Genomic DNA, 69,495 nt, shown 5'->3' on the forward strand with positions numbered 1-69,495 from the left:
GCCGGACGAGAATGCAGCGAAGGCGCCGGCCTTTGCTGATTGGCTGGTGGCATGTATGGAGAGAGCCGAAGTAGGAGGAGCCTGGGCCGGCGGGGTTACTGCCGGTCGTCGGACCAAATTTGCTGTTTAGCGTTCCGTCGCGCGCATGCTCCCCGGGGATTGGTTGTTGGGGCGTTGTAAAGCGTTGGTCGTTGAGCCTCGCGCGCTCTTCCCGCCCTTTTTTGGCTGCAGGCAGCTATAAGAAGCGCGCGCGGATACTTGTGGCGAACGCGCACTAATGTGCCGCTCCTAACGTGCAGTGCAGGGGGCTCTCCGGCAGATAATAATAATAATAATATTATTATTTATAGGCTTTTCTTGACATTGGCAATGTGTTCTTGTGTGGAAAAAAAGTTTCTGTCCCACTTAGGACAGTGCGACTAAGCTACTAAAGGAACGCTGACATTAAAGCCCTGTACAGTCCCTAAGAGGACAATTCACAAATCCCGACACCATATTTACAGTATAACGCGCTTACCACAGGCAGTGCCACGGTTTCTTGGAAGAAAAAGGCCTTGGCTTTTTCCTAAAGATCTTAATATTGGAACATGTTCCTGCCACAGAAAACGTTGCCCTCCTAACTTCTTTTCTGGACGGGACCTCGATTCTGGGAAGGGAACAGGCTCTCCCCAAAGCTTGGAGAAATAACATTTTCCATAAATATGAAAATCAGAAGGAGAAAGAGAAGTGGCCTGGGTGAGACCTGGGCCCTCGTACCGCAGTTTGCAAGGCCAATGCACGCCACAAAAGTCTCAAAAACACAGCCCCTGCGGCGTAAAGCGAGAAATTCACAAAGTCCAGTTTTCAAAGTTGTAAAAAAGTGAAATGAGGATCAAACAAAATTCCTATATGTCTCGCCGCTGCCCTGACCCCAATGGCGTAGTTTTAACCCGTACCGGACAGTCGGTGAGAAAGCCCCAAGATACGTTTGGGTTGTGCAGGCGGCGGCACGGCCTGCCCCCCTCTCACCCCACAAACGGTGATACTTGGGGTCCTCCCTGGTGCCCGCGCTGCTGCCATCACCTCCTGCAAGACCAGGGGCACCGTACCTGACAGCTAAGTGGGCAAAGGTAAAGAGAGAATTTGGAAAGAAACTTGCTGTGCAAGCAAAAACTTATAATAAAACTATTCAGGGAGGTTGCAAGCAGAAAGCTTGTGAGCGACTCGGACCATTGCATGATCGAGAGACTAAATTAATTCTTTGCTCTTTACTGAGGAAGATGTGAGGGATGCATCCATACTAGAAGTGATATTTAAAGGTGATGATTCAGAAAGAACTGAAACATGAAATTTCAGACCTACTATTAGTAATCTGTAAAGTTATCATTAAAAAAAAAAGCCGTGGTACCTGAAGATTGTAGGGTGGCCAATGTACTGCCGATTTTTAAAAAGGGCTCCAGGGGTGACCCAAAAAACCACAGACTGCTGATCATGACGTAGTGCTGCGCAAAATGCTTGAAACTATTACAGAAAACAACATTTTTGAACACGTAGATAGTCACAGTTTAATGGAGTAAAGACAACATGGATTTGGCCAAGGGAAATCTTGCCCCACAGATCTGCTACATTATTTTGAAGGGGTTAATAAACCTGTGGATAAAGGTCAGCCCGTTGATATAGTGATCTGGACTTCCAGAAAGCATTTAACATGAGAGACGTCTTAGGAAATTAAGAAGTCAGGGGATAGGAGGCAGTGTCCTATTGTGGATTGCCAATTGCTTAAAAGAAAACAGAGTAGTGCTAAATGATCAATTTTTCTCAATGGAGAAATGTGAATAGTGGAGAGCCCAGGGATCTATACCAGAACCACAGCTTTTTAACATATTTATAAATGACTTAGAAATAAAAACGAGTGGGGTGATCAAATTTGCTGATAATTCAAAGCTATTCAAAATTGCTAAATCACAAGAGGATTGTGAGAAATTGCAAGAAGACCCTGGGAGACTGGCCATCCAAACGGCAGATGATGTTTAATGTGGACAGGTGCAAAGTGTTGCATTTAGGGTAGAGCAACCCAAACTATAGCTACACAATGCAAGATTTGAAAACATGGTTATTTCCTAAGTTTTATCAAGAAACAGGAAAATATCTTATAGGCAATGGAGGAAGTATGATTATATGAGTTATGACTTCAAGCAATTTGAATAGCCTCAAGGCATATTATGATACAGGAAAACAATATTTTTTAGGTAGTGAAGGATCATATTTCTATTTATATTCATTCATTTTATTTAATTTTTTAATTTTAATGATATTGTATTATAACAATGGTTTTATTGTTTTGAATCAGTTTTATTTTTTAAATTGTAGTTAATTTATGTATCTTATAGTTTTTCAATGTAATTAGGTTTTTGTTTTTCTCTGATACTATGTTCTATTTATGTAAACTGTTGTGATGGATTATTGAATGATGGTATATAAAACCTGTAAATAAATAAATAAATAGAAGTCACCACCCAAGAAAAGGATCCAGGTGTTATCATGGATAATTTGTTGAAATTCTCTACTCAGTGTGTAGCAGTGGCTAAGAAAGCAAATAGAATGCTTACCAGGAAAAGAATGGAGAAATCTAATGCCTCTGAATTGCTCCATGGTGCAACCTCAACTTCAGGATGATTCTGTAACAATCGCGGGAGAACGGAACGTGTGTCCTGAGTAGAATCTCAGTGTAGTGTTGTGGGTTCTCTGTGAGGCCCCCTTTTAACCTTTAGGTCAGGCCTCGCTGACTTTGAAGAAGTTTTTCTAGTGGCGATTTGCTTGGCCAGGCGGATATTGGAGCTTCAAACTCTTTCCTGTAGGGACTCCTTTCTGTGGATTTCTAACAACAAAGTTTCAATTCGTACAGTGCCTTCTTTCTTGCTGAAAATGGTTTCTGCCTTTCACATCAATTAGACGGTGGAATTGTTAGGATTCCTGGAGTGGTCTCGGGATTCCACGATGGGTAGAGATCTCCATCTCCTTCATGTTCAACGCGCTCTGTTTCATTATTTGAAGGTCACCAACTCTTTCAGATGATTGGATCATCTTTTTGTATTGTTTGGTGGGGCAAAGAAATGGGAGAAAGCGTCAAAACCTACTTTAGCCCGCTGGTTAAAGGAAGCTATTTGTACTGCCTATATTTGCAAGGGTCGCGCAATTCCGGTTGGCTTTAAAGTGCATTCCTCTCGCACTCAAGCAGCCTCTTGGGTGGAGTGTCAGTTGGTCTCTCCCAAGGAGATATGTAGGGCTGCAGTGTGGTCCTAACTTCATACTTTTACCAAGCATTACTGATTGAATGTTCAAGCGCCGGGTTGCGCAAACAAATCGCCCTCGCGTAAGTTTAAAGATTTGCCCCAATATGCACAATCAAATCTTTATGGGTAGAAATTTCTTGTGTGTTGGGGAAGAGTATAATGGTAGGAGTATACTATAGTCTACCTGGCCAAGATGGTGAGACGGACAGTGAAATGCTAAGAGAAATTAGTGAAGCTAACCAAATTGGTAGTGCAGTATTAATGGGAGATTTCAATTACCGCTTAATCAAGGAGAGTCAGTGGTTAACCACACAATATAATCACCAAAAAAGAAGTGGAAAGCAAAAATTACATATAATATAGCCTAGAAGGTGTCAGCAAGCCTGACGTTGTGAAACTTATAAAGCAACCAATCGGTCTTCTAATCATCCACCTTCAAAAACCTTTAATGCAAAAAAATATTTTAACTTCCAGCCGCGGGCGGCCGCGGCTGGCCCCTCCTACCTTCCCTCGCGGCATCGGGGCCTCCACTGACGCCTTGCCAGCGGCGTGGAAACATCCCTGTGCCAGGCTCCCGCTCTCCTCCATCGGCCCAGCTCCCCGGGCCAAGCCCCTGCGATGCCTTCCGGCGGAGGGGGCACCCCCAGCCTTTCCTTTGCGGCGTCGGGCAGCACTTCCGGGAACGTCCTCAGGCTGCCCTTCTCCTAGGCGTGAGGCCGCGCCTCCTGAAGCCATTTAAAGGGGCCTCGTCCTCTAAATTGGATTCACCTGCTCCAGATGGGCCAAGCTCAGGGAAGTACTTAAGGAAACTTCCTCTTCCCACTCATTGACTTGGCAACGAGTCTGCTCACTCCGGTGAGTCTTCTGGTGCCTCAGGTATCCTGGTTCCTATCTCCGTTCCTGGACGAGCCTCTGGTGTTTAACTTCGGACTGGCAAGCGGCGATTCTCTGGTGTTTGACTTCGGACTGAACGCCGACGGATCTTCCATCTTCAAGGGTCCACCTAAGTCCCAGCAGTCCGGGTCCCTACGGGCTCCTCCCGGGGGGGCTGCGGGCTTCCAGTGGCGAAGATCCAACTGGTTCCTGCTTCTATTCAGCCTCGCCACCCGATGGGGGAACCCGAGGAGTCGTCTCCTCAGGTAGCGCCAACTCCTCCTCGGTCTAAGGGTCCACATCTTCTCAACTTCTATAACAAAATCTTAAATACCAGTACTTCATCTAAGAGCTCTCTGAGAAGTGTGTGATAGGGACGTATTATGACGCAGCTGATATTTTTAAGAAGTTAAAGGGATGCCTTATTGCCCTATTGTGATGGTGTTTTCTTGTCCTCTTTTTCAGGAATTTCTCTGTGCAAGGTGCCCCATTGCATGCCCTGGTGGGTAGATAGGGCATCTTTTCACATGGCTCCTGTATTTTTTATGTCACTTTTCTTTGAAAAACGTGGTGTGGTGCTTTCTCAGAATAATAGAAAGGTGTGTTTAGTCATTGGAGCTCGGCATGTTACCTCTTTATGAGCAGCGCAATCTTCATCTATCACAGTGTTGATAGAGATGGGGTTTACAGTCATTATTTGCTTGTAAAGACTGCAGTCTTTGATGCTCAGCACTTTCACAAACCATTGATGGCAATGTTTGCCTTATAACAAGCATTTTTTATTCATACGCTGGGGCTTTCCCCATTGAATCCTCTGGATCTGGGGTGATGAAGTGTTTCATTGAGCAGGCAGACGAGGCAACGTGGGAATGGGAATGTGGGCTTCTTGCCTTTAGCTGTGCTGACATCACGACCTGTACATGCTCAGTGTCCTTTCCCTTCTTCTTTCTATAGGGGACTGATGTCACCTGAGCAGTTTTGTATAATGACAGAGAGAATGCTTTCTGCATCCAGAGAGCTGCTATTCACCCTGCTCTGCCACCTCCATCCAACTTTGAATTGCCTTCTTGAGTAGTGCCAGTCTCAAATTGGGTGACTTGAGCCCATAATGTGTAAATTGCAGGACCCCGGTCTATACCAGCAAAACAGAATCATGATATTCATTCGTATAACTTGGTAACCGATTAAGTATTTGCAGATGAGCTCAGAGGTTTCCATGGGGATGATCTCCAGCTGAGTCTTGGCATGGTCTCCAAGCTGAAAAAGTCACTTGATTTCCCGAAAGTGCAGGCTGTGGTTTGGACTTTAATTTGGATGGTGATTGAGTAACTCTGGAAAATCCCCCCATCCCCCAGGGTTCTGGGGCTGTCTCCTGCCTGTGTGGTCAGGGAGTAGCATCCTGCAAGATCACAGCCAGAGGGAGCGCAAGGATCGCAGATCAAGAACGCCTCTTCTGGTTGCAGAAGCCAGGTTGGGCTTTAAGTCTTTAGCACAGAAATCCCATCTCTCTGAATGTTCACGGCTGCCCAAGTTTCAGGCAGCTCCTAAACTCCCAAAAAGAAAAGGAAGAGAACGGGTTGGAAATGTAGAGGATCTTTGCATCTTGGAGAGGTGAGAAAGGGACTACGCTGGACTCCTGATTCCCCACTAAGCTTATCAGCATCTGATTTCCTTTTTTTTTGCTAACTGAATGTTTACATTCTTTGTTTGCATTGTTAACATAAAGATGTAGTCGCAGCCACACATTAGACCGCTGCTGTTTATTCTCCATTTTTATGTCCCAGTGAAAGTGTGGAAAGCAGAGGCGCTACGACCGGGTGAGCAGCCAGCATGAGGTGAGTTTTCATACTGTGAAAGATTCTAGCTCAGTGCATCCTCTCCACTTTGCTGTGTAGAGGTTTTCTGACTTTACAGCAGACAGGAAGGAAGGGGAGCGGGTTTGTTCTATGTTGGCTGCTTGAGACCCCTTTCTGTATCTCATATTCTTAGAGGCTGGAGCCCCTGACTGGGTCTCTTACATCTGTCCTTCTCTTCCCTGCACCAGGTGGCCCATATTGCTTGTTTTTCTGGTGTCCAGCAGTACTGCAGTGCCTGCCATGTACGGGGAGATACTCTCGCCCAACTATCCGCAGGGCTATCCTGATAACACGCGGGAGAGCTGGAACATCACCGTGCCACTGGGGTTTGGGATACGTATCTATTTCACACATCTGAACATCGAGCCTTCGGAGAACTGCGAGTATGACTCTGTGAAGGTGATGCCACAGGAGATGATGGGGGATCGGGGGGGGAGAAGCAGGGTAGAGGGTGTACTCGTGTCTCAGCACTGGATGCTGCCGGGATCGACTTGAACAGTGCCTGCTTTACTGCTGCCCATAATCAGCTTTCTGCCTCTCCCTCCTAGGTGGTGATAGGGGACATCACCGAAATGGTCCTCTGTGGGAGAGGAACAAGTAAGGCAGCTGGCTCCCCGATTCTAGAGGAACGCTACTTTCACGCCAGCATGTTAACCGTCACATTCCAGTCCGATTTCTCCAACCAGGAACGCTATACAGGCTTTGCTGCATACTACATGGCTGTCGGTATGTGTCTTCTCCAAGCATAGATCAAGGAATTTGAGATGAAGGCCAGCCAGGACTCCAGCAGTGTAGTGTCAATGCCAGGTGGGACTGCCAGCCAGCTTTCACACTCCAGTGCCATTTCAATGGGACTCCAGTGGTGTCAGCTCCTTTGTAGCCCTATCAGCCATGGCCCAGCAGTGTGAGGACCCTCAGGACACCAGCAGTGTGAGCTTCCTTGTAGCACTACCAGCTAGGACCCAGCAGTGTCGGCTCCCTCATAGGACACAAGCAGAGTGAGATCCCTTGTAGTACTGCCAGCCAAGACTCCAGCTGTGCCAGCTACTTCACAGGACATCAGCAGTGTCAGCCCTCTTGTAGTACTGCCAGCCAGGACCTAGCAGTGTCAGCTTCCTCACAGAATACCAGCAGTGTGAACTCCCTCGTAGGTCACCAGTAGTGTCAGCTCCCATGTAGCACTGCCAACTGGGACCCAGCAATGTCGGCTCCCTCATAGGACACCAGCAGTGTGAGATCCTTTGTAGCATTGGCAGCCAGGACCCAGCAGTGTCAGCTCTCGTGTAACATTGCCAGCCAGGACCTAGCAGTGTCAGCTCTCGTGTAACATTGCCAGCCAGGTCCCAGCAGTGTCAGCTCTCGTGTAACATTGCCAGCCAGGTCCCAGCAGTGTCAGCTCTCGTGTAACATTGCCAGCCAGGTCCCAGCAGTGTCAGCTCTCGTGTAACATTGCCAGCCAGGTCCCAGCAGTGTCAGCTCTCGTGTAACATTGCCAGCCAGGTCCCAGCAGTGTCAGCTCTCGTGTAACATTGCCAGCCAGGTCCCAGCAGTATCAGCTCTTGTGTAACATTGCCAGCCAGGTCCCAGCAGTGTCAGCTTCCTCACAGGATACCAGCAGTGTCAGCTCTCGTGTAACATTGCCAGCCAGGACCCAGCAGTGTCAGCTCTCGTGTAGCATTGCCAGCCAGGTCCCAGCAGTGTCAGCTTCCTCACAGGATACCAGCGGTGTCAGCTCTCGTGTAGCATTGCCAGCCAGGACCCAGCAGTGTCAGCTCTCGTGTAACATTGCCAGCCAGGTCCCAGCAGTATCAGCTCTTGTGTAACATTGCCAGCCAGGTCCCAGCAGTGTCAGCTTCCTCACAGGATACCAGCAGTGTCAGCTCTCGTGTAACATTGCCAGCCAGGACCCAGCAGTGTCAGCTCTCGTGTAGCATTGCCAGCCAGGACCCAGCAGTGTCAGCTCTCGTGTAACATTGCCAGCCAGGTCCCAGCAGTGTCAGCTTCCTCACAGGATACCAGCAGTGTGAGCGCCCTCATAGCATGTAGTAGTGCATGTCTTATTTCCATCAGGTAATACAAAGCAACATCCACACCACATAGCACTGCCAACTAGACCACTAGAAAGATCTTCTATCATGTTTACTTGTTGTAAATATTGGAAAAATTAATAAAAAAGAAAAAAAAGAAAGAAAGATCTTCTGATTGTCTTAATGTCCTTCCTTGCCATCTTACTGTGGCCCCTTCTTTTTCCTCCCTGACCCAGATGTGAATGAATGTGAAGAGCTGGAGGAGGAAGCTTGCAGCCACTTCTGCAATAATTACATTGGGGGTTACTTCTGTTCCTGCCGGCCAGAGTACTTTCTGGATGAGGACAACAGAACCTGTGCAGGTGACATTACTCCATGCACCGAAAATAACCCAGCACTGCTTACTGCAAAGTTAGCTGTGACCAGACCAATTCTCTGTGCTCCTGGTGCAAAGGCTTATTTATCAAATTATTCATGGTGGCTAGGGAAGTTAGTGGACGTTATTGTCCATCTGAAGGAGTGAAGGACCCAAGATGAAGCTGAGAGAAAGAGGATCTAGTAAAGGAAAATTGTTTCTTACCTGCTAATTTTCGTTCCTGTACCACCACAGATCAGTCCAGACTCCTGGGTTTTGCCTCCCTTCCAGCAGATGGAGACAGAAGAAGTTTTACTGACCCTGCTACTTAATCACATGTGCTGCCTGCAGTTCCTCAGTATTAATCTATACCCAAGCCAATCACAAAAAATTTCAAAAACGTCTAAACTTTCAAAACTTACAAAATATTCTCTGCTAAAAAAACCAGAATGAGCGGAGAACTCTCCCCCTCAATAGAACAGGTGGGTTCTGGACTGAGCTGTGGTACTACAGGAACAAAAATTAGCAGGTAAGAACCAATTTTCCTTTCCCTGTACGTACCCGGATCAGTCCAGACTCCTGGGATGTACCAGAGCTCTCTACTCAGGGTGGGACCTGGAGAGTCCCGCACGCAGAACACTTTCGCCAATAGATGGGGAATCTATACCTCCCACATCCAGATGATAGTGTCTCGCAAAAGTATGTAGCAACTTCCAAGTCGCTGCTCTGCAAATCTCCTGTGGAGAAACAAGCTGAGCCCACGAGGCTGCCTGAGAATGCGTAGAATGAGCAATCTCTGCAGAACCGTGCAACCACGAATAATGTAAGTGCAACCAATGGCCTCCTTAAGCCAATGAGCAATAGTAGCCTTAGAAGCCTGAAATCCCCTCTTTGGGCCGCTCAACAGAACAAAAATGTGATCTGACCTCCAAAAGTTATTTGTTACCTTGAGATACCTCAACAGTGCTCTTCTTACATCTAACAACTTGAGCTCCCATACATGAGGAGTGGACACATCCTCCGTAGGAAAGGCTGGAAGATCCACTGTCTGATTCACATGAAACGCCGATACCACTTTTGGCAAAAATGAAGAAAGGAGACCCCCGAATTCAAAATTTGAAGGAATGAGTCATGACAAGACAGAACTTGCAACTCAGAAATCCTCTTAGCCAAACATATGGCTACCTGAAAAACAACTTTTAAGAGTCAAGTCCTTCAGCGTTGCTCTACGGAGTGGTTCAAAAGGAGCCTCACACAAACCTCTGAGGACAAGATTAAGATTACAGGATTGACAAACTCACCAAAGCTGAGGACGCAAATTCTTTCTCCCCACTAAAGAACCCAATAATGTCTGGATGCGCAGAAATAGAGGACCCATCTATTTTGCCATGAAGACAAACCAGAGTTGCCTCTTGAACTTTAAGGGAGCTGAGAGACGAGCCTTTGGCGAAATCTTCTTGTAGGAAGAACAAAATGTAAAGAGACCGAAGACCTGAGAGGGCAAATGCATTTAAGCACCAGGACTCAAAAAACTTCCAAACCTGTATGTAGGAAAGACTAGTAGACTTTCTCCTGGCCTGCAACAATGTGGTAATGACCAACCTCTCACTAATGGTAGAAATTCCTGCTAGGCTAAGTGGACTGTTCTGGTCTCTAGCTGGTTGATAGACCATGCAGATTCTTTCACGGACCAGCCACTCTGAGCATACTGGTGCTGACCCAGTGCTCCCCAACCAGAGAGACTGGCATTGGTAGTAACTACCACCCAATCCGGGGCTTCAAGGTCCACACTCCGAATGAGATTGGAAGTTAGAAGCCACCAGGAAAGGCTCTCCCAAGCGATGTCCTTGAGTGGTAACAGAGGTTGAAACTCCTCGGAGACCGGGTTCCACCGAGCGAAAAGCACTCTCTGCAATGGTTTCATGTGAGCAAAAGCCCACGGCACCAAATCCAGGAGACAGAGAAATGCTGAGGAACTGCAGACAGCACATGTGGTTAAGTAGCAGTGTCAGTGAAACTTCCTCTGTCTCCATCTGCTGGAAGGGAGGCAAAACCCAGGAGTCTGGTCTGATCAGGGAACAGGGTATCCATTTCCAGTAGCTTCTTTGGCCTGAAGGATTATACACTGCAGGTTAGCTAGTGTATTGCTTTTTCATCATATTTTACAAATAGTAACAGAAACGTGGACTATGTTGAAAGGCTTGTGACACAGGGTGGTACTCTGGGCATCAGGGAGACCTTCAGGGAGAAAGGTGCTGGGTGTGACGTCTCCTTCTGCCCTGGTGTTGCTTCTTTCTATCAGTGAACTGCAGCGGTGCTGTGTACACGGACCTGAAAGGGGAAATCACGAGCCCTAACTACCCCAGCCCCTATCCTGAGAATTCCCGCTGCGAGTACCACATTCAGCTGGAGGCTGGGTACCAGGTGGTGGTGACCTTCCTGCCGCAGGACTTTGACATCGAGCAGCACGAGGACGGCAGCTGCGCATACGACAGCCTGGCGGTGCGTACGGCGTTTCAGGGAAAGCAGGAGGCATCGGGGACGTTCCTAGCTCTCCGCCTTTCTCTAACTCTGCCTCTTTCTCCTCTCCTTATGTGTCCTCAGGTGATGGCAGATGGGCGCATGTTTGGACCTTTCTGTGGCAAACAAGTTCCCAGTCCCCAGAGAATGGAAACAAAGAGTAATAAGGCTACTCTCGTTTTCCAGACAGACAGTGGGGGACAGAACAAGGGCTGGAAAATCCAGTACTCTGAGGATGGTGAGCAACTCCTGCCTGGGCTCCTTATTCGCCTCCTTAGCATCTTGGCCTGACTTCTCTTTTCCTGCTCACTCCTGCTGTCACCTGCTGTCACTCCTGCTGTCACCTGCTGTCACTCCTGCTGTCACCTGGTGAAGTTCTCTCCTGCAGAATGATGAAGGATGAATTAATTAATTTAAATGTAGCCCTTTGCTAGTAGTGGGTTCCAGTCCCATCCCTGGTTACTGGACTTCTTTAAAGTGTGATTCAGCAGATAGTGCCGTGGACCGAGCCCCGGCCAATTATCTTTACTGGGCAGGGAGACCGTCCCTCTGTAGCTGAGCAGACTTTCACCTCCTAAGCGAAGAGCTGGCATCTTCCACGAAATGCAAACCTCGAAAAATGAGGTTCAGACCCAACAAAAAATACAGGTATGGTGATTCCAATAATGATGATTGTATTCAACACAAACTTCATGCGTCTTCAGAAATCTCAACTTCCACAGGCTTCCCAGTACGAGTTGGGACAGTAGCAGAGTATTTCACCAGCATAGATATTCCTCCACCTAGGGAATCCAGTGCCACTTCACTGCGCATTCAGTTCAGAAGCTGAAATAAAGGATGGACCCTGCAATAGATCTGATCTTCCTTTCTTGAATCACAGTGATCCTCCCTGGGGCTCTTTCAGAGAGAAGGCCTCGGTTCTAGGAGCAGAGGGTCTGGTTTACTCTCTCCACTGGCTTCTGCACCAGTGAGCATAGCAATAGCAAAGAGCAAAGCAAAAACGGCCAGCACTCGCTGCTGGTCCCATCCCTATACGCACTGTGTGTCACTGAGGGTACTTCTCAAACAGCCCGTGGAGTACAAGGTAATCCAAGAGGACTCAAGCACCTACATCTGCTTTGAAAATCCATGGGTGGTCCTGCAAGACGAGTACTCGTGCGCGCAGGAACAGGCATTTGCGTGCACACTTTAAAAAAATGGAAGGCATGGGCGTAAATGCTTTTTCCATCCCCTTCCCCCTCTCCAGAATTCGTCTTCCTAGTGTGCACTTTTATAGTGCCACTTACACAGATAACACAGGGGTTTGGGCATGTTAGTCACGATGAATCAAGCCCTCAGTCTAACTCTGCTGCTGAATGAATAGCAGTGATTGCTCAGCACATGGCTCAGGGTCGCTGACACATATGAACCTAAGGGTCACACTTTTGGGACCAGGGTCTACCTTTCCTGATTTCACATTACATGCAGGATTAATAAAAGCGTAAACTCTTCATTCATTATATACAAACCAGCTCAATGCAAATTACACACACAATAATAAAGGCGTAAAGGAATACATTTATGGATGACTGATTCAGTGCTGTTTTGTGTTAAGCTTATGCTTATATAATGCTATGAATTTGTTGCTACGAGATCCGCATTGGACAGCCTTGCTGAGAGATTGCGGAATACACATTCTGTAAATAATGAAATAGTTCTTTATGAATGGGTGGGTGAGTGGGTTGTTTGGTGTCATGGGTTATCGTATTAGAAAGCTGATGAATTGATTGATTGATTGCTTGAATAATGAGTCGACTGATGCACTGCATGAAGAATTAATCCAAAAGGTGAAACTCCCTAAAATGATTTCTTCTTTTCTCCAATGCATCTGCACTAGAGTACCTTAAATCTAGCAATCCCTTATCGCTTTCTTATTTCTTAAATGACCAATACAGTATTCCCCCCAACTCTACTGCCCTCCTTGTGCTGCCCTATGATCGCTGTCACTGTGACAATATGGAGTATAAATTTCATTGTAATCCACCTTCAGACCGGCTTGATAAATAAATAATAGTGTGATGGAGCAGGGGCACAATTTTTCTTTCTGATTTTCCTCCTAAGCCATTCCATGTCCCAAGGAAGTGACAGCAAATGCCATGCAGAGTCCCCAGCAGGAGAAATATGTCTTTAAAGATGTGGTGAGGGTAACATGTCTGAAAGGCTACGAGATTGTGATGGTAAGCACATAGGAAACATGCCCATTTTCTGTTTTGTTTTTTTTTGTGGCGTTGGCTATACCTGTGTTGTCCATAGGTGGAGAAATCTAGATTCACTGAGAAAGGAGCAGCCTCCGGGAGAGAAGGAGAGGTGCTGGCCACTGCAGATTGCTGTGCTACTCTGGGACTCTTCCACCCAGTGTCTCAGCTCACAGGGTGGGGGCAGGTGGAATAGGGAATAAATGCCCCTCTGATGGAAGTTCTGTTTACTTTCAGGTGGGAAGCAGTCAGTATTCCTTCATATCTGATTGCCAAGGCAATGGCCAGTGGAGAAACTCACATCTCAAATGCCAACGTGAGATTTCACTTCCTTTTGTAGGTTGCATGGTTCTCGCAGACTAGTCGCTATCTGGGTTATTTGCATTCAGCTCTCCTCTGATGCACAAAACCTCGAGACAGAGTTGTGAAAAGCTGGGTTCTTCACCTTATTGATTTATAATGGATATAGATGCAAAAAAATGAGAAGTTCCTTATTTACCATGGTAACAACTATCCTCCACAGTAATATAGCAACATAGCAAATATTGGCAGACAAAGGCCAAAATACAGTCTGTCCAGCAAGATGGGTAAGCGGGGTGTACTGGGGAGCGTGAGCATCAGGCAGTAAGAGAGGCCGTTCAGCAGTTTTAGTTCATGGTGTTTACACTCTTTTATAACAATTTCTTTCGTTGGTCTTGCAGCTTTGAACTGTGGTCATCCTGAGGACATTGAAAATGGTAATATAGCTTATATATCAGGCTCTGAGAGCTACAGTTATGGAACTGAAATACAGTACAGCTGCACAGAAAGATTTTACAAGATGAAATCCAGGGGAGATGGTAAGTACGAGCTACTTGGAGCGCACCATTTTTGTCCTGAAGGCTCAGACCCAAGCAGAATGGGGGTGTATGTGCGGGGATGCAGAAGGGCCTGAGCTCGAATTGTCTGTGATGAGATTCAGCTGCCAGAGGACCTTTGCATGTTTGCCTTGCTGTCTCCTCTCAGGGTGGACAGGCCAAGTATTGCATCTCTTCTGTCATCACCTGAATATTTGCCTCCTTCTTTCTGCTCTTTAAAGGGAGATACCGCTGTTCGGAGGATGGAACCTGGAAGAACAGAATTGTTGGAGAAGAAGTTCCCACTTGTAAGCCAGGTAAGGCCCAACAAGTGCCAAATGTGAGAGAAGAACGAGCACAGGAAATGCGAGAAGGCTGAGCTTTAGCACCTTTCTCATGACCCGTAGTTTAAATGTAAATCATGGCTCTCTGAAGCAGGAGGCTCTCATGCAAGCAGAGGATGCTGGGAGCTTCTGGTCTGCTACTGCAGCATTTCTGGGCCTGACCTTTATTTATTTATTTAAAACCTTTTCCATACCATCGCAACGGTTTACAGAAAGGCACGTAAATCAATGCTGGTAGATGTATAGGGTAATACGTTAAGTGCCGTTAAGCTCCGCTTACGTAATTTCATAATATATACTATTTGATGAATGTGATAAATCTTGTCCTTTTATACTTGTATCATTCTTATTTGCAAGTATAATTCTTATGAACTGTACATTTTCTCTTATGTTAGCAGTGAGATAAATAATAAAATCCGCACATATTGAGATAAGTGCTGTGTGCTGATGTTCTGCTCCCTGCTTCATTTTACTTTCTATTCTCCGTTCTCTTTGTAAAATGCTTGTTTAAAAAGCCAGGGAACCAGGTTTTTAAACTTTTTTTTAAAAGGTTTGAGGTCTCTTTGTAGTCTGATCTCTAGGGGCATGGTGTTCCATAGTATTGGTCCTGCTAATGATAAAGCCCGTTCTCTAACGTGGGATAGTCTTGCTGTTCTGATAGAAGGGACGGTTAGGAGGGCTTTGTTAGATGATCTCTAGGGGCATGGTGTTCCATAGTATTGGTCCGGCTAATGATAAAGCCCGTTCTCTAACGTGGGATAGTCTTGCTGTTCTGATAGAAGGAACGGTTAGGAGGGCTTTGTTAGATGATCTCTAGGGGCATGGTGTTCCATAGTATTGGTCCGGCTAATGATAAAGCCCGTTCTCTAACATGGGATAGTCTTGCTGTTCTGATAGAAGGAACGGTTAGGAGGGCTTTGTTAGATGATCTCTAGGGGCATGGTGTTCCATAGTATTGGTCCTGCTAATGATAAAGCCCGTTCTCTAACGTGATAGTCTTGCTGTTCTGATAGAAGGAACGGTTAGGAGGGCTTTGTTAGATGATCTCTAGGGGCATGGTGTTCCATAGTATTGGTCCTGCTAATGATAAAGCCCGTTCTCTAACGTGATAGTCTTGCTGTTCTGATAGAAGGGACGGTTAGGAGGGCTTTGTTAGATGATCTCTAGGGGCATGGTGTTCCATAGTATTGGTCTGGCTAATGATAAAGCCCGTTCTCTAACGTGGGATAGTCTTGCTGTTCTGATAGAAGGGGCGGTTAGGAGGGCTTTGTTAGATGATCTCTAGGGGCATGGTGTTCCATAGTATTGGTCCTGCTAATGATAAAGCCCGTTCTCTAACGTGGGATAGTCTTGCTGTTCTGATAGAAGGGACGGTTAGGAGGGCTTTGTTAGATGATCTCTAGGGGCATGGTGTTCCATAGTATTGGTCCGGCTAATGATAAAGCCCGTTCTCTAACGTGGGATAGTCTTGCTGTTCTGATAGAAGGAATGGTTAGGAGGGCTTTGTTAGATGATCTCTAGGTGCATGGTGTTCCATAGTATTGGTCTGGCTAATGATAAAGCCCATTCTCTAACGTGGGTTAGTCTTGCTGTTCTGATAGAAGGGACGGTTAGGAGGGCTTTGTTAGATGATCTCTAGGGACATGGTGTTCCATAGTATTGGTCTGGCTAATGATAAAGCCCGTTCTCTAACGTGGGATAGTCTTGCTGTTCTGATAGAAGGGGCGGTTAGGAGGGCTTTGTTAGATGATCTCTAGGTGCATGGTGTTCCATAGTATTGGTCTGGCTAATGATAAAGCCCGTTCTCTAACGTGGGATAGTCTTGCTGTTCTGATAGAAGGGACGGTTAGGAGGGCTTTGTTAGATGATCTCTAGGGACATGGTGTTCCATAGCATTGGTCCGGCTAATGATAAAGCCCGTTCTCTAACGTGGGATAGTCTTGCTGTTCTGATAGAAGGAATGGTTAGGAGGGCTTTGTTAGATGATCTCTAGGTGCATGGTGTTCCATAGTATTGGTCCGGCTAATGATAAAGCCCGTTCTCTAACGTGGGTTAGTCTTGCTGTTCTGATAGAAGGGACGGTTAGGAGGGCTTTGTTAGATGATCTCTAGGGACATGGTGTTCCATAGTATTGGTCTGGCTAATGATAAAGCCCGTTCTCTAACGTGGGATAGTCTTGCTGTTCTGATAGAAGGAATGGATAGGAGGGCTTTGTTAGATGATCTCTAGGGGCATGGTGTTCCATAGTATTGGTCCGGCTAATGATAAAGCCCGTTCTCTAACATGGGATAGTCTTGCTGTTCTGATAGAAGGAACGGTTAGGAGGGCTTTGTTAGATGATCTCTAGGGGCATGGTGTTCCATAGTATTGGTCCGGCTAATGATAAAGCCCGTTCTCTAACGTGGGATAGTCTTGCTGTTCTGATAGAAGGGACGGTTAGGAGGGCTTTGTTAGATGATCGCTAGGGGCATGGTGTTCCATAGTATAGGTCCTGCTAATGATAAAGCCCGTTCTCTAACGTGGGATAGTCTTGCTGTTCTGATAGAAGGGACGGTTAGGAGGGTTTTGTTAGCTGATCTCTAGGGGCATGGTGTTCCATAGTATTGGTCCTTTCAATGATAATGCCCGTTCTGTAACGTGGGATAGTCTTGCTGTTCTGATAGAAGGGACGGTTAGGAGGGCTTTGTTAGATGATCTCTAGGTGCATGGTGTTCCATAGTATAGGTCCGGCTAATGATAAAGCCCGTTCTCTAACATGGGATAGTCTTGCTGTTCTGATAGAAGGAACGGTTAGGAGGGCTTTGTTAGATGATCTCTAGGTGCATGGTGTTCCATAGTATTGGTCCGGCTAATGATAAAGCCCGTTCTCTAACGTGGGTTAGTCTTGCTGTTCTGATAGAAGGAACGGTTAGGAGGGCATTGTTAGATGATCTCTAGGGGCATGGTGTTCCATAGTATTGGTCCGGCTAATGATAAAGCCCGTTCTCTAACGTGGGATAGTCTTGCTGTTCTGATAGAAGGAATGGTTAGGAGGGCTTTGTTAGATGATCTCTAGGGGCATGGTGTTCCATAGTATTGGTCCGGCTAATGATAAAGCCCGTTCTCTAACGTGGGTTAGTCTTGCTGTTCTGATAGAAGGAATGGTTAGGAGGGCTTTGTTAGATGATCTCTAGGGGCATGGTGTTCCATAGTATAGGTCCGGCTAATGATAAAGCCCGTTCTCTAACATGGGATAGTCTTGCTGTTCTGATAGAAGGAACGGTTAGGAGGGCTTTGTTAGATGATCTCTAGGGGCATGGTGTTCCATAGTATTGGTCCGGCTAATGATAAAGCCCGTTCTCTAATGTGGGTTAGTCTTGCTGTTCTGATAGAAGGAATGGTTAGGAGGGCTTTGTTAGATGATCTCTAGGGGCATGGTGTTCCATAGTATTGGTCTGGCTAATGATAAAGCCCGTTCTCTAACGTGGGATAGTCTTGCTGTTCTGATAGAAGGAATGGATAGGAGGGCTTTGTTAGATGATCTCTAGGGGCATGGTGTTCCATAGTATTGGTCTGGCTAATGATAAAGCCCGTTCTCTAACGTGGGATAGTCTTGCTGTTCTGAGAGAAGGGACGGTTAGGAGGGCTTTGTTAGATGATCTCAGGTAGTGCTGTGTTCAGCCATTCTGCTTTTTCGTCATGTATTAATTTATGTATTGTGCATAGGGTTTGGTATTGTATTCTCTGTTCTACGGGTAACCAGGGTAATTCTGCTAGAGTTTCTGTGATGTGGTCCCTCCTTCTTTTACCAGTCGTTATCCTTGCTGCGGTGTTTTGTAGTATTTGAAGTGGTCTTAGGGTTGTGTATGGTAATCCTAATAACAGGGCGTTGCAGTAATCGGTGCTTGCAAATATTAGTGCTTGTAGCACTGTTCAAAAGTTTGTAGGTGTCAGTAAGGGTTTTAGTTTCCTAAGCACCATGAGCTTTGCATAACCTTCCTTTACTTTTGAAGATATGTGTTGTTTAAGGCTGCGTTCCCTGTCTATTACTGAATAATGTTTGTCACCAGCATCTGCAGACATCCGAGATCTCACTCTGTGAGCTGAATAAGATTGGAAGGAAAATGACAAATATCGGGGCTATAACATGTTTTTAAACAAACGCTGCCGTCCGGTATCCCTTCACAGGGTTACAACCATACATGGGTTAAATCTCCAATAGGGACAGACACCGCTTTTACTCTGAGCCCCTAAGTCTCTGTCCGTGACATTCTGCTCAGTTTTTATCCGTTTAAAAAACAATTTTTTTCTCTCACACAGTGAAGACGACTTATTCCACTTATGTGGTGAAAACAGATGAGTTGTATCGTTACATTAAGGAGAGCGTTGGGACGGTGACTGTTGCTTATCTTGTTTTCACCACATAAGTGGAATAAGTCTTCTTCACTGTGTGAGAGAAACAACAGCTTTTTTTAAACGAGTAAAAATGGATGAAAACTGAGCAGAATGCCCCGGACACAGATTTAGGGGTTCAGAGTGAAAGCGGTGTCTGTCCCTGTGGGAGTTGTAACCCCGAGAAGGGATTCCGGACGGCAGCGTTTACCCTGATATTCGTCATTTTCATTAGCACAGTAGAGGAGTTTTCTTTTGTTTAATAAGATGGAAAGGAGCCAGACTCCATCGTTAAACGGTGCAAGCATTTCTGTGATCGGTTAATCCTTTCCTCTTCCCTCGCAGTTTGTGGGATACCAGGCGAGCCGCTGCCCAGCTTGGGGCGGATCTTCGGAGGCACTCGAGCTAAAGACGGGAATTTCCCCTGGCAGGTGTTTATCGAGACCCCCCGAGGGGGCGGGGCCCTCGTCTCAGAGCAGTGGGTGATGACGGCTGCCCATGTGGTGGACGATACGGACTCGCCGTCCATGTTTGCAGGGCTGACAAACGTAGCTGACAGGACCTCTCTTCATCGCCTCCAAGCAGCCAAGATCAAGGTCCATCCAGGGTGGAAAACGGGAGGGATCCTGGAAAGTCGATCTGATTTTGACAACGACATTGCACTGATCAAACTTGAAAAGAAAGTTACAATGAACAAGCTTCTCTCTCCCATTTGCCTGCCTGGAAGGGACCCCAAGTACACCCTGGACAGCACCAGTTTCGGGTACATCTCTGGCTGGGGCAGAACAGAGAAAGCAAAGCAAGCAAAGTACTTACACAAGGCCATGATTCCTGTAGTGAGCATGGAGAAGTGTAAAAGTGTGAAAGTGGCAGACACAGACACGAGCAACTACGTTTTCTCCGACAATATGATCTGTGCCGGTGGAGGCAAGAACGACAGCTGCCAAGGAGACAGTGGCGGTGCCTTCGTCCTGGAGGATCCCTACGTGCCTAACGGTTACTATGCCGGCGGCATTGTGTCCTGGGGTCCTCTCTGTGGCACGTACGGGATATACACCAAAGTCAGCAACTACTTGGACTGGATAGAGGAGACCATGAGCAAGGAAGAGGATGAGGAGACGTCCCCTTAGCAGCGGGAGGGATGGTGAGAGTGTGTGCTCACTGCATGGGACTGCTGAAAGTCACCTCCTGCTTTCTGTCGTCTCTTCCAAGCTTTCCTCGCCTTCCTTTCTCTCTTACTGTCGCTCTCGGGTTGTTTCTTCATTATAATCTTGTGTGCAGCTGCATAATATCTTTCTTTGCCTCTTGTGTGAAGTTAAAACCCATTTTTGCTTGATTCCTGGCTGCCGGAGGGGAGGAAGCTGTTCACACGTGTACACACAGACAGAGCTGTCATTTAATGCAAATCATGTATTCCCGTTTTCCATGTTTAATGCAGCAATAACCTTCAGAGTCTTAGCCAAAAGAATTCTTCACAATCTTTCCTCGCCCCCTAAAGTTGTTTTTGTGTATTTTTATGTTCTGCTTTCTCTTGTCGTGCTCAGGGCATCCGAGACCTTCCCAGACTCCTCTCTTTTTTTTTCTCTTGCTCACAATCCATAACGTGAGAAGAAATGGTCTGGCTAACGTAGTAACAGAGTAGATGATGACAGGAAAGGATCCACTGACCATTCCAGCCTGTCCAGTTGTGCCACACCGCAGGGATAAATCTGCAGAAGCTTGGCTCCTCTCCAAGCATTACGATCCCACAATCCTTCCCAGCCATGTCTTACCCCAGACATCCGCCTCCTACCTTGCAGAGCCCAGCCCCCATCAAGCTGTAGGAGTGGTTACCGCATGGCCTGCAGTATCATGGGGCCCTGCTGCCTTTGCTCTGTGCTTCTCACCTCTCCCCCAGCTTCTGCTTGAGTGAGGGGGGATTGTTTGCAATGCTTCACAGGAGCAGGAGACCCATTCGGACCACCTCACCTCACCCCTGGAGGAAGAGCCCAGCTGATCCCTGGCCTCCCCCTCACCTCCTCCCCCCTAGGGAGCCACGGGGCTTATCTCAGACTTTCCTGAATTCCTTTACCATTTCTGTTTCCATCGTCTCTGCTGGGAGTACCTTTAATGCATCCAGCGTCCTTTCCAGGAAGAAATATTTTCTGTTGTTCCTCCTGACTTAAACACCCCCCCCTCCCAAAAAAAAAAAACCAAACCAAAAACATCTGGGAAGTTCAGTTTTGGTTGTGTTTAAATCAAATCCTCAAAAAAGATTTTTAAAAGTGTTTTTCTGTTCATTCTGAGATGTATGAGAGTAAACGATGTCTGCCTTACTTAGTTTTCACCACAAATGAACAAACAAGAATCTGTCTACGTCAAAGATTTCACCTCGTAAGATCCAACCTTTTATACTGACTGCAGGCAGACAACCTGGTGTCAGTAGTGAGAGCTCAGCACAAGGAGAGTTAGGCACAAAGAAGCATGGGGTAGAGCGATATTTTTTTATAAGGCCAGTAAATGTTTCAACATGTGAGCCCTTGGGACTATGAAACTGCCTTCCACACACATCGAGCTGTGAAACCTGACAGAGCAGGCCAAATCCCACTACTGACACCAATATGCCTGCCTGATTGTAATCATGCAATGTTTCTGTACAGCACTGTGTAATAAAATGTAATAAACATCATTATTAAAAGCCAGGAGTTTATTCAACTTAATCATTTTCTTCTTGCTGTGAGCAGACATTTGGGGTTTTTTGTTTGTGTGTTTTAAACTTTTTATTTCATTTTCTCACTTGTACAGAAAATAAAAAAAAGCAAATATTCCAAAACTTACAGAGAATACATTAAGCTATGGTAATAATCAATGGAAATAAAGTTTAACGAATAAAACATGCAATGAGGCACTACCTTGTTATTGGACTAAATTTAGTAGATTACTTGACCAGCTTTCAGAGCTGGCACTCGCTTCCTCAGACTCTGTGCTGCAGTCCTGCCTTGAGACTCTTCTGCCTGGGATAAGGACAGGGAGAAGGCTCAGGGCTTGATGTTCAGGCTAGAGTCTTCTCCCCACCCTTAGGGCTGTGAACTGGGAAGATGTAGTAGGCCAGATTGACCAACTAAAGAGTAGCAAATCACCTGGACCAGATGGTATGCATCCTAGGGTACTGAAGGAACTCAAAAATGAAATTTCTGATCTATTAGTTAAATTTGTAACCTATCATTAAAATCATACATTGTACCTGAAGACTGGAGGGTGGCCAATGTAACCCCAATATTTAAAAAAGGCTCCAGGGGCGATCCGGGTAACTATAGACCAGTGAGCCTGACTTCAGTGCCGGGAAAAATAGTGGAAGCTATTCTCAAGATCAAAATCACAGAACATATAGAAAGACCTGGTTTAATGGAACAAAGTCAACATGGATTTACCCAAGGGAAGTCTTGCCTCACAAATCTGCTTCACTTTTTAGAAGGGGTTAATAAACATGTGGATAAAGGTGAACAGGTAGATGAGGTGTATTTGGATTTTCAGAAGACATTTGACAAAGTCACTCATGAGAGGCTTCTAGAAAAAGTAAAAAGTCATGGGATAGGTAGCGATGTCCTTTCGTGGATTACAAACTGGTTAAAAGACAGGAAACAGAGAGTAGGATTAAATGGACAATTTTCTCAGTGGAAAAGGGTAAACAGTGGAGTGCCTCAGGGATCTCTACTTGGACTGGTGCTATTCAATATATATATGATACAAAATTATTCAGAGTAGTTAAATCACAAGCGATTGTGATAAATTGCAGGAAGACATTGCAAGAGTGGAAGATTGGGCATCCAAATGGCAGATGAAATTTAATGTGGACATTTATTTATTTATTTATTTATTTTTAATTTTTATATACCGATGTTCCTGTAAAGAATACATATCGCACCGGTTTACAAAGAACTGAACAGTCGCCTCCAGGGCGGAAATACATTAAAACAGTCGCCTCAAGGCAGAATACATTAACACAAGTATACAGGAAACTATTAAAAGAGAACTTTCATAAACTCAATTAAATGTAACTGTGAACCATAAATCAGGAACATATGTACAGAGGTAGGTATATCGTCTGTCGCTTCATCAGATTTTAGCTCTCAGGGAAAGCTTGGACATGTGCAAATAACCCTTGCTGTAGTTATACGATATTAGGTTCCGTATTAGGAGCTACCATCCAGGAAAAAGATCTGGGCATCATAGTGGATAATACTTTAAAATCGTCGGCTCAGTGTGCTGCAGCAGTCAAAAAAGAATGTTAGGAATTATTAGGAAGGGAATGGTGAATAAAACGGAAAATGTCATAATGCCTCTGTATCTCTCCATGGTGAGACCGCACCTTGAATACTGTGTACAATTCTGGTCGCCGCATCTCAAAAAAGATATAATTGCAATGGAGAAGGTACAGAGGAGGGCAACCAAAATGATAAAGGGGATGGAACAGCTCCCCTATGAGGATAGGCTGAAGAGGTTAGGGCTGTTCAGCTTGGAGAAGAGACGGCTGAGGGGGGATATGATAGAGGTGTTTAAGATCATGAGAGGTCTAGAACGAGTAGATGTGACTTGGTTATTTTCACTTTCGGATAGTAGAAAGACTAGGAGGCATTCCATGAAGTTAGCATGTGGCACATTTAAGACTAATCGGAGAAAATTCTTTTTCACTCAACGCACAATAAAGCTCTGGAATTTGTTGCCAGAGGATGTGGTTAGTGCAGTTAGTGCAACTGGGTTCAAAAAAGGATTGGATAAGTTCTTGGAGGAGAAGTCCATTAACTGCTATTAATCAAGTTGACTTAGGGAATAGCCACTGCTATTAATTGCATCAGTAGCATGGGATCTTCTTAGTGTTTGGGTAATTGCCAGGTTCTTGTGGCCTGGTTTGGCCTCTGTTGGAAACAGGATGCTGGGCTTGATGGACCTTTGGTCTGACCCAGCATGGCAATTTCTTATGTTCTTATGTTCTTAAAGGGGAATGGAACAGCTCCCCTACGAGGAAAGGCTGAAGAGGTTACGACTTTTCAGCTTGGAGAAGAGACGACTGAGGGGGGATATGATAGAGGTGTTTAAAATCATGAGAGGTCTAGAACGGGTAGATGTGAATCGGTTATTTACTCTTTCGGATAGTAGAAAGACTAGGGGACACTCCATGAAGTTAGCAAGTAGCACATTTAAAACTAATCGGAGAAAGTTCTTTTTTACTCAACGCACAATTAAACTCTGGAATTTGTTGCCAGAGGATGTGGTTCGTGCAGTTGGTGTAGCTGGGTTTAAAAAAGGATTGGATAAGTTCTTGGAGGAGAAGTCCATTAAATGCTATTAATTAAGTTGGCTTAGGGGTAGATTTTAAAAAGGCGCGCGCGAGTTTTAAAGTCAGGGATCAGCGTGCACAAGCCGTGCTGCCTTACCCCATTCCCTCCCCCGTAACCTGACCTTCCCTCCCCCCTAACCTGACCTTCCCTCCCCCGTAACCTGACATTTTCCTCCCCCTAACCCTGCTCTAACCCCCCCCCCCCCCAAAAACCTTTTAATTTACCTTTTGCGCCTGCTGGCCAACTGCCGGCGCGTGATCCCAAGCACAGCGAGAAATGGCTGTTGAGCCAAAGATCGTATGGATGTATTTTTACAATATTTTATGAGGTATCCATTATTACTGTGCTTTAGTGAGTGTGCTATGAATTTTGCATTTCCTTAAACCATATCAGGGGGTCCTTTGTGTACCTGAAAGGTTTATACAGATGCAGATTAGATGAGATTAGTTTCCTGGAGGGCTGCAGAGGATCTGGCAGTCCTGTCTGTGTCGTGCCGTTTAGAGGATGTTCAGATGTGGAAGTGGTTCCTGCTCGTCTGGTACTGAAGTTACTCACCTAGTCCCACGTCCCCGCAGCAGAGCTGAGACAGAGCGAGCAGTGGTGCTGAGTAATTACAGGAGAGCAGGGAAGGATGTCGGCTCAGCTGGCACAGAGAGGGGCCCGGTGCCTGGCGCCGATGTTGTGCTCTTTGCATGCTGGTACCTGGCCTGCCGGGTGCAGTCCCTGCGGCAGCTCCAGCTTCCTCCCTCTCTGAAGTCCACAAACAGGACTTGTACTTTTTTAGAAAGAGCAATCTATTTTATGTGCACTTTGCCACTTTACGGGCTGGTGCAATGCTGGCTCATGACTGAGCACCCGCCCTCCTAACGCATCCAGTGCCCTCTCCGGGCTGCCCTGCCAGAAAGGAGACGCCAGGGGGAACTGTGCTGAGTTTTACGAATCTGCACAGGTTTTCCTAACCTGTGCACAGCCACGGCTCGGGAAAAGCTCGGGTTAGGGAAACAGACGCCTCCCTTTTCCTAACCTGTGCACAGCCACGGCTCGGGAAAAGCTCGGGCTAGGGAAACAGACGCCTCCCTTTTCCTAACCTGTGCACAGCCACGGCTCGGGAAAAGCTCGGGCCAGGGAAACAGACGCCTCCCTTTTCCTAACCTGTGCACAGCCACGGCTCGGGAAAAGCTCGGGCTAGGGAAACAGACGCCTCCCTTTTCCTAACCTCTGCACAGCCACGGCTCGGGAAAAGCTCGGGCTAGGGAAACAGACGCCTCCCTTTTCCTAACCTCTGCACAGCCACGGCTCGGGAAAAGCTCGGGTTAGGGAAACAGATGCCTCCCTTTTCCTAGCCTGTGCACAGCCACGGCTCGGGAAAAGCTCGGGTCAGGGAAACAGACGCCTCCCTTTTCCTAACCTGTGCACAGCCACGGCTCGGGAAAAGCTCGGGTCAGGGAAACAGACGCCTCCCTTTTCCTAACCTGTGCACAGCCACGGCTCGGGAAAAGCTCGGGCTAGGGAAACAGACGCCTCCCTTTTCCTAACCTGTGCACAGCCACGGCTCGGGAAAAGCTCTGGTCAGGGAAACAGACGCCTCCCTTTTCCTAACCTGTGCACAGCCACGGCTCGGGAAAAGCTCGGGTTAGGGAAACAGACGCCTCCCTTTTCCTAACCTGTGCACAGCCACGGCTCGGGAAAAGCTCGGGTCAGGGAAACAGATGCCTCCCTTTTCCTAACCTGTGCACAGCCACGGCTCGGGAAAAGCTCGGGCTAGGGAAACAGACGCCTCCCTTTTCCTAACCTGTGCACAGCCACGGCTCGGGAAAAGCTCGGGTTAGGGAAACAGATGCCTCCCTTTTCCTAACCTGTGCACAGCCACGGCTCGGGAAAAGCTCGGGCCAGGGAAACAGACGCCTCCCTTTTCCTAACCTGTGCACAGCCACGGCTCGGGAAAAGCTCTGGTCAGGGAAACAGACGCCTCCCTTTTCCTAACCTGTGCACAGCCACGGCTCGGGAAAAGCTCGGGCCAGGGAAACAGACGCCTCCCTTTTCCTAACCTGTGCACAGCCACGGCTCGGGAAAAGCTCTGGTCAGGGAAACAGACGCCTCCCTTTTCCTAACCTGTGCACAGCCACGGCTCGGGAAAAGCTCTGGTCAGGGAAACAGACGCCTCCCTTTTCCTAGCCTGTGCACAGCCACGGCTCGGGAAAAGCTCGGGCCAGGGAAACAGACGCCTCCCTTTTCCTAACCTGTGCACAGCCACGGCTCGGGAAAAGCTCGGGTTAGGGAAACAGACGCCTCCCTTTTCCTAGCCTGTGCACAGCCACGGCTCGGGAAAAGCTCGGGCTAGGGAAACAGACGCCTCCCTTTTCCTAACCTGTGCACAGCCATGGCTCGGGAAAAGCTCGGGCTAGGGAAACAGACGCCTCCCTTTTCCTAACCTGTGCACAGCCACGGCTCGGGAAAAGCTCGGGTCAGGGAAACAGACGCCTCCCTTTTCCTAACCTGTGCACAGCCACGGCTCGGGAAAAGCTCTGGTCAGGGAAACAGACGGCTCCCTTTTCCTAACCTGTGCACAGCCACGGCTCGGGAAAAGCTCGGGTCAGGGAAACAGACGCCTCCCTTTTCCTAACCTGTGCACAGCCACGGCTCGGGAAAAGCTCGGGTCAGGGAAACAGACGCCTCCCTTTTCCTAACCTGTGCACAGCCACGGCTCGGGAAAAGCTCGGGCCAGGGAAACAGATGCCTCCCTTTTCCTAACCTGACTGCCGGAACATTTTAAAAGATTTTTTTTTTTTTTTAGGTTTTACCTTTTTTGGTTTCTCCTACTTAATATCGCCACGAAGGAAGTACAGAAAAGCAGTATTTTCTGCTTTACTGTAAACCTTTTGGGCTGCTCCAGGACAGGTGTTAATTTTTGAGGCTTAAAATGTGCGCGTCGGGTGTACTTTTTTTTTTTTTTTTTGCATGGGGGAGGGGGGGAATAGCTAATAGCCTCATAGAAACATAGAAATGACGGCAGAAGAAGACCAAACGGCCCATCCAGTCTGCCCAGCAAGCTTCACACTTTCTCTCTCTCTCTCTCTCTTTCTCATACTTATCTGTTACTCTTGGCCTTTAGTAACCTTTTGGTTCTATTTCCCTTCCACCCCCGCCATTAATATAGAGAGCAGTGCTGGAACTGCATCTAAGTGAAGTATCAGGCTTAATTGGTTAGAGGTTGTAACCACTGCAATAAGCAAGCTACTCCCACGCTTATTTGTTTAACCAGCCTGTGCAATTCAGTCCTTGTTGGCTGTTATCTGAATATAAATCCACTTTTATTCATTCCCCCTGCCGTTGAAGCAGAGCGCTTCTCTGGATACGCATTGAAAGTGAAGTATCAGGCTTAATTGATTTGGGGTAGTAACCCCCGTAACAAGTAAGCTACACCCATGCTTATTTGTTTACCCAGACTATGTAATTCAGTCCTTGTTGGTTGTTGTCGGAATATAAAAATCATATTTTCTTTATTTCCCCTGCCATTGAAGCAGAGAGCTATGCTGGATATGCATTGAAAGTGAAGTATCAGGCTTATTTGGTTTGGGGTAGTAACCGCCGTAACATGCAAGCTACACCCTGCTTTTTTGTGAATGCAAATCCTTTTTTCCACGTTTCCTCTTGCCGTTGAATTTTACAGCAATGTTGGAGTTGCATTAACCGTGTGTATGTTTATTGAATAAGGGTATTGTCTCCAGGCAGTAGCCGTCATTCCCGCGAGCCACCCACTCTTCATTGGCGGCCTCTTGACTTTATGGATCCACAGTGTTTATCCCACGCCCCTTTGAAGTCCTTCACAGTTCTGGTCTTCACCACATCCTCCGGAAGGGCATTCCAGGCATCCACCACCCTCTCCGTGAAGAAATACTTCCTGACATTGGTTCTGAATCTTCCTCCCTGGAGCTTCAAATCGTGACCCCTGGTTCTGCTGATTTTTTTCCAACGGAAAATGTTTGTCGTTGTCTTTGGATCATTAAAACCTTTCAAGTATCTGAAAGTCTGTATCCTATCACCTCTGCTCCTCCTTTCCTCCAGGGGGTACATATTTAGATTCTTCAACCTCTCCTCACAAGGCATTCGGTGAAGACCATGAACGTGAATTTACATGTGATGAGTGTTATTAACTGTGCGGTGGGTTGGATGCACATTTTGGATGTGCTAACCTCCGTTTTGCATCGGGAGTTATGGATGTGCGTCCAATCGCCGTGCACTGTGGCCAGCACATGGACGGTTAAACTTTCTTAAGCACACTCCTGCAAAACAGTAAGACTAAAACTACTTGAACTAGGACAGAAGTAGCAGCGTCGATGGCCCCAGGGGCAGCAGCAATGGTGGCTCCCAGACCCAAAGGAGGAAGCGGCGTCGGACCTGCCGTGAAGGAAAGCATGGGCCGGCGTCGGGGACAACAGCGTAGCATCGGGCCAACGTGGGAGGTGAGAGGCCGCTCACAGGCTTGTCCCACGGCGGCATCACAACACGGGGTGACACTGGCCATTTTCCAATCTTCAGCTAATGATAGGCTACAAATTTATTGAAATAGGTCCCCTGGTTGCATCTTTGGGTTGACTTGGTCCAGTGGATTGGATACAGAGCAGAGATGAATCTAATAGGTTGGGGTTACCTGGAGCACACTCCAGAACATCCTCTGTCCCGCTCTCTTTGCTTCTCCTGTAGCCTGAAGAAACAAAATCATTGTCTGTCAAGATCTGAAGCTTGCACAGAGCATAAAGAAGGAATTCCTGGAAGATCACAGTGCAAAGCACGGCAAGCTCTTCAGATCTGCCAGTTTCCACACGGCTGGGCTGAAGGAGGGTCCGGAGCTACTCTGGAGCAGGGAGGAATTAATGCCAAATACATTCCCAGCCTCATTAGAGCTGAAGGCGGTGGCTGTGGACATGCAGGGCTGGCAGGCAACCTCAGAGTGGTTTCTGCGGGTTATAAAATGTTTCCTCGCATTAATCAGCTGCCCACCCTCAAAGTCTGGGCACGCACAGCGGGCATCCTTCTAGCCACGTTGGGAGCAGGCGTTCCCGGGAGTGTGGTTGGGCCAGAGGGAGGAATTTACACATGGAAATTGCCATTTCAGATCTGCTCACATGCCCTTCCAGCAAAATGCTACCTGCACGGAAAGCAAGTACCAATGTCTGCACGAGCCTTGTACCCCTGGCGATGTTCAAAGTGAAAGTACATGTGGACCTTGCATCAATGTCGTCGCCTTCCAAAAACTCAAGAGCTGAGTTTAGGAAACAAGCAACAGAAAGGCTAGGGAGGCGTCTTCTTTCTGTTCCCCTCCTCGCTAACGGTGGGGTACATGTCATGCTGAGGCCACCGCTGTTTTCTGAATGGTTGGCTTACAGGTCACGTTTACTGGAAAAGTTATGGGGTTAAAGGCAGAAACTCTTCAGCTTATGCTCCCTATTCAACGGAGAGTGAAGTTAAAGTTGATGCTTCTTACAGGCCACCTGTTGCATGGGGAAACATCTTCGTTCCTTAGCTGAAAACCTGCAGTGCTGGGAGTCGGCTCAGTCACTACGTTCATCAGGTACTCATCTACCCACAAGAAGGCAGGCTACAGCAGACCAGAGTAAGAGCCTTTCTCTCTGCTCTTCCAGCACTTTGCATGAACAGAGTGATAGTATGACCTTTAGCAAGGGGGCAAAGCTTTGCATTTTTATATGAAGCTTTTCCATTGGGTTTACAACTTTAATATTTTATTGTTTATGTTGTTTGTATCACTTTTATGATTTTATGTATGATTTTATTATGACAAACATTTTGGAAGAGGCAGGATATAAAACTTTTAAATAAATAAGTACAGAGAATTTGATCTGGCTGACACAGAGTCCAACTATGCTGGAGCTTGCTACTTCAGATGGCACAATGCTGAGTATTCTGGTTAATATTTGATTTCTTCAGGGTGTCTGAAATGTGCTATACAAAGCATGTTAATATCTGTAGGGTATGTACCATTTCCTGATGACTTCATCTCGTAATACTTTGGTGTACAGATGTACTGAATCTCTGAGCTGTAAGTAAATTCCTCAGAGTCCAACAAATATTTTATGTCACCATTCTGCATCTCATTAGGGAGACCACAATCCACCACTGAAAGATGTAAGGAAGAGAATGATCAGCTGAGCACTGCATCTGCTCATCACAGCCTACTTACCCACCATCTAATGACCAGCATACATATCACAGCCTGAGTCTACTTACCCACACCTACCTATCACAGCCTACTTACCCACCATCTAAAGACCAACATACATATCACAGCCTGAGTCTACTTACCCACACCTACCTATCACAGCCTACTTACCCACCATCTAAAGACCAACATACATATCACAGCCTGAGTCTACTTACCCACACCTACCTATCACAGCCTACTTACCCACCATCTAATGACCAGCATACATATCACAGCCTGAGTCTACTTACCCATCATCTACCCATCCAGCCTACTTACCCACCATCTAATGACCAACATACATATCACAGCCTGAGTCTACTTACCCATCATCTACCCACCACAGCCTATGTACCCATTATCTACCCATCCAGCCTACTTAACCACCATCTAATGACCAGCATACATATCACAGCCTGAGTCTACTTACCCATCATCTACCCATCCAGCCTACTTACCCACCATCTAATGACCAGCATACATATCACAGCCTGAGTCTACTTACCCATCATCTACCCACCACAGCCTATGTACCCATTATCTACCCATCCAGCCTACTTACCCACCATCTAATGACCAGCATACATATCACAGCCTGAGTCCACTTACTCACCTTCTACCCATCACAGCCTACTTACCCACCATCTAATGACCAGCATACATATCACAGCCTGAGTCTACTTACCCATCATCTACCCACCACAGCCTATGTACCCATTATCTACCCATCCAGCCTACTTACCCACCATCTAATGACCAGCATACATATCACAGCCGGAATCTACTTACTCACCATCTACCCATCACTGCCTATGTACCCATCATCTACCCATCCAGCCTACTTACCCACCATCTAATGACCAGCATACATATCACGGCCTGAGTCTACTTACCCATCATCTACCCATCACAGCCTACTTACCCACCATCTAATGACCAACATACATATCTCAGCCTGAGTCTACTTACTCACCATCTACCCATCACAGCCTACTTACCCACCATCTAATGACCAGCATACATAACACAGCCTGAGTCTACTTACCCACCATCTACCCATCACTGCCTACTTACCCACCATCTAATGACCAGCATACATATCACAGCCTGAGTCTACTTACCCATCATCTACCCATCCAGCCTACTTACCCACCATCTAATGACCAGCATACATATCACAGCCTGAGTCTACTTACCCACCATCTACCCATCACAGCCTACTTACCCACCATCTAATGACCAGCATACATATCACAGCCTGAGTCTACTTACTCATGATCTACCCATCACAGCCTACTTACCCACCATCTACCCATCACAGCCTATATACCCATCATCTACCCATCACTGCCTACTTACCCACCATCTAATGACCAGCATACATATCACAGCCTGAGTCTACTTACCCATCATCTACCCATCACTGCCTACTTACCCACCATCTAATGACCAGCATACATATCACAGCCTGAGTCTACTTACTCATGATCTACCCATCACAGCCTACTTACCCACCATCTACCCGTCACAGCCTATATACCCATCATCTACCCATCACTGCCTACTTACCCACCATCTAATGACCAGCATACATATCACAGCCTGAGTCTACTTACCCATCATCTACCCATCACTGCCTACTTACCCACCATCTAATGACCAGCATACATATCACAGCCTGAGTCTACTTACCCATCATCTACCCATCACTGCCTACTTACCCACCATCTAATGACCAGCATACATATCACAGCCTGAGTCTACTTACCCACCATCTACCCATCACTGCCTACTTACCCACCATCTAATGACCAGCATACATATCACAGCCTGAGTCTACTTACCCATCATCTACCCATCCAGCCTACTTACCCACCATCTAATGACCAGCATACATATCACAGCCTGAGTCTACTTACCCATCATCTACCCATCACAGCCTATGTACCCATCATCTACCCATCCAGCCTACTTACCCACCAGCTAACTTAAGACCTGCTCATTTTATCCATTCATGGCTTTCTGTACGTCTCACTCCTGTACTTCCCATCCCATATTTGTGAATCAGGTCATCTCTCGGTCACCAGCACTTACTTGCCTTTAGCCAGTCATTTGGACAGTAAGCTATTTGGGCCACAGCCCTTGTAATTATCTCTTATCCTGTAACAGCTGGTGTGGAATAATCGCATTATATATGCAACAAATATTATGAATACTAATCATCATCATCCATCCTTATCTATCATCCTCCCGTCCCTGAATATATCGACTGAGTGAGAGTAAAATGTTTAAAGACAAGGCTGAGAGTGCATGAAGGAGACACTGACTGCACGGGTTTCCTCCTTTACTCTCCTTGCTCTCTAGGGACAGGGAAAATACCTAAGGTTCCAGTCAGGAAAGGTGGAATATAAATCAGAATAAAATTAAATATGCTATGTGCAATATTTGAAAAATACTTAGAGCAAGTAGTAATAAGTATGACTGTAAAAGTATTCTTTTTTTCAATTCTGTATGCTGATCCTGTGTAATTTCCCTGAACTCCAGGGAGCAGCCGTGACCTCACATGCAGTTGACCTGATTGGTTTAAGGTGGGTGGTGTAATTTGTGACATCATAGCTCACATGACCCAATCAGATCACGCGAGGAGAGGTAGTCTACAACCTGCTGTCACCTGAGGTTTGGGGGAATTGAGCTGGGGAGGTGCTGAAATTATTCTGAAACTTGGGTGTAAGAGTGGCGGTGACTATTATCAGTTACTGTGCAGGAGCTGCGGCGACGTTGCTCACTGCTCATTGGGCACAGCTTCCTTATGAATCTCCCTATGTATCTACATTTCCTTTTCAAATGACCTGTCCTTTTAGAGGAATATCCGACACTGGCCAGGCGGTGGCAGCGGCTGGTCCCATCCGCACACTCGTTGGCGACTGAACATGGCAGGAAACGATGAAATATTCAGAGAAGTGGAAAAATGGGCCAAAATACACGCAGACGTGTGTACATTTACATGTCCATGTTTCCATGCCTCTTCTGCTGTATTCCAAGCAGACAGTCCTCGGATGCGTCGGCCCCTGCTTGGGTAAGATTTAAGTACCACGGTTATCCTATTCGAAGAAGACATGAACTCAACAGGCTCTTCCTCCTCCTCATTGGAAGAGAAGGTTGGGTTCCCGCAGATTGTGACTGGGGGGGTCTGTGTGTCAATCACCTGTTGAGAGGGCGTCATTACATCTGAAATTATCCTCAGCTTCTCAATGGGACATCTACTCCACCAGCTCTATTATCAGAAAGATGGATCCTGCATCCACTCCCCCGCCCCTCCATGGCCTGGGAACTCTGGAGGCCTTAGCTTAAGGTGGTCATCCACATCCACATCCACATAGGTGAACTGAAGCCAAATTTGGTACTTTGGAGGCACTGAGAGATGTTCCTGATTGGAAGGTATGGAGCAGGGTATTTGGGAGATGAAAGTTCGCCAGTGTCGCCAGGAGCAGAGGACGAGCCAGGCCACCACCCTGAAATATCAAGAGCTGGGCTAGTGCAAAGCTTCTTTAGTGCTTGGGGAGGGGTAAATATATACACATTGTCCATATCAGCACAAAATCTGTGTCTCTACCTGTGAGGGGAGGGGAGAGAGACTGGAATGGGCAAAGATGAGATATCAGAGCTGCTGAGAGGAGAGAGAAGGGGCAGAACGAAAGATTAGAAAACAAAGTAATGCAAGGCAAAGCTGAGAGGTCCACTCATGAGGGGAAAAGAAGACAGAAACAGAAGGATAAAACACATTTTCCCCATCATGTAAGAGTGACAGCTGTCATGTTAGCGGGATGCAAGGTCCTGGCTGTATGAAGGAGAGGAGCAGTCACTGTTGTTGGTCAGCACAACGTTTAACCTTTGGCTACTCGGAGAGGGAATGGGATATAAAGGAATAGACTTATCACATCATGCCTTGAGACTGGTGGGTGGGAGAAGGAGCTCCCGGTCTGGATGTGGGGCTGCTTGGATTGAGAGAGTGCTGGACTCTGGACTGCAGACTCCATGGTGAGTGGACAGCATGAGACGGGGAGCAAACACTATAGAGACGCTAGCAGCATGGACTGGTAAACACAGGACAAGGACCTTCAGACTAGCAAAAGATTGATTCCTGACCACACTAACAGAAAGTCATGTGCTTTACTGGAACTCTGTGCACACAATGCTTTGCTCTTACTGCCGAGGGCTCCTGCAAGAACTGGTTTGGACTTCCACCATGACCCCTATCATCACCTGTGATGCAGTCTCTCTCATTCCTCCCCTCACTGACCTCACCCACCAGGTCAGAGTCCCTCTCACTCACGCCTCCCCTCTGGGAGGGCGCCTCACTTAGATCAGAATTATTTCACTGATCTGGGAAGAAAGAGGAGTATTGACTTGATGAGATATCATTTTCTTTTAATGCATTTAGTTTACATGTCCTGTCTGGAAAATGCGGGTCAGCATTGAATGATGACACTGTGGTTCCTGGACCCTGCCTCTGTGAATCGCTGCAGGGCAGTAACATTAAAGCACATTACACGAAGCAGACATTGTAAAGCCAGTGAGATTTATAAATCCTACACCAGTCCTGGATCCAGAACAGCTGCAGAGCTTCCTCGGGTCAGAGTGTGGCATCAGTACCCAGGCAGGGGCAGGAGGGGCACTGCCAGCAGGGAGGGGGCAGCACAGGGGAAGGGCACAAGCACTGCTGGGTGGGAGGTGCATCATGGGGTCAGGCAGAGCAGCGGGCACTGTGCGGAGAGACGTGCGCCACTTCTACATTGCAGATGGGGCCTCCATCTTTTTCTCACATTTTATACTGAATTACTTTTATCCAGAACCTTTCCAGGAAGATGCATCGTGCCAAGCGGGAACACAGCCCCTAATTCTCTCTCTGACAGCAGTCAATCTGGGTGAGAAGTACAAGGCAGATCTAATTCCTGTTACTCACGCCCAGGAATGGCTATAACCTTCCCTGCTCTGCCTGCCTAATAATGTGCTACGGACTTTCCCTTCAGGACGCTCTACAAACCCCGCTATTCTCCTTGCCTCGATCACATCCTCTGCTACCAGATCACACAGCTTGATTATGCTTTGACTGAAGAAATATTTCTTAAATTTGTTTTAATTCTGCTGCCAGTTAATCTGCGACACTCGTGCTTCAAGCCGCCACTGAATTGATTAGCTACTCCTGCTGCGTGGATGGGCTGGATGCAGGGATCGGCTGGATGCAGGGCCCCCGTGCTGCGTGGATCGGGTGGATGCAGAGCCCCGTGCTGCGTGGATCGGGTGGATGCAGGGCCCCGTGCTGCGTGGTTGGGCTGGATGCAGGGCCCCCGTGCTGCGTGGATGGGATGGATGCAGGGATCGGCTGGATGCAGGGCCCCCGTGCTGCATGGATGGGATGGATGCAGGGATCGGCTGGATGCAGGGCCCCCGTGCTGCGTGGTTGGGCTGGATGCAGGGCCCCCGTGCTGCGTGGATGGGATGGATGCAGGGATCGGCTGGATGCAGGGCCCCTGTGCTGCGTGGGATGGGATGGATGCAGGGATCGGCTGGATGCAGGGCCCCTGTGCTGCGTGGATGGGATGGATGCAGGGCCCCCGTGCTGCGTGGATGGGATGGATGCAGGGATCGGCTGGATGCAGGGCCCCTGTGCTGCGTGGATGGGATGGATGCAGGGATCGGCTGGATGCAGGGCCCTTGTGCTGCGTGGATGGGATGGATGCAGGGCCCCCATGCTGCGTGGATGGGATGGATGCAGGGATCGGCTGGATGCAGGGCCCCTGTGCTGCGTGGATGGGATGGATGCAGGGATCAGCTGGATGCAGGGCCCCTGTGCTGCGTGGATGGGATGGATGCAGGGATCGGCTGGATGCAGGGCCCCCATGCTGCGTGGATGGGATGGATGCAGGGCCCCCGTGCTGCATGGATGGGATGGATGCAGGGATCGGCTGGATGCAGGGCCCCTGTGCTGCGTGGATGGGATGGATGCATGGATCGGCTGGATGCAGGGCCCCTGTGCTGCGTGGATGGGATGGATGCAGGGCCCCCGTGCTGCGTGGATGGGATGGATGCAGGGATCGGCTGGATGCAGGGCCCCTGTGCTGCGTGGATGGGATGGATGCAGGGATCAGCTGGATGCAGGGCCCCTGTGCTGCGTGGATGGGATGGATGCAGGGATCGGCTGGATGCAGGGCCCCCATGCTGCGTGGATGGGATGGATGCAGGGCCCCCGTGCTGCATGGATGGGATGGATGCAGGGATCGGCTGGATGCAGGGCCCCTGTGCTGCGTGGATGGGATGGATGCAGGGATCGGCTGGATGCAGGGCCCCTGTGCTGCGTGGATGGGATGGATGCAGGGCCCCCCGTGCTGCGTGGATGGGATGGATGCAGGGATCGGCTGGATGCAGGGCCCCTGTGCTGCGTGGATGGGATGGATGCAGGGATCAGCTGGATGCAGGGCCCCTGTGCTGCGTGGATGGGATGGATGCAGGGATCGGCTGGATGCAGGGCCCCCGTGCTGCGTGGATGGGATGGATGCAGGGCCCCCATGCTGCATGGATGGGATGGATGCAGGGATCGGCTGGATGCAGGGCCCCTGTGCTGCGTGTATCGGGTGGATGCAGGGCCCCCGTGCTGCGTGGATCGGGTGGATGCAGGGCCCCTGTGCTGCGTGGATCGGGTGGATGCAGGGCCCCCGTGCTGCGTGGATCGGCTGGATGCAGGGCCCCTGTGCTGCGTGGATCGGGTGGATGCAGGGCCCCCGTGCTGCGTGGATCGGCTGGATGCAGGGATCGGCTGGATGCAGGGCCCCTGTGCTGCGTGGATCGGGTGGATGCAGGGCCCCCGTGCTGCGTGGATCGGCTGGATGCAGGGATCGGGTGGATGCAGGGCCCCTTTGCTGCGTGGATCGGGTGGATGCAGGGCCCCCGTGCTGCGTGGATCGGATGGATGCAGGGCCCCGCCCCAGAATACCTCCTTCCCATGAGGATAAATGTGGGCACAGGGGGCTACACATCCACCCACCCACTCCTGCCAGACTCAGACAGGTTAACTCTCTTTTACTTGTTCTCCCAGACAGTTTTGGTTTTATTTGTTTGCAAACAGTGCTCAGCACGAGGATGATGACGATGGCGTTCTACTCCTTCATCACTTCTCTTATCCAGTCTTGGTAGTTGATGACTTTGGTATAAAAGCCGTAGCCTTGACCACAACCGATGCCCCAGGAGATGATGCCCACTGCAAGCCAGCGGTTGCTCGTCAGGTCCTCCACGGTGAAGATCCCACCACTGTCCCCCTGGCAGGAATCCCCCAGAGTTTTATTGGTCTTCGGAAATCCTGCGCAGAACATATTCTCGGAAAACACGTGGGTTTCATTATTAATCCTCTTCCCTAGCAGGGAATCTCTGCATCGAAGGTCACTCACAATGGGGAGCGGGACGTACCTAAGATCATTTGAGATTCTCTTCTGCTCAGTCACACCAAAGCCACTGGCATAGCCCATCTGCCCGTCGGTGTAGAGGGCCTCATGGGTGCTGTCGGGCAGGCAGATTGGCATGGCGTTCCTGTGCATGGTGACGCTGTTCAGCAGCTTGATGAGGGCAATGTCGTGATTGTAATCATGCTCATCTTTTGTGTACTTCGGATGCACAAATATGTTTTCCACAGGGTAATTGCCTAGCTTAATCTGTTCTTCCACATTAATGTGCCCAAGAAAGATCTCTATATCGTTGAGGACCTTTTGCAGGTCATTCTGCTCTGTACCCTTGGGGTGAATCACATGGGCAGCAGTGAGGATCCAGCGCTCGGCAATAACTGCTCCACCACCGAATCCGCTCCCAGCTGTCCGCAGGTAGACCTGCCAGGGGAAGTTGCCAGGTTTCGCTCTCTTCCCTCCAATGACTTTCCAGTATCTGTCACCGGGACCTCAGGCTTTCCACACACTGTGCAAAAACGCAACAACAACCCAAGTCAGCACTGGGGAACGTTAGCATTACAGTGTACAGTGCTGTGTGCAGAGGCGGTGCTCTGTATGCTAATAAACACATCACTTACAGGCCGATACAGTACAGTGCGCTCCGGCTCCGATGGAGCGCACTGTTAGCCGACATTTGGATGCGCGTTTTGGACGCGCTAGCTTTACCCCTTATTCAGTAAGGGGTAATAGCGCGTCCAAAACGGGCGTCCAACCCCCCCGAAACCAATAGCACCCGCAACACGCAAATGCATGGTGATGGCCCTATTAGTCATTCCCGCGCGATACAGAAAGTAAAATGTGCGGCCAAGCCGCACATTTTACTTTCAGAAATTAGCGCCTACCCAAAGGTAGGTGCTAATTTTTGCCGGAGCCAGGGAAGTGCACAGAAAAGCATTAAAAACTGCTTTTCTGTGAATCCTCTGACTTAATATCAGGGCGATATTAAGTCGGAGGTCCCGAAAGTTTAAAAAAGTAAAAAATTTAAAAAAAAATTTTTTAAATGGACCCACGGCTGTCGGGTCGAAAACCGGACGCTCAGTTTTGCAGGTGTCTGGTTTCTGAACCCGTGGCTGTCAGCGGGCTCGAGAACCAACGCCAGCAAAATTGAGCGTCGGCTGTCAAACCCGCTGACAGCTGCTGCTTCCATCAAAAAAGAGGCGCTAGGGACGCACTAGTGTCCCTAGCGCCTCTCTTTACCGCCGGGCCTAATTTAAATAAATTAAGATACTGTATCTCGCGCACAGGAGAGCGGACGCTCGCCCGCTCTCCCGCGTTTTTACTGTAACGGCCCGTTATTTTGTATCGCCCAACTGCTTCAACTTGGTGCTGACCCAACTCACTTTCCCCATGTATTACAATCTGCCCAGTCTACACTGCAGGCCGAGTCCTTCCTTCATCCAAAGCCTTTACTAAGCTGGGAGAGGAATTCGGTCCACACTCACACGTGCGCAATCCTACGCCGCCCTAACAGGGCTCCTGCTCACCTGGCAAACACTCGGGAATGCCCTCAAGGTCCTGTGCATCCTTCCAGGAGCGCTGAGCTGTGCAAGAGAAGGTCCCTGGAAAGGAAAACAAGAGGAGACATCCAGCAAAGGGACGGATTATCTCTTCTTGGTTCAGGAGGCTGCAAGCAGATGTGCAAACGCAGGGCGACCAGTGCATAGGGCACGAGGAGATAGTAGGGGCAGAGGGCGGAAAAGAGAGAAAAGTTTAAAAGCAGAGTGAGGGAGAGGGAAATCGCATGGTTCTAATGAAAAGAGGGGAAGCGGTAGATAAGGGTTGAGGATGTAGGGGAGGAATAAGAAGATGAATTGTACGTACATAAGAGAATTTATGTGGGAGGTGTGGAATGGATGAGGATCAGATTTTAGTGATGGAGGGAGAGTGAAAGGTGGATTGTGGGAATTTAGCCACAAAACACATTTTTATTAGCAGATACTCACCATCGCCGCCCTTCGTTAGCATTCTGTAATAAGGCTCGTTACATTGATACTTAATTACTGACTGGTACGTGTTCTCGTTTGACAAACGCTCATAATTATATTCCCCATTGAACAATTTCTTGGGTATCCCGCAGTTCACAACTGTAGAAGAGGAATATTAATGAGTTAATTATTGTAGCGAGTGTTCAAATGTCTATCAGCCGTACAAATGACAGTGCTTTTCTTCCTCATCAGTGGTCATTTGGAGGTCAGGAAATGGGAAAATTAGGCTTGAATTAATGTGGCTGTGAATGAATGCTCCTGTTAAGCGCCAGCGCCGTTAAGCGCCGAGGAGAAGCTTAAGGTGCTTCTCCACGGAGACAAGGATACCGTACCAGATTTGAAACATAGAAACATAGAAACATAGAAATGACGGCAGAAGAAGACCAAACGGCCCATCCAGTCTGCCCAGCAAGCTTCACACATTTTTTCTCTCATACTTATCTGTTTCTCTTAGCTCTTGGTTCTATTTCCCTTCCACCCCCACCATTAATGTAGAGAGCAGTGATGGAGCTGCATCCAAGTGAAATATCTAGCTTGATTAGTTAGGGGTAGTAGCCGCCGCAATAAGCAAGCTACACCCATGCTTATTTGTTTTACCCAGACTATGTTGTACAGCCCTTGTTGGTTGTTTTTTCTTTTCCCCTGCTGTTGAAGCAGGGAGCCATGCTGGATATGCATTGAACTTAACACTTAACACTCCTCTCATGCCAGGTGATAGGGTCCACCTGGGACAGTGTTGTGGTCTTGACAGGCAGAGCATTGTGTATGTGAGTGTGTGTATGGGATCCCCCAGGTTATGGTTGCACTTCCACACACATGGAGGTGTGTGGGAGAGGAGAGACCAGGGGAGATCCCGAGGGAAGGGTTGCACTTCCATTCATGGAGGTGTGAGTGTGAGGAGGGACCGGAGGAGATCCCGAGGGAAGGGTTGCACTTCCATTCATGGAGGTGTGAGTGTGAGGAGGGACCGGGGGAGATCCCGAGGGAAGGGTTGCACTTCCATTCATGGAGGTGTGAGTGTGAGGAGGGACCGGGGGAGATCCCGAGGGAAGGGTTGCACTTCCATTCATGGAGGTGTGAGTGTGAGGAGGGACCGGGGGAGATCCCGAGGGAAGGGTTGCACTTCCATTCATGGAGGTGTGAGTGTGAGGAGGGACCGGGGGAGATCCCGAGGGAAGGGTTGCACTTCCATTCATGGAGGTGTGAGTGTGAGGAGGGACCGGGGGAGATCCCGAGGGAACGGTTGCACTTCCATTCATGGAGGTGTGAGTGTGAGGAGGGACCGGAGGAGATCCCGAGGGAAGGGTTGCACTTCCATTCATGGAGGTGTGAGTGTGAGGAGGGACCGGGGGAGATCCCAAGGGAAGGGTTGCACTTCCATTCATGGAGGTGTGAGTGTGAGGAGGGACCGGGGGAGATCCCGAGGGAAGGGTTGCACTTCCATTCATGGAGGTGTGTGAGAGAAGGGACTGGGGGAGATCCCGAGGGAAGATCCCGAGGGAAGGGTTGCACTTCCATTCATGGAGGTGTGAGTGTGAGGAGGGACCGGGGGAGATCCCGAGGGAAGGGTTGCACTTCCATTCATGGAGGTGTGAGTGTGAGGAGGGACCGGGGGAGATCCCGAGGGAAGGGTTGCACTTCCATTCATGGAGGTGTGTGAGAGAAGGGACTGGGGGAGATCCCGAGGGAAGGGTTGCACTTCCATTCATGGAGGTGTGAGTGTGAGGAGGGACCGGGGGAGATCCCGAGGGAAGGGTTGCACTTCCATTCATGGAGGTGTGAGTGTGAGGAGGGACCGGGGAGATCCCGAGGGAAGGGTTGCACTTCCATTCATGGAGGTGTGAGTGTGAGGAGGGACCGGGGGAGATCCCGAGGGAAGGGTTGCACTTCCATTCATGGAGGTGTGAGTGTGAGGAGGGACCGGGGGAGATCCCGAGGGAAGGGTTGCACTTCCATTCATGGAGGTGTGAGTGTGAGGAGGGACCGGGGGAGATCCCGAGGGAAGGGTTGCACTTCCATTCATGGAGGTGTGAGTGTGAGGAGGGACCGGGGGAGATCCCGAGGGAAGGGTTGCACTTCCATTCATGGAGGTGTGAGTGTGAGGAGGGACCGGGGGAGATCCTGAGGGAAGGGTTGCACTTCCATTCATGGAGGTGTGAGTGTGAGGAGGGACCGGGGGAGATCCCGAGGGAAGGGTTGCACTTCCATTCATGGAGGTGTGTGAGAGAAGGGACTGGGGGAGATCCCGAGGGAAGATCCCGAGGGAAGGGTTGCACTTCCATTCATGGAGGTGTGAGTGTGAGGAGGGACCGGGGGAGATCCCGAGGGAAGGGTTGCACTTCCATTCATGGAGGTGTGAGTGTGAGGAGGGACTGGGGGAGATCCCAAGGGAAGGGTTGCACTTCCATTCATGGAGGTGTGAGTGTGAGGAGGGACCGGGGGAGATCCCGAGGGAAGGGTTGTGGCTCCTTTGGTGGAGCAGTTTGTATGCAGGATCTCCCAGGCTGAGCTTGTGTGTGTGTGTGTGTACGTGTGTATGTGCGTGTGTGTGTACATATGTGTGTGTGTACATATATATGTGTGTGTGTGTGTGTCCAGGAACAGAGCTCCTTGCAGGGATGGAAGAGGGATTCTGTGTGGAGCAGTGTGGGGCGCATCCTCATGATTAAATAGAAGCAGACACCTCCCAGGAGCTTGCGGTGTACATATGTGTGTATCTCTCCTGCAGGATGTGGCGGAGCAGTGTGGGGAAAGAGGAAAGTTAATCAGGTCTGAGGAGGAAGGCCAGGCCTCTGAATGCGGTGTGCACTCACTTTCACAGCTTGGGAGCTCTCGGTGCCAGGTGCCGTCGTGCTGGCAGACAGAGGTGAAGGATCTCAGCTCCTTTTCATCCTACAGAAACAAGAATGTGGAGGAGCAGTGACTGAAAGCTCGAAGGTGAGGGATCCTGAGGCCACGGCTGCAGTCAGATGAAGGAGGGAGGTGAGAGGGGGAAAGCTCCAGGATTTGCAGGGCTAAGAGAAATCACAGCTCACTCTCCTGTTCTCGCAGCCGGCAGCAGACAAGAAGAAGAAGATCAGGGACTCGGTCAGAATGAGGGAAGGAGAGCAGAAAGTGATGGAAAGCGAGACGAAGGCAGTGAGCCGAGGCGATGCTGCGAGGAGGAAGCAAGGCCCCCAGTACCTCCATCAGCTTGTACCCTGTCTTGCAGCTGACGAGGATGTAGTCGTGCAGACGATACTCCGCTTGCACTGGTTTCAGGATGCTGAACTCATCCTTCACAACAGGCTGAGGACAGCGGACGCCTGAGGAGAAAGGCGTTCACGTTAGTGAGCGGTGACTTCTGCTAAAAAAAAAATCAACACATTTTCCAACCCAAGAAAAGGGACTGCCCCAGCATAAGCTGAAGATCCTAGGCCAGGGAAGGCCTCCTGCGCTCTGTGACCCGCTGGACCCTGCAGAGAGCAGAGTTTGGAAGAAGCCGCTCCTTACGCTCTGAGGTGTAATGAAGCTTCCAGCCTCGGCTGTCCCCGGACTCATCGGTCGTGAAGAGCAGGTCCACGGTGTGGCTCTGCGTGTCCAGGATTCCCGGGTTCTGCGTACCACAGTATTTTCCAATCCTCTTCCCTTTTGCAAAGATCTGTGGGAAAGGCACAGTGAGGGCATTTCATGTCACCAGGAGCCTAAACCATCTACAGTGAAGGAAATGACAGAGAGATTGCTGGAGTCAGCGAGAGGAAGAGCTGCAGTAATCCCCGGCTATGAAGTCTCACAAGGGACGGACGGACGGACGGGATATAAAATGTAAAAAAAGGTGCACAGGAGGAGGAAGGTAGACAGGGAGGGACGTGTGCCCGGGGCTGGGGACAGACAGAGAGGTCATTGGATGGTTTGGAGATTTGGATGAGGAAAGGACACTGAGTGGATGGACGGAGCAGTAGATTAATGGGCGGCCAGGAAGCTCATTGTAAAGCTTTGATGTGACTGGAGGGGGGTTTCCCTGCCTATAAAGCTTAATGGGCGGCCAGTCTAAGTAGGAAGCTCATTGTAAAGCTTTGATGTGACTGGAGGGGGGTTTCCCTGCCTATAAAGCTTAATGGGCGGCCAGTCTAAGTAGGAAGCTCATTGTAAAGCTTTGATGTGACTGGAGGGGGGTTTCCCTGCCTAAAAAGCTTAATGGGCGGCCAGTCTAAGTAGGAAGCTCATTGTAAAGCTTTGATGTGACTGGAGGGGGGTTTCCCTGCCTATAAAGCTTAATGGGCGGCCAGTCTAAGTAGGAAGCTCATTGTAAAGCTTTCATGTGACTGGAGGGGGGTTTCCCTGCCTCCACATCGCCCGCCCCTCAGCGTGGCTGTAAGCATCTGTGCTGTGAAAATTCAATTTCTCTCCTGACTATTTCCCCCCAGGCTAAGCAGCCCCCGGATGGTTTTATCGGAGCTGCCCAAGGCAGGAATAGGACCGGGAGGTACCTGCAGAGTGTCGTACGGGCATTCAACCTGCCGGTGTGCGTCTATTTCAAAGGGATCCAGAAACCGCAGGAGGACGCTCAGCCCCTGGTCCAGCTGAATGCTGTAGTTGCACCGCAGGTTGGCAGGGTAGGGGCTGGGGTACTCCGGGCTGGAAATGTGCCCCGCCGCCTCCGTGAAGAGCGCGTTGCTGCATTCAACTGAAAAACGCAAGGGCAGAGTCAGATCCCGTGCAGGACGCGGGCTGCTCTTCACCTCCTGCCGTAGCCACGTCTGGCTCAGCGCTAGCCCAGGCCTCCATGGAAGGAGCCAGCCAGACAGCGTAAGGAGAGGAGCCCCTGCAGAAACCCCCCCTCCCTGCTCGTAAGGAGGAGTTTGCGCAACACTGGGGCTGCTGGAGCATCCGCCGAGCTGCTTGGGAGTGTGGAGGCGTCAGAAGAGGTCCTGATAAGAGCCGCAGTGCACGCCTTACCCTGCCCCATGGCTGCAGGAGTGTGGAGGCGACAGAAGAGGTCCTGATAAGAGCCGCAGTGCACGCCTTACCCTGCCCCATGGCTGCAGGAGTGTGGAGGCGACAGAAGAGGTCCTGATAAGAGCCGTAGTGCACGCCTTACCCTGCCCCATGGCTGCAGGAGTGTGGAGGCGACAGAAGAGGTCCTGATAAGAGCCGCAGTGCACGCCTTACCCTGCCCCATGGCTGCAGGAGTGTGGAGGCGACAGAAGAGGTCCTGATAAGAGCCGCAGTGCAGGGCTCACCCTGCCCCATGGCTGCAGGAGTGTGGAGGCGACAGAAGAGGTCCTGATAAGAGCCGCAGTGCACGGCTCACCCTGCCCCATGGCTGCAGGAGTGTGGAGGCGACAGAAGAGGTCCTGATAAGAGCCGCAGAGCAGGGCTCACACTGCCCCAGGGCTCCTCCTCCTCACCTTTGCAGGATCTCTGGTCGCTCTGCAGCTCATAACCCGGCTGACAGGAGCAGAAGTAGCCTCCGATGTAGTTGTGGCAGAGCTGCTCACAGCGGGGCTGACCGGCACCGTCGCTGCCGCCATCATCTGGGGCACATTCGTCCACATCTGGAGCATTATTTGGGAGGGCGGAGAAACAAGGCAGGGATCAGCAAAGCGCTAGCTCCGGGCTCTGCGGCACTCGTCGCTCCCCGCATCCCCTTCCCGGGGCATTTCTGCTGCTTCTTATCCCGGGGGGGGGGGGGGGGGGGTCACCCCTTTCAGCGCTGCGGGGGCTCTGACCCAGCTCACAGACCCTTTCACAATGAGAAGCTGGAATGGGTGGGACAGAAGACCACCCGCAGGTGCAGCTCAGGCTACGACAGGGGCCGCCCTGGTTACTGACCCAGGAGTCTCCCTGAGAGGGGAAGAGAACCCAGGACCCCTCCCCTGTCCCCTTACTTGCCTACAGCCTGATAAAAGGCCAGGAAGCCTTTGTAGAAGATGCTGACGCCATTTTCCTCATTGGAGAAGTCAGAGTTGAAAAGCAGCTTCATGCGGTTTCCTCTGGACACAAATTCTCGCTGACCAGGGTGGTTGCCCACTTTGGAACCCGTCTGACCACAGTATCTGCCCAAATCCTTCTTATCTGCTGACACCTAAGAAAAGAAAGTGCAATGAAGGAAACCCGGCTGTTTTATTGGGGAGAACTCAGCTTGCAAGAAGGGAGCATGGGACCCACGAGGGATTTGGGGATCTGGATTGGCTCAGTGGACCTTGGTCTGACCCAACATGCAGGTTCTTATGAAGCAGTCGTACTGGGGAGGGCTCAGCTCAGAGGTGGTGAATGCAGGACCCCTGAGGCTGCAGTACTGGGGAGGGCTGAGTGTGAGGCAGTGAGTGTGGAACCCCTGAGGCTGCAGTACTGGGGAGGGCTGAGTGTGAGGCAGTGAGTGTGGGACCCCTGAGGCTGCAGTACTGAGGAGAGCTGAGTGTGAGGCAGTGAGTGTGGGACCCCTGAGGCTGTAGTACTGGGGAGGGCTGAGTGTGAGGCAGTGAGTGTGGGACCCCTGAGGCTGCAGTACTGAGGAGAGCTGAGTGTGAGGCAGTGAGTGTGGGACCCCTGAGGCTGCAGTACTGGGGAGAGCTGAGTGTGAGGCAGTGAGTGTGGGACCCCTGAGGCTGCAGTACTGGGGAGGGCTGAGTGTGAGGCAGTGAGTGTGGGACCCCTGAGGCTGCAGTACTGGGGAGAGCTGAGTGTGAGGCAGTGAGTGTGGGACCCCTGAGGCTGCAGTACTGGGGAGAGCTGAGTGTGAGGCAGTGAGTGTGGGACCCCTGAGGCTGTAGTTCTGGGGAGAGCTGAGTGTGAGGCAGTGAGTGTGGGACCCCTGAGGCTGCAGTACTGGGGAGGTCTGAGTGTGAGGCAGTGAGTGTGGGACCCCTGAGGCTGCAGTACTGGGGAGAGCTGAGTGTGAGGCAGTGAGTGTGGGACCCCTGAGGCTGCAGTACTGGGGAGAGCTGAGTGTGAGGCAGTGAGTGTGGGACCCCTGAGGCTGTAGTACTGGGGAGGGCTGAGTGTGAGGCAGTGAGTGTGGGACCCCTGAGGCTGCAGTACTGGGGAGGGCTGAGTGTGAGGCAGTGAGTGTGGGACCCCTGAGGCTGCAGTACTGGGGAGGTCTGAGTGTGAGGCAGTGAGTGTGGGACCCCTGAGGCTGCAGTACTGGGGAGGGCTGAGTGTGAGGCACTGAGTGTGGGACCCCTGAGGCTGCAGTACTGGGGAGGGCTGAGTGTGAGGCAGTGAGTGTGGGACCCCTGAGGCTGTAGTACTGGGGAGGTCTGAGTGTGAGGCAGTGAGTGTGGGACCCCTGAGGCTGTAGTACTGGGGAGGGCTGAGTGTGAGGCAGTGAGTGTGGGACCCCTGAGGCTGCAGTACTGGGGAGGGCTGAGTGTGAGGCAGTGAGTGTGGGACCCCTGAGGCTGTAGTTCTGGGGAGAGCTGAGTGTGGGGGTAGTGAGTGTGGGACCCCTGAGGCTGCAGTACTGGGGAGGGCTGAGTGTGAGGCAGTGAGTGAGGGACCCCTGAGGCTGCAGTACTGGGGAGGGCTGAGTGTGAGGCAGTGAGTGTGGGACCCCTGAGGCTGTAGTTCTGGGGAGGTCTGAGTGTGAGGCAGTGAGTGTGGGACCCCTGAGACTGCAGTACTGGGGAGGGCTGAGTGTGAGGCAGTGAGTGTGGGACCCCTGAGGCTGCAGTACTGGGGAGGGCTGAGTGTGAGGCAGTGAGTGTGGGACCCCTGAGGCTGTAGTTCTGGGGAGGGCTGAGTGTGAGGCAGTGAGTGTGGGACCCCTGAGGCTGCAGTACTGGGGAGAGCTGAGTGTGAGGCAGTGAGTGTGGGACCCCTGAGGCTGCAGTACTGGGGAGGGCTGAGTGTGAGGCAGTGAGTGTGGGACCCCTGAGGCTGCAGTACTGGGGAGGTCTGAGTGTGGGGGTAGTGAGTGTGGGACCCCTGAGGCTGCAGTACTGGGGAGAGCTGAGTGTGAGGCAGTGAGTGTGGGACCCCTGAGGCTGCAGTACTGGGGAGGGCTGAGTGTGAGGCAGTGAGTGTGGGACCCCTGAGGCTGCAGTACTGGGGAGGGCTGAGTGTGAGGCAGTGAGTGTGGGACCCCTGAGGCTGTAGTACTGGGGAGGGCTGAGTGTGAGGGTAGTGAGTGTGGGACCCCTGAGGCTGTAGTACTGAGGAGAGCTGAGTGTGAGGCAGTGAGTGTGGGACCCCTGAGGCTGCAGTACTGGGGAGGGCTGAGTGTGAGGCAGTGAGTGTGGGACCCCTGAGGCTGTAGTTCTGGGGAGGGCTGAGTGTGGGGGTAGTGAGTGTGGGACCCCTGAGGCTGTAGTTCTGGGGAGGGCTGAGTGTGAGGCAGTGAGTGTGGGACCCCTGAGGCTGTAGTTCTGGGGAGGGCTGAGTGTGAGGCAGTGAGTGTGGGACCCCTGAGGCTGCAGTACTGGGGAGGGCTGAGTGTGGGGGTAGTGAGTGTGGGACCCCTGAGGCTGCAGTACTGGGGAGGGCTGAGTGTGAGGCAGTGAGTGTGGGACCCCTGAGGCTGCAGTACTGGGGAGGGCTGAGTGTGAGGCAGTGAGTGTGGGACCCCTGAGGCTGCAGTACTGGGGAGGGCTGAGTGTGAGGCAGTGAGTGTGGGACCCCTGAGGCTGTAGTTCTGGGGAGGGCTGAGTGTGGGGGTAGTGAGTGTGGGACCCCTGAGGCTGTAGTTCTGGGGAGGGCTGAGTGTGGGGGCAGTGAGTGTGGGACCCCTGAGGCTGCAGTACTGGGGAGGGCTGAGTGTGAGGCAGTGAGTGTGGGACCCCTGAGGCTGTAGTTCTGGGGAGGGCTGAGTGTGAGGCAGTGAGTGTGGGACCCCTGAGGCTGCAGTACTGGGGAGGGCTGAGTGTGAGGCAGTGAGTGTGGGACCCCTGAGGCTGTAGTTCTGGGGAGGGCTGAGTGTGAGGCAGTGAGTGTGGGACCCCTGAGGCTGTAGTTCTGGGGAGGGCTGAGTGTGAGGCAGTGAGTGTGGGACCCCTGAGGCTGCAGTACTGGGGAGGTCTGAGTGTGAGGCAGTGAGTGTGGGACCCCTGAGGCTGCAGTACTGAGGAGAGCTGAGTGTGAGGCAGTGAGTGTGGGACCCCTGAGGCTGTAGTTCTGGGGAGGGCTGAGTGTGAGGCAGTGAGTGTGGGACCCCTGAGGCTGTAGTTCTGGGGAGGGCTGAGTGTGAGGCAGTGAGTGTGGGACCCCTGAGGCTGTAGTTCTGGGGAGGGCTGAGTGTGAGGCAGTGAGTGTGGGACCCCTGAGGCTGTAGTACTGGGGAGGGCTGAGTGTGAGGCAGTGAGTGTGGGACCCCTGAGGCTGTAGTACTGGGGAGGGCTGAGTGTGAGGCAGTGAGTGTGGGACCCCTGAGGCTGTAGTTCTGGGGAGGGCTGAGTGTGAGGCAGTGAGTGTGGGACCCCTGAGGCTGTGGTACTGGGGAGGGCTGAGTGTGAGGCAGTGAGTGTGGGACCCCTGAGGCTGCAGTACTGGGGAGGGCTGAGTGTGGGGGAAGTGAGTGTGGGACCCCTGAGGCTGCAGTACTGGGGAGGGCTGAGTGTGAGGCAGTGAGTGTGGGACCCCTGAGGCTGCAGTACTGGGGAGGGCTGAGTGTGAGGCAGTGAGTGTGGGACCCCTGAGGCTGTAGTTCTGGGGAGGGCTGAGTGTGGGGGCAGTGAGTGTGGGACCCCTGAGGCTGCAGTACTGGGGAGGGCTGAGTGTGAGGCAGTGAGTGTGGGACCCCTGAGGCTGCAGTACTGGGGAGGGCTGAGTGTGAGGCAGTGAGTGTGGGACCCCTGAGGCTGCAGTACTGGGGAGGGCTGAGTGTGAGGCAGTGAGTGTGGGACCCCTGAGGCTGCAGTACTGGGGAGGGCTGAGTGTGAGGCAGTGAGTGTGGGACCCCTGAGGCTGTAGTTCTGGGGAGGGCTGAGTGTGGGGGCAGTGAGTGTGGGACCCCTGAGGCTGCAGTACTGGGGAGGGCTGAGTGTGAGGCAGTGAGTGTGGGACCCCTGAGGCTGTAGTTCTGGGGAGGGCTGAGTGTGGGGGCAGTGAGTGTGGGACCCCTGAGGCTGCAGTACTGGGGAGGGCTGAGTGTGAGGCAGTGAGTGAGGGACCCCTGAGGCTGTAGTACTGGGGAGGGCTGAGTGTGAGGCAGTGAGTGTGGGACCCCTGAGGCTGCAGTACTGGGGAGAGCTGAGTGTGAGGCAGTGAGTGTGGGACCCCTGAGGCTGCAGTACTGGGGAGAGCTGAGTGTGAGGCAGTGAGTGTGGGACCCCTGAGGCTGCAGTACTGGGGAGAGCTGAGTGTGAGGCAGTGAGTGTGGGACCCCTGAGGCTGTAGTTCTGGGGAGAGCTGAGTGTGAGGCAGTGAGTGTGGGACCCCTGAGGCTGCAGTACTGAGGAGAGCTGAGTGTGAGGCAGTGAGTGTGGGACCCCTGAGACTGTAGTTCTGGGGAGGGCTGAGTGTGAGGCAGTGAGTGTGGGACCCCTGAGGCTGCAGTACTGGGGAGGGCTGAGTGTGGGGGTAGTGAGTGTGGGACCCCTGAGGCTGTAGTTCTGGGGAGGGCTGAGTGTGGGGGTAGTGAGTGTGGGACCCCTGAGGCTGCAGTACTGGGGAGGGCTGAGTGTGAGGCAGTGAGTGTGGGACCCCTGAGACTGTAGTTCTGGGGAGGGCTGAGTGTGAGGCAGTGAGTGTGGGACCCCTGAGGCTGCAGTACTGGGGAGGGCTGAGTGTGGGGGTAGTGAGTGTGGGACCCCTGAGGCTGTAGTTCTGGGGAGGGCTGAGTGTGAGGCAGTGAGTGTGGGACCCCTGAGACTGTAGTTCTGGGGAGGGCTGAGTGTGAGGCAGTGAGTGTGGGACCCCTGAGGCTGCAGTACTGGGGAGGGCTGAGTGTGGGGGTAGTGAGTGTGGGACCCCTGAGGCTGTAGTTCTGGGGAGGGCTGAGTGTGAGGCAGTGAGTGTGGGACCCCTGAGACTGTAGTTCTGGGGAGGGCTGAGTGTGAGGCAGTGAGTGTGGGACCCCTGAGACTGTAGTACTGGGGAGGGCTGAGTGTGAGGCAGTGAGTGTGGGACCCCTGAGGCTGCAGTACTGGGGAGGGCTGAGTGTGAGGCAGTGAGTGTGGGACCCCTGAGGCTGCAGTACTGGGGAGGGCTGAGTGTGGGGGTAGTGAGTGTGGGACCCCTGAGGCTGTAGTACTGGGGAGGGCTGAGTGTGGGGGTAGTGAGTGTGGGACCCCTGAGGCTGCAGTACTGGGGAGGGCTGAGTGTGAGGCAGTGAGTGTGGGACCCCTGAGGCTGTAGTTCTGGGGAGGGCTGAGTGTGGGGGTAGTGAGTGTGGGACCCCTGAGGCTGCAGTACTGGGGAGGGCTGAGTGTGAGGCAGTGAGTGTGGGACCCCTGAGGCTGCAGTACTGGGGAGGTCTGAGTGTGAGGCAGTGAGTGTGGGACCCCTGAGGCTGCAGTACTGGAGAGGTCTGAGTGTGAGGCAGTGAGTGTGGGACCCCTGAGGCTGTAGTTCTGGGGAGGGCTGAGTGTGAGGCAGTGAGTGTGGGACCCCTGAGGCTGTGGTACTGGGGAGGGCTGAGTGTGAGGCAGTGAGTGTGGGACCCCTGAGGCTGTGGTACTGGGGAGGGCTGAGTGTGAGGCAGTGAGTGTGGGACATGCATGAGCATCATCTCCTTAGAAAGGAGGAGGGTGATGTTGCTCTTCCTCACCTTCACGTAGTCGTAGTTGCAGGCTTCGGAGGGCTCCAGGTCAAACTGCCAGAAGTTGAGCTTGACCCGGAATCCCTTGGGCACTGCTATGTCCCATGTGCTGATGTTGTTATTGGGATATGGATTGGGGTAGTTTGGGGATGTAATTTGTCCATAATACTGCCTCTGAGTTGGGGCAGAATGGACCAGAACCAGTCCGTAGAGTCCCAAGAAGAGGATCCGAAACCTGTCAGAGTCCAACAGGGGAGGGAAAGAAGATGGGTTAGAAATTGTTCAGAACCGCAGATATTTAACCTGAGGGAGACGAGGTCAGTTCAAGGGGCAACAGTTACTTTGCTAAAGAGACTGAGCTTGTGAAGAGGAAAGAGAGGGAGAACAGCAGGAAGAGGGGAGGAGAGAGAGTGATGAGCAGGGAGAGGAGGAGAGAGAGTGATGAGCAGGGAGAGGAGGAGAGAGGAAGGAAAGGCATGAGCAGGGAGAGAGGTTACGCTGATAAGTGGATTTCAACCCTTTTTCTGTCTCAGAAGGTGAGCCCTGGCTGTGCGGGTACCAGCTCTCTACCCCCACCACCCTCTCTCACAACTCCTGGCCACGGCTCCCCCCTTGCCCATCCCATCCATCCACCCGGACTCACATTTCTCCCTGTCCACTGCCTCAGCTGCATCTGCACCACCGTCGCCTATCAAGTGAAACTTGGAACAGCGAAATCTGATCATCCCCCATACAAGGAGGAGGAGCCCAACCATGGGGATAGAGAACAGGGAACCCAGAACAACATCTTCCCAAAATAACAGTTCTCAGTCCTCGGCTCTCCCTCTGGCCTGTGCTGCCCTCTCCTGGCCGTCTGCATCTCAGAGACATGCATGCAGCCACCTCTGGGGTCCATAAGAACATGTCTTACCATACTGGCTCAGACATCAAGCCCGGTATCCTGTTTCTAACCCTGGCTTGACCAAGTACGTGGCAGGATCCCAGGGGGTAGATACCTTCCAAGCTGCTTATTCCAAGAATAAGCTCTGGATTTCTGTAACTCCACATTAATAGCAGTTTATGGATTTTTCCTCCTGGAAATGCAACTACACTAATAGCTTTCACCACATCCTCTGGCAATGAATTCCAGAACAAGTGCTCAGCCCAGATACTCTGAGGTAGGGGAGAGAGGCCCTTTCTGCCCCATGCTTTCTAGAGATAAAGGACTCATCTCCAGGCACATATATGAAATTTAATGCTCCAGGTGTGGCTCAATGTAACATTTCCTTTCTAGAAATTCTGATAACATAAAATAATCATTAACACACAAATACAAGACATTGTGCAATAGAGATAAACTATCTACAAAGCTGATACTGGCATCAGGGACAGGAAGAGAGAGCACAGAGATCTCAGGGTCAATAGAGAGAGAGACACACAAACACAATTAACATGAAATAAAAACCTAATTAAATATTGCAAAATTCTGAAAATGAATTTGTAGAAGACGAAAGTCCATCCTCCTCTCGTCACACTTAAGAAAAGAAGGCCCTAGTGAAGTGCCAGGCTTTCATACTCCTCTGCTCTGCCACACGTGACAGCTCCTCTCGCGTCCTCCACGCTCCTCTGCTCTGCCACACGTGACAGCTCCTCTCGTGTCCTCCACGCTCCTCTGCTCTGCCACATGTGGCAGCTCCTCTCGCTTCCTCCACGCTCCTCTGCTCTGCCACACGTGGCAGCTCCTCTCCCGTCCTCCACGCTCCTCCGCTCCACCACAGGTGACAGCTCCTCTCCCGTCCTCCACGCTCCTCCGCTCTGCCACACATGACAGCTCCTCTCTCGTCCTCCACGCTCCTCCGCTCCGCCACATGTGACAGCTCCTCTCGCCTCCTCCACGCTCCTCCACTCCACCATACGTGACAGCTCCTCTCGCCTCCTCCGCGCTCCTCCACTCCACCACACGTGACAGCTCCTCTTGCGTCCTCCACGCTCCTCTTGCCTGCCACACGTGACAGCTCCTCTCGCGTCCTCCTCACTCCTCTGCTCTGCCGTATGTGACAGCTCCTCTCGCATCCTCCACTCGGGGTTCCAACTGTGAGGGTCTCAAGGGCCACACATGAACCTTCAGCTATAGCCGCTGTTTTACAGACAAAGGTCCCCAGGTTTACACAGCAGGTTCACAGATTTCCCAGCTCCCTGTGATCCATGGGAAGCCAATGTGGGCTCTCCAGGACTGAGAGTTATCGGATCCTTTAAGGAAGAATCTGGCTACTAGTAGAGGAGAGGAGTTAAGATGGCAACTTGAGCGCCAGCTCTGCCTCTGCTCCACTGTTTCTTAAATAATTGCCTTTTGCCCTTCTCAATGACTTCTAAATGGAAGGGGAAGCTTTGCTCCCATCCCTTGGAGCCCTTCCCTTTCTTGGGGCAGTTTACCATCGAGCATTTCATGGCTCCCGCATCAGATTCTGTGGCTGTGGGTCGGAGGGAATGGAGGAGAGCTTTCTCTGGCTTTGAACGAGGCATCTTTCAGCTACCTTGATGAGCGACTACCGCCAGCTACTCGGAGCTCAATGGCCGATGCCTTGGCGACGCGTCCCGAAGGGGATAGTTTGGTCGAGGAGAGCGAGGGAGCCGTGACGTTTGGAGGCTCCGCTCGAGTATCTCCGGCAGAAGTCGGAGGTAATTCCGGTGCACTTGGACTTGACATGGGGCTTCCTGGGAGATGGCGTTTCTCCCCGAATCAACAGTCCAATGGGTCTTCTTTTCTCCAGAAAGAAACGGCAGTTGTCACTTTAGACTCCCTATGGGATCTTAGGGTCAATCTTTTCTGGATGTGCATCGAGAGTTGGATTCTGTGGCTAAGAATAATGGCACTCAACTTCAGGAGATGACTGGGAGATAAAAGAGCTGGAAGAAGAAGGTGCACAAGCTTCTATTATTCGGGACTGGAATCTTGAATAGAAGAGTTGAGAATACTGAGAATAGACTGAGACACTTGAATTTACGTGTTTTGAACTTTCCAAGGGTAGTGGGGTAAGTTTCTCCTGTTACTTGCTGATATTTTAGCAGTTTCCTCAGATTCTACGCCCTCCCTTGAGAAGGTACACTTTTTGCCTTCTGGCTCAGCTACTCAACGTCAATCTTTTGATGCAGATTTGACTGCTTTTCTAGAATCCTCAGTCTATCAAGTTTCGGAAAAGGGCAGCATTATGGGTTTCTTTTTTTACCAAATATGATTTGAGTTTGGTCATGAAGAGTTATTTTAAAAATTCTGATGTTTTGTTTATGGGCCAAAAAGGTGAGGATATTTCCAGATCTTTCTAGAGCTACCCAGGAAAGAAGGAAAGGGTTTCTGGCTTTGCACCAGGAAACCCGCTCCATGGGTGCCACCTTTTTTTCTGAGATATCCTTGCAAGTGCATTGTGTTAGATATAATAAAGGATTGTTTTGGGGTTTTCTGTAGCAGAACAGCTAAAATCTTTTATTGATTCTAAAAAATTGTTGATCCCATTCAGATGTCTAATTTGTCATCACGTTAGTAGTTGGAATGTGGGATAGTTCAGTTACGCTATTTCTTTAATTCCTTCCCTCCTGTTTTATTTTCTCTTCCTCCTGATAATACCATTTGTGCTCTGCTGGGTGCATGGTTATTGCCTTCATTTGTTACTGAATGCAGTTTGATTATAACATCAGGTTTACTTTACAAAGTGTATGCTTTGTTATATTTGTTTAAACTTAATAAAATATAAATGTAAAAAAAGGAAGGTTTCTATGCAATGCCCGTTAACAGTGGAGTAGGGAAGGGAATGAAGGGCACTAATCAGATCCCAGACTGATGGGCCTGGCCACTAGCAAGCGAGACTCCTGCATCCTGCACCTGGGATTTAATAACTGCTGCTCAGCTGTAGCCTTCCCGATCTCCAGAACTGATGTTTTAGAGCAGTTTAATTTCTACATATTTCAACCTATGCAGTCCTTTATTTATTCACAAAATCTTAATATTCTGCTCTCAATACCAAACAAAGTGTTTGAGGCGCATTACAACAACGAATACATACAGGTTAAACAAATAAAACTAAACATTAAAACTACAAAATAAAATATCACATAAAAGCTTCACTGAAAAGGTAGGTTTTCAACATCTTCCTGAATTTTTTGTAATCAGGTATCAGGCACAAATCCAATGGAATTTGATTCCACAATCTGGGCGCTATACGAGGGAAAGCCCGTTTCAGTATCTGACACCTGCACACCTGACTGGCACTTGGGAGATTCAGAGCACAAGGATCTAGAAGATGATATATATGAATCACTTCAAATAAACTGGACTCTCACCATGGATTACTGTAGGAACTATAGACAAAAAATCTTAAAGCGCACACGATACTCAATGGGGAGGCAATGTAACTCATGCAAAACAGGAGAAACACGGGCAGAGAGAGGACAACCTGAGATAGCACGAGCAGCAGAGCTCATCAAAATTTGCAAAGCTTCTACATAACATTTGGGTAGCCCTATTTATATAGTGCATTACAATAGACCGAGCATGTTATTTATTTTATTTATTTATTTATAATTTTTATATACCGACATTCTTACATTAAAATGCAAATCATACCGGTTTACATAAAACAGAAAAAGCAGGAAAAAATATTTCCATGGTCAAATACAGAGAACATTTATAATATAATATAATATAACATTTATAAAAAATTGTTAATGTTAAAACAAAAGCTTGCATAACCATCCTAAAATCATCCCGATCTAGAACAAATTTTAGTCTGCATACCTTCCACAGTACACAATTGAGGATGTAAAGAAAATCTTGTATCTAACAGAAAACCAAGCTCATGAACCGTCTGCATTACTGAAATGGTGTCCCCCTCAACCTGACAAGAGATGGCCATCTCCAGCCGAGTAACTGGTAACATCTAAGTCAGTCCTATCCCTTCAATATTCTTATTCACATGTGAAATTGTCTCTTGCATATCATTGCTTACTGAATAAAGCAAGTGCAGATCATCAGCATAGAAATGAAAATGTATATTCATTTGTCCTAGCAATTTACATAACAGCAAGAAAATATTACATAATATGTGGAACTCCACGCTGTGAACACTCAGTACTATCTTCTCCCACGGCAGTCAGACAGAAAGCAAACCATGTACCCCCCAGCCCACAGCCCACCTCGCCCAACATCTGCCAATCTGGATAACAGCAAAGGGAGATCTACCGAGTCGAATGCAGATGAAATATGCAAAATAAATCATCACTACATCATTATTACTATCTAATTCCGGAGAACATGGCCTGCTACGGAAACCAAAACTCCCTAACCAATGCCCCCTCCTTGTTATCCAGACGAAACGAAAAAATACAATGGCAAGTCATCGACATTCAGGGCCATCCTGAGGCAAACAGGGGCAAGCACTCCGGGCCCGCTCTAGCAGGGTAGCCACATCCCCACCACTATAAATCCAGTGCTCCAGGGCCCGGCACCTGCTGCTACACATCAGGTGATTCACATGAATCAAACATGCCAGAGGCTGCAGGTAAGAACACTGAATTCTGGGTAGGGGTAGGTATGTGAGAGCACTGAATCGGGTCCCCTCCCTACCCCTTGCCCCCCTAAACTAAGCAGGCAAACTTTGCCTATGCCCTGGGGCAGACAGCAGAGCGACCCAGTGAGGTCCACCGGCCAGCGCCTCCGAGAGTGAGGAGCTCATCCACAATCTACAGAAAGCCCAGGGCTGGGGCGAGGGGGAGCCGAAAACTCAAAGCAAAGGTTCTGGAGGATGGAAAGTGCTCCTCGATGCCAGCAGAGGTCCCCTGAGACCCAGAGATTGTCAGTGGGCACCAGGAGGAGGCCCCCTCCTGGGTGAATGCAGCCACCTTCAGCTCCGTGCAGGGCTTTGCACCACGCAGGAGACCCGGGGCTCCGGGTGACCGGCTCCAGGCCGTGACCCAATATTCAGACGCGTTTTCTCGTGGGGGTCGCCTGCTTTTCTGCAGGAGGACTTTGCATAATCCTCATGTGAGCAGCAGAACGAGCAGTGCATGTGGAAACGGAAATAAAATGCACACAAACCCCAGATCTAAACACCCGGCGCAGAGGAATCCAAACATGTGCGAGCTGAACTGCGTGAAGGCAAATTTCAGCCAAGCAATTTTACCCCCGTTAATGCCAATACTGTTTGGGTACTTGCCAGATACTTCTAGCCTGGATTGGCCACTGCTGGAAACAGGAAGCTGGGCTTGATGGACCCCAGTATGGCAATTTCTTATGTTCTTAATTCCTCTGAAAACTGTTCTTAAATTTACTTTCCTTGAGCTCTCAGTCCCTGTGCTGGGGGTATAGAGAGGGGCTTCAGGCTCCAGCACTGTCACTCCCTCCCTGTCCCTGTGCCGGGGGTATAGAGAGGGGCTTCAGTCTCCAGCACTGTCACTCCCTCCCTCTCCCTGTGCTAGGGGTATAGAGAGGGGCTTCAGTCTCCAGCACTGTCACTCCCTCCCTGTCCCTGTGCCGGGGGTATAGAGAGGGGCTTCAGTCCCCAGCACTGTCGCTCCCTCCCTGTCCCTGTGCCGGGGGTATAGAGAGGGGCTTCAGTCTCCAGCACTGTCACTCCCTCCCTGTCCCTGTGCTGGGGGTATAGAGAGGGGCTTCAGTCTCCAGCACTGTCACTCCCTCCCTGTCCCTGTGCCGGGGGTATAGAGAGGGGCTTCAGTCCCCAGCACTGTCACTCCCTCCCAGTCCCTGTGCCGGGGGTATAGAGAGGGGCTTCAGTCCCCGGCACTGTCACTCCCTCCCTGTCCCTGTGCTGGGGGTATAGAGAGGGGCGTCAGGCTCCAGCACTGTCACTCCCTCCCTGTCCCTGTGCTGGGGGTATAGAGAGGGGCTTCAGTCCCCGGCACTGTCACTCCCTCCCAGTCCCTGTGCTGGGGGTATAGAGAGGGGCTTCAGTCCCCGGCACTGTCACTCCCTCCCCCGTCCCTGTGCCGGGGGTATAGAGAGGGGCTTCAGTCCCCGGCACTGTCACTCCCTCCCTGTCACTGTGCCGGGGGTATAGAGAGGGGCTTCAGTCCCCGGCACTGTCACTCCCTCCCCGTCCCTGTGCCGGGGGTATAGAGAGGGGCTTCAGTCTCCGGCACTGTCACTCCCTCCCCGTCCCTGTGCCGGGGGTATAGAGAGGGGCTTCAGTCCCCGGCACTGTCACTCCCTCCCCGTCCCTGTGCCGGGGGTATAGAGAGGGGCTTCAGTCTCCGGCACTGTCACTCCCTCCCCGTCCCTGTGCCGGGGGTATAGAGAGGGGCTTCAGTCTCCGGCACTGTCACTCCCTCCCCGTCCCTGTGCCGGGGGTATAGAGAGGGGCTTCAGTCTCCGGCACTGTCACTCCCTCCCCGTCCCTGTGCCGGGGGTATAGAGAGGGGCTTCAGTCTCCGGCACTGTCACTCCCTCCCCGTCCCTGTGCCGGGGGTATAGAGAGGGGCTTCAGTCTCCGGCACTGTCACTCCCTCCCCGTCCCTGTGCCGGGGGTATAGAGAGGGGCTTCAGTCCCCGGCACTGTCACTCCCTCCCCGTCCCTGTGCCGGGGGTATAGAGAGGGGCTTCAGTCCCCGGCACTGTCCCTCCCTCCCCGTCCCTGTGCCGGGGGTATAGAGAGGGGCTTCAGTCCCCGGCACTGTCACTCCCTCCCCGTCCCTGTGCCGGGGGTATAGAGAGGGGCTTCAGTCCCCGGCACTGTCACTCCCTCCCCGTCCCTGTGCCGGGGGTATAGAGAGGGGCTTCAGTCCCCGGCACTGTCACTCCCTCCCCGTCCCTGTGCCGGGGGTATAGAGAGGGGCTTCAGTCCCCGGCACTGTCACTCCCTCCCCGTCCCTGTGCCGGGGGTATAGAGAGGGGCTTCAGTCCCCGGCACTGTCACTCCCTCCCCGTCCCTGTGCCGGGGGTATAGAGAGGGGCTTCAGTCCCCGGCACTGTCACTCCCTCCCCGTCCCTGTGCCGGGGGTATAGAGAGGGGCTTCAGTCCCCGGCACTGTCACTCCCTCCCCGTCCCTGTGCCGGGGGTATAGAGAGGGGCTTCAGTCCCCGGCACTGTCACTCCCTCCCCGTCCCTGTGCCGGGGGTATAGAGAGGGGCTTCAGTCCCCGGCACTGTCACTCCCTCCCCGTCCCTGTGCCGGGGGTATAGAGAGGGGCTTCAGTCCCCGGCACTGTCACTCCCTCCCCGTCCCTGTGCCGGGGGTATAGAGAGGGGCTTCAGTCTCCGGCACTGTCACTCCCTCCCCGTCCCTGTGCCGGGGGTATAGAGAGGGGCTTCAGTCTCCGGCACTGTCACTCCCTCCCCGTCCCTGTGCCGGGGGTATAGAGAGGGGCTTCAGTCCCCGGCACTGTCACTCCCTCCCCGTCCCTGTGCCGGGGGTATAGAGAGGGGCTTCAGTCTCCGGCACTGTCACTCCCTCCCCGTCCCTGTGCCGGGGGTATAGAGAGGGGCTTCAGTCTCCGGCACTGTCACTCCCTCCCCGTCCCTGTGCCGGGGGTATAGAGAGGGGCTTCAGTCCCCGGCACTGTCACTCCCTCCCCGTCCCTGTGCCGGGGGTATAGAGAGGGGCTTCAGTCCCCGGCACTGTCACTCCCTCCCCGTCCCTGTGCCGGGGGTATAGAGAGGGGCTTCAGTCCCCGGCACTGTCACTCCCTCCCCGTCCCTGTGCCGGGGGTATAGAGAGGGGCTTCAGTCCCCGGCACTGTCACTCCCTCCCCGTCCCTGTGCCGGGGGTATAGAGAGGGGCTTCAGTCCCCGGCACTGTCACTCCCTCCCCGTCCCTGTGCCGGGGGTATAGAGAGGGGCTTCAGTCCCCGGCACTGTCACTCCCTCCCCGTCCCTGTGCCGGGGGTATAGAGAGGGGCTTCAGTCCCCGGCACTGTCACTCCCTCCCCGTCCCTGTGCCGGGGGTATAGAGAGGGGCTTCAGTCCCCGGCACTGTCACTCCCTCCCCGTCCCTGTGCCGGGGGTATAGAGAGGGGCTTCAGTCCCCGGCACTGTCACTCCCTCCCCGTCCCTGTGCCGGGGGTATAGAGAGGGGCTTCAGTCCCCGGCACTGTCACTCCCTCCCTGTCCCTGTGCCGGGGGTATAGAGAGGGGCTTCAGTCCCCGGCACTGTCACTCCCTCCCCGTCCCTGTGCCGGGGGTATAGAGAGGGGCTTCAGTCCCCAGCACTGCCAGGCCCTCCCCTGTCTCTGGCTGGGGGTATAGAGAGGGGCTTCAGTCCCCAGCACTGCCAGGCCCTCCCCTGTCTCTGGCTGGGAGTGTCTCCGCCTGGGTGGGAGTGTTACTTTCTGCTGCTCACTCATGCAGGTGTAGGTGGAAATGTTTTGTCAGACTCTATGTTTGTCAGACGGGTGGGTGAGAGGGCTGTGTGCGGAGATCCTGACGCACCGGGGAACACTCTGTCCCTGCAGAGAGAATGGGAAGGGCTCCGTGTGCCCGAAATCAGCACCGTGTCCATGGGAGATGCTGCCGGGCCTGTCCTTCAGGTAAGCTTCATAGTAAAGGCAGCTGGCGCAGGGTAGTGCAGAGGCAGAGAGGGAAAGGAAGAAGAGACTCAGAGCTCTCAGATGTGGCATGGATGAGGGAGGCATGGTGTCGGGATTCCCCTGCAGCCCTGCTGGGTCGGTGCTGGTTCTGGTGTTAGTTATGAGAGGAGGGAGGCGCTGGATTAAATAGTGTGGGGGAGGTGTACAGGAAAGCAAGGAAAAGCATAAGGCGAGAGAGCCTACAGGAATAATTGGCAGACAGGATGGGCTGATGGGTCGTTTTCTGCCCTCAGCCCGCGGCAGAGTGCGAGACTTAGCCAGGAGCTGAAATCTGGGCACTAGACCAAGGCCAGCCAGGGTTTGGCTAGTGATGAACACCACTCTGGCTACCATTATCCTGCGTTGTGGGGGGGGGGGGGGGGATTTTCACTCCAGCACTGGTGAGATTCCCTGAATATCTGAGAGCTGGCCTGAGTTACGCGTCCGTGGTCACACATGTATGTGTCTGTGCAAGGCAGAATTCCCCCTGTGACGTGGGGACCCCCCCTGCATGTCTCATTTCAGGAACGTACAAGCTGAGGGACTGCACGGAGTCTGCAGAGACAGAGTGTAAAAGCTGCGAAGAGGGGACGTACACACAGCATGAGAACTACCTGCCTAAGTGCCAGACCTGCTCCTACTGCAGAGGTCAGCGGCCTCCATACCCAATCCCCACCCTCCCTCCTGCCTCCCAATTCCCATCCGGCACCCGGAGAGAGACAGCTCCCATCATACACAATCCCCACTCCCAGAGACACCCCAGAACCTCCCCTCCCCCCTAATCTGAGAGGGAGACCTCAGGGCTGACCCTCCTGTTTCCAACTACTCACTAGTGTTCACCTTCTCACTACTCACTAGTGTTCACCCTCTCACTACTCACTAGTGTTCACCTTCACACCCCAGAACCTCCCCTCCCCCCTAATCTGAGAGGGAGACCTCAGGGCTGACCCTCCCGTTTCCAACTACTCACTAGTGTTCACCTTCTCACTACTCACTAGTGTTCACCCTCTCACTACTCACTAGTGTTCAACTTCTCACTACTCACTAGTGTTCACCCTCTCACTACTCACTAGTGTTCACCTTCTCATAACGCTTCTGAGAGAAAAAGCCTGAGGCACTGAGTGTGTCGGTGCTGCAGGCCGGGTGGGTCGGTGCCTTGCTGGGCTGAGCCTGAGGTGCTGCAGGCCGGGTGGGTCGGTGCCTTGCTGGGCTGAGCCCCCGAGGTGCTGCAGGCCGGGTGGGGCTGAGCCCCCGAGGTGCTGCAGGCCGGGTGGGTCTGAGCCCCCGAGGTGCTGCAGGCCGGGTGGGTCGGTGCCTTGCTGGGCTGAGCCCCCGAGGTGCTGCAGGCCGGGTGGGTCGGTGCCTTGCTGGGCTGAGCCCCCGAGGTGCTGCAGGCCGGGTGGGTCGGTGACTTGCTGGGCTGAGCCCCCGAGGTGCTGCAGGCCGGGTGGGTCGGTGACTTGCTGGGCTGAGCCCCCGAGGTGCTGCAGGCCGGGTGGGGCTGAGCCCCCGAGGTGCTGCAGGCCGGGTGGGTCGATGCCTTGCTGGGCTGAGCCTGAGGTGCTGCAGGCCGGGTGGGTCGGTGCCTTGCTGGGCTGAGCCCCCGAGGTGCTGCAGGCCGGGTGGGTCGGTGACTTGCTGGGCTGAGCCTGAGGTGCTGCAGGCCGGGTGGGTCGGTGACTTGCTGGGCTGAGCCCCCGAGGTGCTGCAGGCCGGGTGGGTCGGTGACTTGCTGGGCTGAGCCCCCGAGGTGCTGCAGGCCGGGTGGGTCGGTGACTTGCTGGGCTGAGCCTGAGGTGCTGCAGGCCGGGTGGGTCGGTGACTTGCTGGGCTGAGCCCCCGAGGTGCTGCAGGCCGGGTGGGTCGGTGACTTGCTGGGCTGAGCCCCCGAGGTGCTGCAGGCCGGGTGGGTCGGTGACTTGCTGGGCTGAGCCCCCGAGGTGCTGCAGGCCGGGTGTGAGTAATGGTGCAGTGAGGAGGTGGCAGACATTGCAATCTGCAGGTTCCATGGAAACGATTTTATGTTTCATAGGGGTGAACCTCAATGAGGCCTCTCACTGCAATCAGACCCATGATGCTCAGTGTCAGTGCTCCAGTGGCTACTACTGTCCCTCCAGAAACAGGGGCAGGGGCACCTGTGAATACTGCACCCGCGTGTCCGCGTGTCCTCTTGGCTCGGGGGTTCTGAAGACAGGTGAGTGACGTCTGCAGGTATTACTGCACTACAGGACAACTAACGGATTTTGGGGGCAGGAGTGAGGAGCATTGGTAGATTGGGTGGGGGGGTCTCATTATAGGAACAGCAGGAGGGGGGTATTGTGGGTTATACTGGCAGAGCTGAATGATCATTTTTCCATTTTTTCTAGCGACTCCCTGGGCTGACACTGTGTGCCAAATCTGCCAAAATGGGACATTCTCCAATGTCACTGATGCCTTCTCCCCCTGCCAGAATTACACACAGTTAGTATAAATTATTGTTTTCTTCAGTACAATAACCATACAGGACATAGTATTGTACCAACACAAAAACTTTACAAAACCATAGCACTGCATCAACATTGAAACCTTTCAGGACAGAGCACAGCACAAATACAGTAAGTTTACAGGGAATAGCACTGCTCAGACACTGGGGATACCTAATAAAGTGTGTCCAGCCCAGTGCACTAGTGCCCATTTTGAGTGCACGTTTTACAGCATTGGCCCCTGAAAATGTATGTTCTGCAGTGCTTCTGCACTGTGCTTCTGCACTGAAACTTTACAGAACAGAGCACTGCTCAGACACAGAAAGTTTGTAAGACAGAGCACTGCTGCAATGCAGAAAGTTTACAGGATAAAGCATTGCTGCAATGCAGAAAGTTTACAGGACAGAACACTGCTGCAGTTCAGAAAGTTTACAGGATACAACAGCACTGCATCAGCACTGGAACTTTATAGGACAGAACACTGCTTCAGTACAGAAATTTTGAAGGACAGAGCACTGCTGCAGTGCAGAAAGTTTGTAGGTTGCAGCACTGCATCAACACTGAAACCTAACTGGACAGAACACTGCTCAGACACAGAACATTTGCAGTGCAGAACCTGTCCAGGACTTGACACTGCATCACAGGACATCAGTGCCAGAAACCATACAGGGTGCCTACTTTTATGATCCCAGGACAGAAAGTGGATTCTGAGAGCACTGTGAGTGATTCTAATTTTTCCCCTTTTAATTTGAATCACTCTGTAGATAACTTTGGCAACACCTGTAAAATTGTTCTGCCAGTAAAATGTTATGAATCTAATTATTCCCCCAGATGTTCTGAACGTGGGCTGGCGTTGAAGCTTTCTGGAACAAACAGCAGAGACAGTGCGTGCATCACAGACCCAGCAGCCCCTCGTAAGAGCTGTCTCTCACCCCCATCTCCTTCCTCTTCATGCCTCTCACCTTTTTCTCTGCCTTCCTCCTAACTCCTAGCATATTCACTATATGCATGCAGCCAAAATATGTTCATTGTGTTTTGATTTAAAAACACACTAAAATAAAAAGAAAGAAAAGACATGAATGCACATCCCTGGATCTGCTGCCAGGGGCAGACGTAGCCTGTGCTCTGTGTAATGTCCGCTCTTTTTCTGTCTGTCTCAAGCAGCTCCTTTCTGGTATCTCTCGCTGATCATGACTCTGCCTCTCCTGATCATCATTGTTACCCTCATCACCCTGCTCTGGAGACGTCCCTGCAGGAAGCGTGAGTACTACTCCTCACTCTCACGTGCCAGACTTAACCTGTCCACAAGAGGTCGACAGTGTCTGAGTGCTGAGATTAGAACTCATATACAGGGGCTGAGGCACAGGGAGATAAAGTGACTCCCCCGAGGTCACACACAGAGAGTCAGTGACAGAGCCGGGGATTAGAGCTGAGGCACAGGGAGATAAAGTGACTCCCCTGAGGTCACACACAGAGAGTCAGTGATAGAGCCGGGGATTAGAGCTGAGGCACAGGGAGATAAAGTGACTCCCCTGAGGTCACACACAGAGAGTCAGTGACAGAGCCGGGGATTAGAGCTGAGGCACAGGGAGATAAAGTGACTCCCCCGAGGTGACACAGAGAGAGTCAGTGACAGAGCCGGGGATTAGAGCTGAGGCACAGGGTGATAAAGTGACTCCCCTGAGGTCACACACAGAGAGTCAGTGACAGAGCCGGGGATTAGAGCTGAGGCACAGGGAGATAAAGTGACTCCCCTGTGGTCACACATAGAGAATCTGTGACAGAGCCGGGGATTAATAGCTCAGCTCTGAAAGGAGCATGCCTGACCTTTTCTTTGTCTCCTCTCTTGTTCAGGCTCTACACTGAGACTGGAGACCCTGAGGACATTAAACGCGGTGAGTCTGAGCCACCCCTCACTCACAGGACCCTCTCATATCACATAAGAGTGCATGAGAAAGATTCATAGCCCCTGCTGCAGGATGTTTGCCCTGAAACCCTTCTACCCTTTGGGGTCTGTGACGCACAGCTCTTTCCATACATCTGATCTCTCTCCTCTCTAGGTTCAGCAGCCTTCTCCCCCTCCCCACCTATGCACATTTCCCCTCTGTGCAGGCCTGGCCTTCCTGTCTGTGGTTACTACCAGAAGTGGCAGGGCGGAGCAGAGAGCGTGTGAGAGAGAACGTGAGGGCTGCAGCCCAGACAAGATGCATGAGATTTATTTGCATGCATTGCTTCTACTATATGCAAATACATTTCGTGCATATCCATTGTGAAAAGCCTGAAAAACCCCACGGCGTTGAAGCCCTGAAGGATCAAGTTTGCCCTACACTATGCAACAGATGCATAGTGTACTATGCAGATCTTGTTAACTGGCTATAAAAGATGCTGCAAGAAAAAGCTCTAAGGACCCTACAAGCAACAAATAAACCTCTGCGAGCATCATTATTCCAATTCTGGGGTCTATACAGAAAGGGACAAAACCTCCTCAGAAACCCTGCACCTCCAGTTCTGTAAAGGATCCCCCATGTCCTCAGCAACAGATGCAGATCAGGACCAGGACATTTCCCCTTACTACTCACCCTGCAAACAAGATTATTCATATTCTGGGGTCACCTCCCTAACAGCCACACACACTCCTTCCATTACCATCCCTCTGTGACAACACAAACCCTGCAAAACACACACTCAGCACCTATAGAGCAAACCTGCCTCACCACAACAGCACTGCCAGGACTCTCATAGCAACTCCCCTACCTATGAAAAGGCAGCACTGCACATATCACACAGATCCTAAAACCCCAATACACCTCCTAATGAGCAACGAGAACAAGCAACAGATCCCTACACAGAACACTAGCAGAACACCACACACGCAAAACACAGATAGACCCTCACCAAATACAGAATATGGGGCTATAAATTAGAAATAAAAACTGAACTGGAAACCCCAAGAAGTCACAGACTCTGCATGCAGTACAGCACTGGAGAACCAGAAGCAGCCATGCATTCCCCCTGCACTGTGCAAAATGCAAAAAGAGAAGAGACGCACATTTCCCAAAGCTGAGAGAGAAAATTACAGACTTCCCACAAAAGAAGGAGCAGGAAAACCTGCGTCTAATCCTGGGGGAAAGAGGAGAAACAGCAGCGAGAGCAGCAGAGTCTGTGGGATCCTGCCCCCGGGCCAGAACCAGGATCTGAGCAGAGACAATCCGGACCGGCACCAGAACCAGGATCTGAGCAGAGACAATCCGGACCGGCACCAGAATCCGGGATCTGAGCAGAGACAATCCGGACCAGCACCAGAATCCGGGATCTGAGCAGAGACAATACAGAATGACACCAGAACCTGGGATCTGAGCAGAGACAATCCGGACCAGCACCAGAACCCAGGAAGTGCCTGTGGGATTTCTCTCCTGCACTTTGTATTCCTGTCCCTTTCAGCACTTCGTGTCACTTTGGTGACAGAGGCACAGATTGTCAGCCAGGGATCGTTCTTCATTAGAAACTGTAGTAACAGGAAAGAGAAGAGTCAGGGCTCACACACATATATGTTTTGATTTCCTTAAACCTGATGCTGTGCTGTGGGCCTGACACAGATTCATTTTCTGTTTCCAGCAGCAGCCAGATAAATGCATCCCAGCAAGAGAAGGAAGGACGAGAAGAGAGATGGAGCCAGCAGGTCTCGCTGCAGGGTGCAGGTCGCCAGGATCACTGCTCACGCAGAGGCGTTGGGAGAAGCTGTGTCTGCAAGGAACATGCCTGGTCCTAGTTGGAGAGGGCCAGAGAAAACTAATATCCAATACTTATTCTGGCCCCCTTCTGCAACTCCCAGCAGGACCCAGCCCCTGCCTGGAGAAACGTAAGTGTAGAGGTGACAGTCTGCAGGATCCCATCCTTCTGCAGAGAGACTTGTGCAGAATGGCTGGGACGTGGTGTAAAGTCGCTAGATCACATTCCCTTTTCAGAAAGCCCTGGAGACCTGGCGAGGATGCCATCCCTGAATGAGCACGGCAGAGCCTCAGAAGCAAGCACAGACAGAGAGCGTATCCTGCTCAGTAAGATTGTCCCTGCTACCCCTCTGTCAGGCTGAGAGCCCCTGGGAATGGTTTAGTAACAGGGAAGGTGATAATATAGACTGCCCCTGTACTTCACTACAAATCAACAGCTCACTTCAAGGCTGCAACCACTCCCGGTGAGAGTAAAGCTTAAATCTAGTCCAGGTCAGCTTTCACAGGACAGATAGAGCAAACGCTTACAGAGTAGCTTCACGTCAGCAAAGATCAGGAGCTGCCAGCTCTTCCAAGCCATCTAAATACCAAGAACACTGCTTGAATCCCCTGAGGACCAATCCAGGCTATAAACAATCTGGGCCTGATTAAGAACATAGAAGTTGCCATACTGGGTCAGACCGAGGGTCCATTAAGCCCAGTAACCTGCTTCCAACAGTGGCCAATCCAGGCCATAAGAACCTGGCAAGTACCCAAAAACTAAGTCTATTCCATGTAACCATTGCTAATGGCAGTGGCTATTCTCTAAGTGAACTTAATAGCAGGTAATGGACTTCTCCTCCAAGAACCTATCCAATCCTTTTTTAAACACAGCTACACTAACTGCACTAACCACATCCTCTGGCAACAAATTCCAGAGCTTTATTGTGCGTTGAGTAAAAAAAAATTCTCTGATTAGTTTTAAATGTGCCCCATGCTAACTTCATGGAGTGCCCCCTAGTCTTTCTATTATCCGAAAGAGTAAATAACCGATTCACATCTACCCGTTCTAGACCTCTCATGATTTTAAACACCTCTATCATATCCCCCCTCAGTCGTCTCTTCTCCAAGCTGAAAAGTCCTAACCTCTTCATCCTTTCCTCATAGGGGAGCTGTTCCATCCCCTTTATCATTTTGGTCGCCCTTCTCTGTACCTTCTTCATCGCAATTATATCTTTTTTGAGATGCGGCGACCAGAATTGTACACAGTATTCAAGGTGCGGTCTCACCATGGAGCGATACAGAGGCATTATGACATTTTCCGTTTTATTCACCATTCCTTTTCTAATAATTCCTAACATTCTGTTTGCTTTTTTGACTGCTGCAGCACACTGAGCCGACGATTTCAATGTGTTATCCACTATGACACCTAGATCTCTTTCCTGGGTGGTAGCTCCTAATATGGAACCCAACATTGTGTAACTACAGCAAGGGTTATTTTTCCCTATATGCATCACCTTGCACTTATCCACATTAAAGTTGGGCATCCAAATGGCAGATGAATCTTCCAGTCTCACAAGGTCCTTTTTAACTACTCTGAATAATTTTGTAACTGCAAATTTCATCACCTTTCTCGTCGTATCCCTTTCCAGATCATTATAAATATATTTAAAAATACAATTCCTTTTCAGGACTGTTTTGTGGCTCTACACGCAACACACCTGTTCCAAACCCAGTATACACCAGTTCAACGCCAGCTATAACACCCTCTGTATCTCAGGTTCTGTAATCCTGACCCATATTTAAATCCCACTTTGGCTACATCTCTCAGGGTGTATGACTTTCAGCATGGAGTCACTCAGAGCTGTGACACCTGCATTTCCAGCTCCCAATCCCACTACTGACACCATCTCTCACTGTGTGACTTTCAGCATGGAGTCACTCAGAGCTGTGACACCTGCATATCCAGCTCCCAATCCCCCTTCTGACACTGTCTCTCACTGTATGACTTTCAGCATGGAGTCACTCAGAGCTGTGACACCTGCATGTCCAGCTCCCAGTCCCACTTCTGACCCCATCTCTCAGGGTGTATGACTTTCAGCCTGAAGTCACTCAGAGCTGTGACACCTGCATATCCAGCTCCCAATCCCCCTTCTGACACCATCTCTCACTGTGTGACCTACAGCCTGAAGTCACTCAGAGCTGTGACACCTGCATATCCAGCTCCCAATCCCCCTTCTGACACTGTCTCTCACTGTGTGACCTACAGCCTGAAGTCACTCAGAGCTGTGACACCTGCATATCCAGCTCCCAATCCCCCTTCTGACACCGTCTCTCACTGTGTGACCTACAGCCTGAAGTCACTCAGAGCTGTGACACCTGCATATCCAGCT

The 69,495-nt window shown here is 51.0% G+C and overlaps 4 protein-coding genes across 11 annotated transcripts in view; 2 read left to right on the top strand and 2 right to left on the bottom strand.

The window, feature by feature from the left end:
- Positions 1 to 5,521: 5,521 nt before the first annotated feature.
- C1S (complement C1s) lies at positions 5,522 to 21,369 on the top strand. Its single transcript, XM_029581868.1, has 12 exons — positions 5,522 to 5,756; positions 5,930 to 5,980; positions 6,190 to 6,400; positions 6,550 to 6,727; positions 8,265 to 8,390; positions 10,686 to 10,885; positions 10,988 to 11,141; positions 13,004 to 13,119; positions 13,375 to 13,453; positions 13,839 to 13,976; positions 14,216 to 14,290; positions 19,034 to 21,369. The coding sequence occupies exons 2-12, from the start codon at positions 5,976 to 5,978 to the stop codon at positions 19,816 to 19,818; spliced, it is 2,067 nt and encodes a 688-aa protein (XP_029437728.1). The 5' UTR covers positions 5,522 to 5,756; positions 5,930 to 5,975; the 3' UTR covers positions 19,819 to 21,369.
- Positions 21,370 to 34,633: 13,264 nt separating this feature from the next.
- On the bottom strand, positions 34,634 to 37,294 carry LOC115078130 (nascent polypeptide-associated complex subunit alpha, muscle-specific form-like). 6 transcript variants are annotated; one of them, XM_029580799.1, is made up of 2 exons: positions 37,152 to 37,294; positions 34,634 to 37,085 (listed from the first exon to the last, which is right to left on the bottom strand). In XM_029580799.1, the coding sequence occupies exons 1-2, from the start codon at positions 37,258 to 37,260 to the stop codon at positions 35,326 to 35,328; spliced, it is 1,869 nt and encodes a 622-aa protein (XP_029436659.1). In that variant the 5' UTR covers positions 37,261 to 37,294; the 3' UTR covers positions 34,634 to 35,325. The 6 variants fall into 6 exon arrangements, with proteins under 6 accessions (XP_029436659.1, XP_029436660.1, XP_029436658.1 ...); XM_029580800.1 differs by having other exon boundaries at positions 34,634 to 36,573; positions 36,658 to 37,294; XM_029580798.1 differs by having other exon boundaries at positions 34,634 to 35,686; positions 35,720 to 37,294.
- A 51-nt stretch (positions 37,295 to 37,345) lies between these two features.
- C1R (complement C1r) lies at positions 37,346 to 52,144 on the bottom strand. Its single transcript, XM_029580797.1, is given in 12 exon segments — positions 37,346 to 38,150; positions 38,153 to 38,185; positions 39,204 to 39,278; positions 39,663 to 39,803; positions 42,518 to 42,596; positions 42,888 to 43,009; positions 43,197 to 43,344; positions 44,174 to 44,370; positions 45,095 to 45,241; positions 45,579 to 45,771; positions 51,394 to 51,619; positions 52,028 to 52,144. Coding segments are annotated over 12 exon segments (2,133 nt in total). The 5' UTR covers positions 52,030 to 52,144; the 3' UTR covers positions 37,346 to 37,380.
- An 8,614-nt stretch (positions 52,145 to 60,758) lies between these two features.
- Positions 60,759 to 69,495, top strand: part of LOC115078886 (tumor necrosis factor receptor superfamily member 5-like) — a 12,937-nt gene continuing 4,200 nt past the window's right edge. Inside the window, exons 1-8 of one of the 3 annotated variants that reach the window (XM_029581955.1) lie at positions 60,759 to 60,894; positions 61,459 to 61,581; positions 62,966 to 63,127; positions 63,300 to 63,393; positions 64,227 to 64,309; positions 64,557 to 64,655; positions 65,250 to 65,290; positions 67,011 to 67,254. In XM_029581955.1, the coding sequence (XP_029437815.1) occupies positions 60,825 to 60,894; positions 61,459 to 61,581; positions 62,966 to 63,127; positions 63,300 to 63,393; positions 64,227 to 64,309; positions 64,557 to 64,655; positions 65,250 to 65,290; positions 67,011 to 67,254 (916 nt within the window). In that variant the 5' untranslated portion in view covers positions 60,759 to 60,824. The remainder of the gene's footprint in view (positions 60,895 to 61,458; positions 61,582 to 62,965; positions 63,128 to 63,299; positions 63,394 to 64,226; positions 64,310 to 64,556; positions 64,656 to 65,249; positions 65,291 to 67,010; positions 67,255 to 69,495) is intronic. The other 2 variants (XM_029581957.1, XM_029581956.1) reach the window with 2 other exon arrangements.

This window comes from Rhinatrema bivittatum, chromosome 16 (genome assembly GCF_901001135.1).
Source record: "Rhinatrema bivittatum chromosome 16, aRhiBiv1.1, whole genome shotgun sequence".
Taxonomy (NCBI): Eukaryota; Metazoa; Chordata; class Amphibia; order Gymnophiona; family Rhinatrematidae; genus Rhinatrema; species Rhinatrema bivittatum.

Coding starts and splice junctions, on each gene's coding strand:
- C1S (XM_029581868.1), top strand. Junction 8,391..10,685: donor GGACAACAGAACCTGTGCAG/GTGACATTACTC, acceptor TCTTTCTATCAG/TGAACTGCAGCGGTGCTGTG. Junction 10,886..10,987: donor GCGCATACGACAGCCTGGCG/GTGCGTACGGCG, acceptor ATGTGTCCTCAG/GTGATGGCAGATGGGCGCAT.
- LOC115078130 (XM_029580798.1), bottom strand. CDS start 37,260: ATGTGTAGCCCCCTGTGCCCACATTTATCCTCATGGGAAGGAGGTATT. Junction 35,687..35,719: donor ATCCCTGCATCCATCCCATC/CACGCAGCACGG, acceptor ATCCAGCCCAAC/CACGCAGCACGGGGGCCCTG.